General features: G+C 44.4%; 1 pseudogene; it reads left to right on the top strand.

Annotated features, from left to right (window-relative positions):
- Positions 1-50,989: 50,989 nt before the first annotated feature.
- LOC107519205 lies at positions 50,990-54,365 on the top strand (annotated as a pseudogene).
- Positions 54,366-72,089: the final 17,724 nt, after the last annotated feature.

The raw sequence follows: 72,089 nt of genomic DNA, 5'->3' as shown, positions 1-72,089 counted from the left end.
AGAGAGAGAGAGAGAGAGAGAGAGAGAGTGTGTGTGTGTGTGTGTGTGTGTGTGTAGAGAGAGAGAAAAAGAATAAAATATATAGAAAAAAAGAATAAAACATTTAAAAAATAATTTTGTTATTTTCATTGTTTCATGGTCCCTGTTGAGGTCATTTGCATCTAACTTCCATTCTTTCTGGCGTAGGTAGCCAAATGCTGGTGCCGGTTCCATGATCAGAACCAAACAAGAGAAGTGCCATGGCCACGGCCAAACCAAGTGACTGCAAGCTTTGGGGTCGATGTGCCAGGGATTTTCTTGTTCTCTATCCTTTTATTGACTTAAAACTCACACGTCATGAAATTCTGTTTTACTGTGAACAATGCAGTGACATTTAGTATATTCATAATATTATGCAACCACCACCTCCATCTAGTTCCAAAACATTTCATCACTGAAAGGAAACCCCACATCCATTAACCAATTACGCCTCACTGCCCCTCCCCAAAGCCCCCCAAAACCACCAATCTGTTTTCTGTCTCTGTGGATCTTCTGGTTCCAGCTATTTCATATAAATGGAATCATATAATATGTGACCTTTTGTTTCTGGCTCCTTCCACTTAGCACAATGTGTCTGAGGGTCATTCACACACATCGAATGTATGTATGAATCAGTACTTCATTCCTTCTTATAGTTGAATAATACTCACTTGTATATATATACGATGTAATTTGTTCATCCATTCACCCACTGATAGATGTTTGGGTTGTTTCTGCCTTGTGGCTATTGTGAATTATGTTGCTATGAACATGTATGTACATGTGTTTGTTTTCATACCTGTTATTAATTTTTGGGCATATATATCAGGGAGAGAAATTCCTGTGTCATATGATAATTTCATGTTTAACTTATGTGAAAAACTACCAAACTGTTTTCCACAGCAGCTGTACTAATTTATGTTTACACAAACAATATATGGGGGGGAGGGGTCCAATTTCTGCACATCTTCACTAATACTAGTTATTTTCCGTGTGTGCGTGTGTGTAAATGATAGCTATCCTAGTGAGCGTGAAGTACTGCCTCATTCCTTATCCATCATTTCCCTTACATTCCATTTTCCACTTTTTCTCCAGTTGGAAAGGGCTTATTCTTCAGAATTGTTGCCTTTTTTTTTTCATGCCAAAATGGGCCTTGCCATCTCTAGAAATCCCATAGTTCTCATACACTCCAGACTAAGTCCTTTCATGTTGCAGGGTTCTTACAAGGTGTCAGAAGGTCTGAGTTCCAGCCTCTGCCCACACAGTGTATTAACTGGATGATCAGGAAGCGGCTACTTTACCTGGCAGAGCCTCAGTTTCCTCATTTTTTAATACGTGGGTACTAATCATAATTCACAGGGTAAATGTGGGACTTGGATAGGCTGTGAATTGTAAATACTTGGTTGTGCTATTGCTCTTATTGACCAGAATGACTAGGTCTATTTCGATTGCTTCCCTAATATAATACATGGCTAACAACAGACCTGTGATGAGCAGATGAATGACTATGATTGTCATTACTGTTTCACTGTGGGAATGACATTGAGATGGAGAAGATATTTCAGTTCTTCTTTAAACAGCGAAGTTTAATAGAGTTAAGAATGTAAAGCTAGAAATGGCATAAATCTGGTCCCACAAGAAAACTCCTCCTTCTCCTGTACTGTACAATCCTGACAAAATGAAGTAGCGCACTCAAAGGGAGATCCGCTGTCCACCAGTCACATCTTGCTGGCAGAGTCCTGGCCACGATATTAGTTAGTGAGGTGGGAAGGCACAGTTTTTAAGGTTTCAGTCCAGGGGCAATGCAGGCCCTGGCTCATGTGGGGAACAGAGGTACGGTTCTTTCCATGAAGGGGATGCACCCTGTCCCCATCCCCACCTCAGAAGGAGGTCCTGACCCCAACGACCTACATCTGATCCAAACCCCCACTGTCTATGATAGTTGAGCTTGAGGCTTACCACTCTGGGGTTTCCTTCCCTTTCCCTTTCCCTTCCACTTATTTTATTTTATTTTATTTTATTTTATTTTATTTTAATTTTTTTTATGCTTTGGAACATACCCATGTTCTTCTTATTATAGAGCACATTTTACCTATAATTTCTAGGCTACTGGATCAGAGAGGAGTTTCAGAACATGCTCACATCCTCAAATTGTCCTAGAAGGGTCTTCATGGCTCTTTCTACCATTCCATTAACCAGGCTCATCCCGTTCACACCACATTCCCTCCATTTATAAGCAAATAACTAACTAACCAGAGAGCAACTGAGATAGGGCTTGCTATGTTTGGTCTCTATAACAACCTATTTGGTAGATGGTATCATTATCCCCGTCTTACAGGAGAGGCACTAATTCGATATGCTCAGGATGCCCATGTGAAATTGAATTCTTGTTTTGCTCTGACTCTCACTACCATTAAATCTGACACTGTACACATTATATGGGCATGTGGAAGACAACACACGCATGCGTACAGGCACACACAGGCACACGTATACAAAAACACACAACGTCGATACATTATTTGGTCCATACCGCTAATCCAGCGTTGTAAGGATCTGTGCTTAGAGCTTGTCAACATCATCATTTGCTTTTCAGTTATTTAAAAGCAGCAGAATTGTTCACTGGTCTTTCCCACTAGGGTTGATGGGCAAAATCAAGGCCTTTTTCAGTGGGCCCAGTGTATTAACAGACTACAATAATGGCTGCCCTTTGCCCCTTCCCGCCCCTTTTTCCAGAAGACGAGGGATGTAGAGACAGGGAGCACTGGATCTGACAGTAATGGGCTGTCTGTCATTGAGTTCTCAGTTTGTTTTAAGTAGCCGGGTTAGATTGCCTGTGAAAATGGTTTGATTTTACGTTCTTTGCAAAGCTGCGTCAAGCCCCATTTGAAATAACAAGGGCCTTCCTTTCTCTTGCTACTGCTCAAAGCAGGGACGAGTGCAGTGGGGAGGAGAAGGGAGAGTGAGCTTCCAAGGGAGCTTGCAGGGGAAGGATTGTAAGCCGCCGTGTGCAGAAGGGAATGAGCAGATGGGGGAAGCAGTGTTATGAAACTGCCCTCAGGCAACCTGCAACCTTGGCAGATGACAGGTGGAATATTCATCTGGCACCTCCCAAACTTCTCCTCCAATCAGCAGCTGTTGTTTGAAGCCCCGTCAGGTAGGCGTTTGATGAGAACGGGTTCATTTCCATGTACAAGGATATCGCCCTCATAAGGAAACAGTTGGAGAGGTCGGAGGTCAGACATACTGACCAGGGCACACGGAGAAGTTCATACTGCCTTGTCCTGGCTGTTGCTTACAGGCAGAGCTCAGAGCCGGGATGTCCAGTTGAGAAGACACTATCCACATATAGCTCCTGAGCACTTGAAATGTAGCTGAATTGAGGTGTGCTTGATGTAAATATAAAATACACACCAGATTTCAAGGGCTTAATGTGATAAGAATGTAAAATATCTCGTTAATGATATTTAATGTTGATTCCATGTTGAAATGATAATATTTTGGCTATACTGGGTTACACGACATACGTTATTAAAATTAAGTTCACCTGTTTGTGTTTTACTTGTGTAGCTACTAGAAAATGTGAAAGTACATGTATGGTTCACATTATATTTCTATTGGACAGTGATGGTCTAACGGCTTTCCAAAATCCAGCATCTTTTCTTAGGCTGCAGCGCAGACACAACTAGCTGCAGATTATGCATTTCACTGACTAAAACCTTCACCCCTGCCTCACCCCCTGGGGGAAGCATATCAGAATGAAAGAGAGTGAGAGGTATATTATCATAGGAGTTACGGTGAAACCACCTAATGCTTCAGAAAAGTGAATCGTTCGACACTGTGTATTTTTGTTGTTCAATTAAGAGCAAATTCTTAAAGCGATGCAGGTACTAGTGAGGCCTCTCCCTAGCCACTGATTTAAATTAATGTGTCTTTGATGACTTCCTGTCCTGCGGTCCACGGAAGTCCCTGATCGCTGCTGTGTAGGTGGTTCAGGTAGGAGCTTTGTGCTTCAGGCCCCTTGTGTCTCCGGGATCCTGGTTTCCTCATCATCTCACCACGCACCAGCACAGGGACCGGCCCCGTCTGGGGTCTCCTCCACAATGAACCCACATGCCAGGCATCAAGACGTTAGAAGATCAGTGAAGATGGGAGCAGAAAGGCTTCCTCGGGAGAAGTTGCATCGAGCTGTGCAGAGCCTTCTAGCACGTGGCTGGTGTACTCATCAGTATTTACTAGGCTACACTGTGATAACCCAAAGTTATCACGGAAGCCTCTAAGAGCAAAGGCTCATTTCTCACTAGTGCCGCAAGGCTCTGGGACAGGCTGCAGGTGGGCTGGGGCTCTGCTCCACAAGCCTCTTTCATTCTAGAACCCTAAGTGGGGCGAGCAATTTAGATTATCCTTACGTAGGGAAAGGAGAAATGGCTGGATGACATCGAGGCTTTCTGCGTGAGTACGGCATGTTAATCTCTTCTGCTTACAATCGACTGGACAGAGCTGGCGTCACTGGGGTAGAGAAATGACTTTCTCTACAGGGAGGTACTGGGAGCCACAGAGCAACAGACTTGAGCCACTTTTGCTTACAGTCCAGTAGCCAGAAGTCACTGACAGCTCCAGTGCCACTGCAAGGGAGGGTACGAAACACAGGGAAGCAAGTGGCGACTGACGAGAACCGTCTCTGCTGTGGCCTCCGCCCTGCTCTCTCCGTGGTGGCTTCCTGTCGCTGCGCCCTTCTGACAAAGGCTGGTTCAGGTGGTCGTTCTAGGACAAGAGCGGAGCCCTCCAATGGTACATGGGTGGTTGACATTTTTGGCATCAATAAACCTTAAGGATTGCTTAGGAGGTAGGCTGGATTCCCGGGATTTCAACCACGTGTTCTTTACCCTCGGGGTTGTTTGCCATGCCTCATAAATGTGACCCAGCAGCAGTTGGCACTGTTGCCTTAGACATTATCCAACTGCACCTCTCACCCAGTGAAGAAGCCACAACGGACGGTCGATGGGGTCCAGTTGTACACATAGAGAGGTGGCCACAGGAAGACTAGCTAGTGAGAGGGCCTGGAGCACAATACCTGCTCTGGTACTTACCCCCTGAGAAATCCAGGGGAAGCCCCTCCCCACCGCTAGGCCTCAGTTTCCTCCTCTGTAATACAGAGACAGTACTCTTTGCCAGGCCTGCCTCATCAGGGGGTTGCGAGGAATGTATGAGCTATTAAACCCCTACAAGTATAAGGTCATAGCCCAGGATAGGCTGGAGTGAGAAGGGCTATACTTCTGTGCTATGATAAGAGGTCTCGAGTACCTAAAAAATACCCAGCCATATATTAGAAACTATGATGAGATATACTGATTTGCAAGGTCCCCACCCCGCACTTGGAAAGTCTGAGAACTAATAGGGAGACAGCAGACCATCGCAACCACATGACCACGAGGTATGACCAAGCTACAGAGGGAAAGCATTTGGCGAACATCGGCTTCAGGGCTATTAAGTTAGAAGAATCGTAGTCGACAGAATCTAGATTCTCAGAGATGAGGAAATGAGGAGGGGGAGGGGGAAGAGGAGGGAGAACACCCCACAGTTCATTACTAGTAGTGTATAAACAACCTCTTAAACTCTGTGACTCTCCAAAATATGTTGGGCATAAACTGGCATATTGTGAATGCTCTAATTAGTCAGGATATTTAACATGAGCTGCTGTGACATCAAACCCCCCAAATAAATCTCAGTGGTTCAACACAACAGAAGCCTAGTTCCCATTTTTCATAGTCCCATATATGTCAAATGGATTAAGTGGGGAGCACGTGACCAACTATTTACTGGAGAATCCAGCGTCCTTGCTCTACCACCTCAGAATTCCTTACTTTCAGCCACGTGGACATGGGAGAGAGAGCGTTTATGCTATCTAAAGAAAAGGACCATCCCTCCCTTTCTTCCTCCCTCCTTCCTTTGCCACTCCCACCACCCCTTGTTTCTAGCAGATATTCACTAAGAATCCCGGCAGAAATAACGGTATGCTGGTGTGTGATGAGGAGGAAGGAGAATAACCTCGGTGAGAGCCGACAGCGAGCCCAGTCCAGCGCAGGTGTCTTCTTGGGGTGCTGGCATTGAAGTGAGAGATGGCGAAAAACCAGCATGTTTCCACCCCACCTCCACAGATGGCCAGGATGAAGGGGCGTGGAAGAAACCCCAGGTTTCGGCTGAATTTATAGATGAGGCCACACAACGACAGAACAATAATGAACACTTTCTATGAGAAGATGTTGTGAGTCAAAGAAATTAAGCACTCACCAATGGAGGTGACGAGGCGAGGACCAGGTCTCCTGGCACACCGTGGAGGCCCTCGACAGCCTCCCCCTGCCAGAATCCTTCCTGTGACCTCTCTCCCCCGTTGGAGAGAGTAGTCGCAGCATTTTTTCATATCCACTGCCTTCCATGTCACCTTTCCAGTGGTTAACACTGAGTTCCCCACATGGCGATCTCACTTGGGCAACCCCGAATGTGGCTGTTTATTATGTGCTCATAAGAACGGCTTTATGAGCCCTTAATTGCTGCGATCAGGCCTGAAATGTATGCCGTTCCAACGCCAAGCACAGGCAGAGCTCCGGGAAATTGTGTGGGCAGAGCTGGGAGAAACTCAAGAGAGCACAGAGGTCACGGTCCCCAGGGAGGCACTTGCCTCCTGCGCCATCGACGGGGTGCTCTCGTTCTTCCTCCCCCCTCTTCCATCCCTGCCTCTCCTTCTTTGCCTTTTCTCATTTCCGTTTCTCCCATTGCGGGAGGAGCGATGCTGATATTGACTGAACGGCTCCCATGTGCTAGGTACATGTTCATGGTCATCACAACATTCCTATGAGGCAGGTACTGCTGTCCCCATTTGAATGATGAGGACACTAAGGCTCAGAATGCTGGAGGCATTTGCCTGAGGTCACACAGCCGGTGAGCCACCAAACCGGGGCTCAAAGTCCAGGCAGTCTGGATCCAGTACCAGTGTCAGCGCAAACGCTTAATTCTATCATTCTGTTTCCTGTTTTGCTAAAGCCATTCCTGACTGCGAATTTTAAAGCCTTCACCCCAACTTAGTTCAAGAAGCGCTGAGCTTCACGCTTCACAGGAAGGAAAAGTACAAGATCAGGAAGGAGGCGGCTTTGTTTCCTCTTCTGCAATAGATATATTGTCTTGCCCCTACTCCTTTTTTTGATTAGTTACTGCCAACCCCCACAGTCAGAATTTTATCCCCTGTGCAGAGCAATCTGTGAGATGCATGAGCAGCAGCAGGGGGCTCCTGCATCTTGGATGCCCACCTCCACCTAACCGGCTTGCTCACCCTTTGTCCTGAGAGCTGCATTCTTGCTGGTTCGACTCTTCATCTTTTTCCCCAAAGTCTGGATTCTCAGTGCCACTTCCTCTAGTATATCCTCATCTACTTCATCTCTAAGGCTCAATTTAAGTGCCACCTTCTGCCTAAGGTCTTCCCTGATCTTGCTTTGCAAGACATGACATCTCTCCCTACACCTGTTTTTTGTTGCCCAATTCGCCCTTTGCCACCTTGTATGATAGTGATGATGCATGCTTCCCATCTCTCCTAGAAGGTGTTGAAGGGGAAAGCAGCATTGTGGTATTTATACAGACTTTGGAGGCAGAGAGACCTGGGTTCATACGCTGGTTCTGCCACTTACTAGCTCTATGACCTTAGGCAAGCTATGTCAACTTTTCAACTCTCAGCTTCTCTATCTCTAAGATGGAGGTCCTAACACCTACATCATAGGTGGATAGAAAAACTTTAGCACAGTGTCTGGCACACAAGAGGCAGCTAAAGAGCAGGTACTGTTATCCTTGTTATTAATAAACAAACAAACAAAACAAAACATGAATTTGGATCCCAGCTCTACGTCTCACTAACTATTTCACTTTAGATATCTCCTTAAGCATCAGCAGCTTTATCTTCAGAATGGAGATAATAATACTTCCCTGATAGGGTTTGGAATTAAAAGATATTATATGTAAAATACACAGCACTGTAAAATAGGATATAAAGTAGGTATTCGTTAAATGTTTATTCAATCAATTAATAAATTAACAAATGGGAATAAGTGGTCAGGGCCAGGGATACACAACAGATGGAATCAGAGTTAATATTGGCTTATTCGAAGGCTACATGACCACTTAAAATTAAAGAATAATGATAAGAGCCATTTAGGGAGTGCCTCCTATATGCGAGTACTTTAAATTGTATCTGATAACCTTATGAGGCTATAATTATTACCCTCAATGAAGCTCTGTCTGATCCAGAATTCAAGCTCCTAACCACTACATGATATTGCCACTCATCAGATAGGGGAATTCAGGGGTTTTTTTTTGAGAGTCAAAACACCATTAGTCCACGTAATAGAAAGGCAGCTCAAAACAGCCTAAGGCAAAGGAGAACTTGTGGTTCCCATAGCTGGGAAGAATGCAGGACCTCTCTGAGAACTCAAAGAACTCCTAGAACCTTATGTTTTCCAGGAGCCCCAACTCTAGCCGCCCAACGTCCACCTGTTAAAATGTGCACATTAAGTGCCATGCTGGGTGCCATTTCTCTTTATAATTCTCCTTCTCTTCTCATGAAACACTAATTGCTCCATTCTCAGATTCCCCTGAATATTTTGTTCATATGAAAGTATCTGCCACATCTTGCCTTACAGTGCGGTGGTACTTATCTTCGTATTCACATACAGACCCGTTCAGTATCTTTGACATATTGGGCGCTTAAAAATATTTTTAAGTAGATTGATGTGTGGATTGAGAGATAAGATTGATAGGTACATGGATAAGAGGGTAGAGGTAAGAAAAACAGGTGGATGGGGAAAATGGATGGTTGGAAAATATGTTGATAGAATTATGGTTAGATAAATGGATGAAGGTTGATAGATGTAAATAAAGGGTAGGAGGGACTGATTGCATGGGTGATAGATTGATGGATGGTTTACTAATCATCCACGTGATGGATACACACATGAATGGACAGATGGGCGATGAGGTGGGTAGGTGAAGGACTCAACCTACGCTTTTAAAGGATACATTTCCTTTCAGGTATGTGCAGAATATTAGTTCCCTCTGGTATGAATAAATAGGCAACTAGAACAATTTTCCTTAGTTTTATTTCTTCCATTGTAATTCTCTTAGAAGACATTGGAACAAAGTTGATGCCTCCTTTAGATGGAATCTGAGAAATGCAAGTAAAATGTTTACCTGTTGTGGAATGTGCGTTACACATCATAATGAGTCTGAGTATCTCACCGAAGAGGAAAAGGAAAAGCAGATGGTATACTGAACAGGTGCCAGTCTATTAATCTTGACTCGCCTGCCTCTTGGATTCTGAGAGTAATGCCACCCGCATTGACTAGTGAGGGAAGAACGAGGCTGGAGGTGAACGGAGCAGGAAGACAGACGAGTTAATCACTTATTATCACTCATGGGACAAAACGACACTCCCAAGACGCAAACTCTGCCCGCTCCCCTTAACCCGCTTCCTGTCACCCTCCCGCCACCAGGCCCGGTGGCCTTCTCTGCTTCGGAATGGACCGGAACAAAGCTGTATTCTGGAGCTAAGTCATAAAGAAAAGTCGTATACACTCTCAGAATTAAATATAGCATGCATTTTAGTCTGGCTAAATGGAAACAGAGTAAAACCACTGCGACTGTGGTAGCAGATGTAATATGGCTCAGATGCCATATAATAGAATGGTTAAGGGTCATTAGAGGCAGGCAAATTTGGGTTTGTGTCTAAATTCTTTCTCTTGCTGAGTAAGAAACTTCTGTTTCTGGCAACATGGTAAATCAGGTGCCTCCTCCTAGCACCTGCCTATCTTCCTGCTGAAAACGACCATCAATGCTAAATAAAACAAACAAACAAAAAATCTTTCTGAATGCTTCTATGAGCCTGCAAGAAGTTAAGTGATATCATGACAGGGACCGAGAGAAGCAAGCGTAGCACCGAAGCAGCCTTATGTCTGGAGGGCATTTTCTGACCTTTGTGAAACTTAAGTTTAAGTTTTTGCAGCCTTACAGGACTTAGAGGCAGAAGACAAAATCGAGTCCACCCAAGTGGATGTCTAGCATAGCATCTCCCCAATAAAGCCAGAATCTAGTGTACAGGGAGAATTAGAAATATATGTCTTGGAGTACTGCAAATAAATTTGCAATAATAAAAGTTTGCCTAAGGAACCTTGGCAATTAATGAAGAGGAAAAATGTTCCAGGAGAAGTTACAAATACAAACCAGCCATCATACAGGTTACAGTCAAAATTCACTTTATCTGTTAAATGTCTAGCTAAGGAATTTAATTTAAAATGGTCCTAGTCTGGTAGATACTGTCCACAGGCAGTTGGGATAAATTATTGGTAAATCTTCTCTCTGGAATACCCTATCTCAAATTATTTCGAGGGGAAAAGTTTCAAGGAAAATATGCACATCTCAGTAAAGTATAACATTAACTTTATATAGCTTTTTGTAGGCTAGCTCTCTCCCTTAGTCCTATAGTTGTCGTCTTTCAAAATGGCACACTCTTATTTAAGTCCTGAATAAAATAGCTTTCTTGGAAAGAAGAAAATAGAATGGAAGATAATAATAAAAATGAGAATGAAATTAAAGAGAAGAAGATGCCAATGTCAGAACGAAATGTAATTTACATGACTGTTACTGTAGTTCTGGGCATACAGACTGTGATCAATTCTAACTAATATAAACAATGCTGAAAAGAAGGCCTTTATCCTCAAATATTGACTATATTTCTTTATTTACTTGGAATAATTTCCAATAAATACAATTACCGAATTGAAGTGAACAAACGTTTTTAAGGCTCTTAATTTCCAAAGAGATAATTCACACAAAAGAGCCTTATGAACCTCAGCGAGGTGATATATAAAGAACTTAATAACATTTTTATGAGAGGGTAGGGAGAAATGATGGGTAAGAAAGGCACTGAATTTTACTTAATTCACCAAATATCTCTTTAGCTCATGCTGTTTATCAATAAAATCCTAGGTGCTAGGGATACGACCATAAGAGGTCACAGTCTTTGCCCCCCAGAAACTATAGGGATGGATAAATGATTATATATCCATGCTTGGAACTGTGCCAGTAAACGGGAGGTGCTCAATAAATATTTGTTGAATTAAATTAGCAGTTAGAGTGTGATGGCACTGTGAGAAGGCTGTCGAGGGGTTCTTCAGTTGAGCCTTAGCAGAGACAGGATGTGGTTTGCTAGAGAACTCAGCTAACCAGCTTCATGGTGAAAAGGTAGCGCCCCGGAACAAGATGTCAAAAGTGAAGTTCTGTCTCCTACTGGGAACCTCCTTGCAGAGACTTGAGAAGGGAATGCCAGGCAGGCTTGGAGAGGAGATGGAGAATGGACGCACATGGCACCTTGAGTTTGAGGCTTAGTGGAAAACTCAAGGATGCAAGCTGATGTTCTGAGCTGTTAAACACCTCTCGTTGCAGGAACTTGGAACGTGCTGTTTTCCACATCTGGACCACTTTTCTCCGTGACGGCCTTATGGCTCACTCCCTCAGTGCATGTGGATCAAATGTCACTTCCTCAGAGAGAATTTTCACAACCTTCTTGGTACTCTGGGTATACCCCTCTTCTCTAGCCTTACTCATCTCCATTTTATCAGCAGTTGACTGCTATTCTGATCTGTTCATTGTCAACCTCCCTATGCTAAAAGGTGAAAGAGAAGGGTTTCTGTCTCTTTTGGTCACGACTGGAGCCCCAGTGTTCAGAACAGGTATGCAGTATGTGGCAGAGGCTCTGCATCGCACCTGCAGTTAACAATATTCATGTTAAATGTCACTACCACAAAGGGGAAGATGCTCAAGGAGTTTTTGGAGATAACGAATGTCCCCATTTCCTTGATTGTGGTGACGGTTTCATGGGTGTATGCCTATATCCAAACTCATCAAATTGCATAAATTAAGTGTGTGCGGTATTTTCTGTATCAGTTATACTTCTATTAAGCTGTTAAAAATTCAATAATACTTGTTGAGTGAATAAATGGATAAATAAATGTTATTTTGCCTGAATCATCATTTTCTTTAGCTAGTTCTTGTAATAATTGCCATTCGCGGAATGCTTACGATTTCCAGGCTCTTTGTTGACTTCTCTTTGTACATTATTTCATTTAATCACCCAAGAAACGTATGCAATGAGCCCTACTTATCTCTTATTTTATAGACACAGGCATTTTACAAGACAGAGAAGCTATGAAATGTTCTTGGCATAGTGGCTTTTACTTGTTGTTGTTATTGTTGTTGTTGTTACTTTATTTAACATCAGGAGGCCCTGTGTGCCATCTTAATTATATCATGTAACAGCTAACACAGCAGGGTGAGGTCGTGGCAGAAACGTGAGATTTGGAGTTAGGTCACCTGAATCCTAGCTTAAGCTCTGCCTCTGTCAAATGACGGCACTTTGATGGGGCCTCGCTTTCTCCATCTGTAAAATGGAAGCTCCTCCCTCTCTCCCCTGCTTCGCAGGGTCACTGTGAGCATAATGCAAATTAACAAATGTCAAGGTTCTTGGCAAGCTATAATTGCTATACAAATATGGCTTGACTTTTACAGTTAAACCCTCAGGGGAACAAAGCCGGAAAGACCTGAAGTTTCTAAGCTTCCAAGTTTATCTTCCTTTGCATATTTCATTTGTCTGGCTTTGGTGGACAGGATCATTAATATTAATGTTCAGGCTTCATAAATTATGCACCTGAAACAAGAAATTTCTTCTTCTACCTTTCCCATCTTATACTTTGTCTCAGAAGTCCAGTGAGCTTTGCTCACTGACAAAGACCTCACAGAAAATAAAGACAAGACGTGTCCTTGGGATACTAAAACATGGGGCCATCCCAACACCAGGCATCACTCACTGCCAGCAGAAAGCCCAAGCTTATGTTCGTGCCAGCATGCACTCAAATTTCCAGATGTTGATCTCAGAATTCATAAAACTCTCATTGTGACATCTACTGACTAATGCCTCAGTACCTAAGATTGGAAACACCTGTAGTAAAAGCTCAGCTATACACTCACTGACTTATCCACAAGGTATTGGACCCTGAAGAGGCAGGTTGAAGATATAACTCGAAGGAATAGAGGGAATATATAAAATAATTCGGTTACTATAACATTTCCACAACAATCAACACGGTGCCAAGAAAGGTAGAGAGAAGATGCCTGTGGTAGGCAGAATAACGCTCCCACCCCAAGGATATCCACACCCTAATACCTGTGAACGTTACTATGTACAGCGAAGAATTAAGGTTATGAATGGAATTAAGGTTGCTGATCGGCTAACTTCCAGATGGGTCAATCATCCTGGATTTTTCAGGTGGACCTCATGTAACCACAGCGTTCTTTAATGGAGAAGAGAGAGGCAGAAGACAGGGCACTGGGCAATGCAATGCGAGAAAAACACCTCGCCATTGTTGGCCTTGAAGATGGAAGTAGGGCAAGAGGAGCGAAAGCATGTAGGCAGCCTTTAGAAGCTGGAAAAGGCAAGTAGGTAATCCTTCTCCTAGAGCCTCCAGGTTCAAATTCGGCCCTGCCCACAACCTTGATTTTTAGTCCAGTGAGACTCATCAGAACTGTAATGCAATAAATCTGTGCTGTTTTAAACCACTAAGTTTGTGGTTATTTGTTTAAAAATCGGTAGAAAAATGATCCATTGCCAACACTCTAATATCGCCCAGAAGTTTCTGATCAGAGATTCTGGCTCATTGCCCTGAAAGCCAGAATACTGAGATGCTAAGTTAATCCAGAAGTTACAAGGTCAAAGGCAGTTATCCCCCCCACAAAACCCCGTGCGACTGGAAGATCTGCTTCTGCTCTGAATCTCCACTTACTCACCTCTGAGAGGCCTGGGAACTGGTCTCTAGGATTCTCCTAGATCAATAACCAAAGTCTCTAGGATGTTTTGCTCTGTGGCAGGTGACAACTTTCCTGATAGAAATGGACTCACTCGCGTGGGTATAGAAGATGGTACAAATGCCAACATCTTTTTCAGGCACAATTCCCAAACACATGAGATATTTCATTACGTTGCAGGATTAGGTATTCACTTGCTGCATAACAATTGCCCCCAATTTTGCAATTTAGGACAAGAAACGTTGGTTGTCCCACAGTTCCTGTGGGTGAGCACTCTGGGCACACCGTAGCTGGGGGCCACTGCCTCAGGGCCTCTCACAAGGCTGTGGCCAAGGTGTCAGCCAGGACCACAGTCAAACGTGACTGGGGAAAGATCTGTTTTCACGCTCACTCACGTGGCTGCTGGTGGACTTCGGGTCCTCATTGGCTACTGGCTGGAGACATGAGTTCCGTGCCTTGGGGCCTTTTCACAGCACAGCTCACAAAAGGGCTGCTGGCTTCCCTCAGAATGAGCAAGCCACGGTCTGTGTGAGCTCTTATATCCGAATGACTCTGACTTTATTTCTGGATTCTGATCATTAACAGCGAACTAATAAGTCCAGCTCATACTTGGGGGTGGGAGGCGGCTGACGCAGGACATGAACACCAAGAGGTGTGGCTCACTGTGGGCCATCTTAGAGGCCACATACCTCTAGATTAAGGAACTGGTGACCTTTGCTAGTTATTACAAAGGAGAATGAGTTTGAGTCCCAAATGAGGGGGGAGGGGGAAATCATATTTTACCATGGCTGGGGTGGCCAGAAGGTGGGAGGTTGATCTGATGAGGCTAAAGTCATGCCTTCAAACCTCTAGTGGGCTTGCGGCCTTCGGCGTGGCCTGGGACCGCTGAGGGTGACGGACGGAAGCATTCTGGATGGACTCTCAGGACAAGCTGCCGTCATTTCACACTCAGGCGACTGCAATAGCTCCTTAATGGCCTGTTGCCTTTTAATCTTTCTCCTTTACAACTCATTTTCTACGAAGTGGCAAGAATATCTTTAGAGTAAATTACGCTACTTCTCTGCTTAAGATGTTTCATTGGTGCTCATGAACTCTGGAGAAAGCCAGAAATTCTGATCAGCCCGCAAGATCCGCATGACCTGACAGCTGCCTGTCTTTCCAGACTTATTTCACTTCCATTCCCTCTTCCTCGGGACGCTCTAACTTCCAAATCCTTGAACCTATTGTTTCTCACCCCGGGACCTTTACACCTGCCGTTGCTTCTGCCTCATACACGCTCCTTTGGACTCTACTCACCTAATTTCTGCTGAGTTTAAATGCCATAGCTTCGAGTGATATAATCTGTCATTAAACATGTTGTTTTCTAAGTTAAGGTCCCTCTCTCTCTCATCTGACTCTAAGTTTTAGAGAAGAACCATGTCTAATATGCTCACCACTATACATCAGCATCGTTAAAAAGTGCCTAGCACATAAGAGCTCAATAAATAGTTAAGAGAATGAAGAAAACTCAAGAACAAAAAAACTTCAACTTGGACCAGCCGCGCCTCCTTCCTATAGTTTTAGGAGAACTGCTACATAAACCAAGAAGAACAAGGCTGGGAACTTAGAGTTGAACGCTAATAAGCAACACTCAGTCACCCGTGGGTTCTAAATCTAGCCTTGAATTGATCAGGCTCAAGGCCCACCATGTCTATTTCCTCCCATCGTTCAAATATGATCCCAATTATTTCACGCAACCTAGAGCACCACAGAAAAAAAGATCCAGAGGTGGAAATAAGCATTTGCCCCATAATGGAGAGGCTGCCCACAGACCTCAAACTCTAGAATGATACCTACGGGCCATACCATCTGTTGGAAGAAGAGAGAGCAGCCAAAAGGGAGAGGAAGAGAGGTGAGCCGGCACCATCACTGAACTGCAGAAGGAAGAAAGAGAAGGACATATGTACTCGCCTTTTATTCCCCTAAAAGTGCTCCCATCCGAAACACGGTCCAATAAAGTAGCCTGGAATCCTTCCAGTACTTCTTCCTCAATGTGAGGCGGGGGTGGGGGGTGGGGGGTGGGAGGTGGTGGTGGTGCTGTGCCCTTGATTCTGCTTCGCCTTTGGGGAGCCCCAAAAAGACAGGAAAGGAAGGAGGACAGACTGGGGCCCTGGACTCTTCTCACGGAGAACAATTACAGTCATGGGAATAACGAGGCTCCTATGCAGGTGGAAAACAGAGGCACTATCTTGAGCATTTTATTTCCCCTTAGACAGCACTTTACAGTTTGACGAGTCACTTCACACTTATTATCTTATTTGATCCTCAGCAGTACTGGCTGGGATGGGACTTTAATCCTATTTGAAAGATGAAGCAATAGACTTAGGTCAGTTTTAAGTATTTAAACAAGGTATATGAAACTACTTTGAAGTTTTAAAGGCTATGATTTTGGTTTAAATGATACTTCTCAAAAGCATCAGACAAACTAGCCTTTTTATTAATGTGTACAGGTATTTGTGAAAACAGAGTTTGGTTGTTAAAGATCAGTTTTTTCCTCAACTATTTCTCCTTTTCTACTTCCCCTTTTCCTCTTGCCTTTTCCTTCCTTGCTGAACAATTCAGTCCTACATCTATTAGGTGGGACAGAAGAGGGTAAGCATCTGTACCTATAGAGTGGGGGGCCAAGCCCAGGGAGTGGGGGAGGGCCGCATGTGAGGGCTCCTCTGAGCAGAGTAACCTGAGCCCAGCTAGGTGAGGATGGCACCCACGCCAAGGGGCAGCTCAGTGTGAAATGTCAGGGCCTGGGGCATGTGGGCAGGTTGTCCACGCCAGGGGAGAGTCATCCCAAGTGTGGTGAGGGGGGCATCCACTAAGAGGAGAAGCCTTCAGAGCCCGAGTGGGGTGAGAGGGTGTCACCTATTCAGGTGGGAAGGGGCAGATGCCCACCTTGGGAAGTCAGACCCTGAGCAGGATGAAGAGCATGACCCCCAGGTAGGGCAATCTGTAGGGAGTGTCATGTGGGATGGGGCAGTGGATTAGTTTACAGTGGGGAGTCAGAACGTGAACAAAGTGTGTGGGCGGTGCCTGTCAGGGGGTGCCAAACTCCAGTAGGATAGTCGAGTGTGTACCCATATGTAGGGGTACAGTCCAGTGCAGGGGTATTCAAGACCCAGCAGGGCAAGGAGGGTATCTGTGCCATGTTGTGGCCCGGCGTGGGGTGTTGGAATTTAAATGGAGTGGGGGGAGGGGACCACCTGCTCTGGCGGAAGCAGCGGAGATGGGAGATTTGTCACAAACAAGGTATTGATGGAATAAGTAAATAAAATGGGGATGGTGGGAACCATCTGGAGAAGGAAGATAAATATGGAAAAGCAGAAAATACGAATGAAAAGTGTTAGAATACAATTGGGATGGATTCATGGTTTTCATCCTAGAGATACAGAAACCGATGCATATGTGGGACTGTGCGTGACATACACTTTCCCTAGCCCTGTCCGCTGAGAATATCTGGGAGTGGTGGCGCCCCGATCACAACTGGCACAGCTAGAGCTTGCGTCGTGGTTTCTTGATACCGTCCTCCACTAAGAGCAACGGGAACTCCTCAGGGTATAGCTAATTTCAGGGGCGGGGCAGGGAGAGTACGAGGCGAGACTGGAATATCTTGTGCCAGAGAGAAGTAATGGGAACCTATTAAAGGGGACACAAAACCCGGTTTGAATGAAACCCCAACTCGAGTTGAGGGCAACTTGAGTAACCGAATAAATAATGATAGTACCAGATCTTAACGCACCAGATAAAATAGGAAACTATGAAACCATGCTGATAAAATAACTTAGAAGTTTGACGACAATGGCATATGTACAGAGTACCCAAAATAATAGTTATAAAATAAAGAGAAACCGTTGGGATTCCTGGCAGCCAGTACCTTCGTCAAGAGATCAAAGTAAACAAACAGAACCTTCCACCACCTGATGGGATGCGATGGGAGGCCGCGGTGTCGCTCCTGCGATGTTTCTGGCAAGGAGGTACAACTTGAACCTAACCATAAGGAAATATAAAACCAAACTGAGACACATTCCACAAAATAAATGACCTGTATTCTTTAGGAGTGTCGAGGTCGTGAGAGTCAAAGAAAGATTGAGAAATGATGAAAGCAGCAAAAATCCCATAAAACTAGGTGCAATGCATGATGTATGACTGAATCCTTTACCCGCAGGGGAAATTATGGGACGACTGGAGAAGCGTGTATGGGCCTGTGGAGCGGAGGGTGGTGGCGTATTGGTGCCAACCTCCTGATCCGAGGTTACGCAGGAGACTGTCGCTGCTTGTGGGAAAGACACGGGAAAGTATTCTGGGGTAACCGGACATCAGGTTACTTACTCTCAACGGTTCAGGAAGAAGCGTCCTTACTGTGTTTATAATTTTTTTTCTAAGTTTAGGGTTGCTTCAAAAAATTTTAAAGGGAGAATGCTTCACTGGTTAACCACAATGCCAAAAGTTTTTGCTTTGACTACAATTAGTCTGACAACACTTCTGGGTCACCTCTCCCCATCCCCCCACCCACAATCCCCACATATACCCTTCTAGTAAGAGATTCTAATTTGCAGCTATGAATCCATTTGATCCATTTTAAAGAAATCGTGGGAGAGGGAAGAAATTAAGCATTCCTCACATGATTAAATAGAGCACATTTTCCAATCTATGAAATTCCTGGGGAAAAAGCCTGCAAAGAGCGTCTCAGCAATAATAGTAACAGCTAAAAATTGCTGGAAGTCTTCTGTGTTCTCCGTATCACTCGACGTGTTTTACCTTTATTAACCCAGGTTAATACTTTCTACAGCTCAATAGGACAGGTTTGGTTAAACTGCATTTTATGGACAAGGCCATATGGCTGGTAAGCAGCAGAGAGAGACTCGAATCCAGGTAGTTTGACTCTTGGGCCTACGATTACTATGTTGAAAATAATAACTATTCGGTGATAATGGTTAATAAATATTAAGTATGAAATATGTCCAATACATAGTACTAGTAGCTCACTTTGTTCAATGGTCACATAAACCCTATAAATTATACAGTTTCCAGATGAGGAAAATTTGACCCATGGCACCCTAGTGGGGGGTGGGGGGCGGAAATTCAAACCTGGGCCTGTTTTACCTCAAATCCTAGGACCTAGTGATTATACGGATAACCTGTCTGCTAGTGGACAGGTCAGGAACCCTAGAACTTCACTGTGCCATTCGCCGCTCCTCACAAGGTCCCAATTCTTTGTGCAACATCATTAAAAAAAGATTTTAAAAAGTCTGTACATTGTAAGGTATATAAATGATGAATCGCCATGTTGTACACCTGAAACTAATACTGCATGCCAACTATACTTTAAGAATTTTTAATAGTGTGTATAGATAATACTAAATAAAAAGCATCTTATTTAGTTGAAAAAGTAGATATGAGATTTGATCTTTGTTAAACTCCATCAGCGGCTGCTGTGTTTAAATAATCCGTCTCCGCGAGTGGCTGGTCAGTAAACACTTCTGAATTGCCTTTCCCTAGCAGAAAACCGACTTTGAAGGTCTCCCTTGCAGTCATGATCACACACTGCTCTTGTAATCCATCTTTTTCAAAGGCTGAACTTATCAAAACCTTCTAACAGGAAGCAGAGTTATTTCCTGAATCTTCATCTAATGGGCCCAGAAGCAGCTGTACGTTGCAGAATTGCCTATGCTATGCCTGTCATTTCTGATATACAACGGCCGGGAAGGCAGGATTTGATCAACACCTGTGTATATAAGTGAGGCGAGACCTGACCGACAACTGACTATAAATGAAACTGGATGTCAAAGGTAGCTCCTCTTGTGGTCTGTTTCAACAGAGGTCCCAAAGGCCTAGAATGTATAATAGGTGAGAGGTATTCCCATACCCTAAAATGAGATACCAGACCCCCCTGATAGGACATGAAAAGAATTTGATAAAACTGGTTCCGCCAGCAAAATCACTACCTCCAGCCTATAAAACTGTTGAGCTGGAGGAATTTGGAGAGCTGGGTCCTTTGGAGAGAGCTGCCAGAGTGTTGTTGGGTCTCTCTTCCTCTTTTTCAAGGTAGAGAGAAAAGGTTGTACCTCTTGACATTAAATTAAATGACAGAGGGTTAATGGGATCACGCGGAGAACTTGGGGACTGAGGGAGCACTAGGATTGACGTGAGAGGCTTTGAGTCAGCTGTGAGTAGAGTCCTACCGGGGACTGTTATGAAGCAAAAATATAAACAGACACACAAGATCCTTCCAAGGTGCCTAATGAGCGCAATGAAGGAGACAAATTACATGGTCCGACTGAGATTACCTTGGGTTTGGCGATCAGGGAAGGTCTGTCTAAGAGACGGTCTGTGGACTGAGCTATAAAAGAAAGAGGAGTCGACCCCTCAATGAACAGAATACGGATTATTCCAGGAACCGGGAAGAGTGAGCAAAGCACCAGGCGGTGGGAAGGACAGGAAGGAGGCCAAGATTGACGGCCGCGGTCGAGCTCTTCCTTTTGACTGCACCCTACTTAGAGGCTGAGCCGTGTTCCCTTAGTGTCAGGGTCCCCAGCCCCCAGCTTGGCATAGTGGGGGCACACATTTCAGGTATCTTGAATAAACCCACTTGTTCTCTTTGAGGGGAACTTGTCCAGGCTTCAAGTCCAAACCAACTTGGAAGCAAATTTTACAAGCTGGATGCAGGGTTTGTCCAGTAAGAAGGTATATATTTTATTGCCAGTCCAACCACTTAGTCAAAGCCCAGGTTTTTCTGGTGTGTGTATGTGACCTTCAAGTCGAAAGGAAGGTGGTACCGAATGGAGAAGGAGAAAGATGAAGGGACATTTTCAGGAGAAAAAAAGGCTTAGAGGGAGGATCAACAACAAGTTTTCACAATCCACTCTAATATGGGCCTTGCTATGCCATCACTCAGAACTGTTCATTGAAGGTCGACATGATCCACTTTCCATCGTAAGGAAAATGAGGCTCAAAACAGGTAACTCCTTGCACAATACCACGGAGCTAAAATGTGACCAAAACGGAACTGGAAACCGAAACTAGAAGACTCCAAGTCTAGTGCCCTTTTTTACTACAATATATTCCTCCAAGGGAAGAAGAACACACGAGGGAATGGACTAGCACGTGTCCATCCACTATCCACTGCGACTGTATATCATTTAATCCTCTTTCCAAGCTCTCAGTGTTGGCATTATAACACGGTGCCAGCAAAGCTTCTGTAGGGAGCAGTTGAGACGGAATCAGAAGCTTGAGACATCTGTTGGGGTAAATCCCCATGGGGGACAAAGGGGAGAGAGAGAGCAGGAGTAGATGGAGAGTCCAGGACCAAGATGCGGTTCCGATATCTGTAAAGGGAGGGAGGGAGGGAGGGGAATGGAAGGACTGGGTAGGAAGCGCCTCGGGCTGTGGTGAGGCTCTGAGAAAGTCACGGCAAGGCTGATGGGAGCCCCAGAGCGGAGATGGCCTGTTAGAGGGGTCCCGCACCGGGCAGGAACGCCCAGCTACGGTCCCTCAGTGTGCTCGATCCTAGGCTGGGAACAGCCCAGGCAGAGTGTGGCCTCAATGTGAATTCTGCCGTGGGCCCTGAAGGTGTGACCGCTGGGGCTGTCGGCCAGGTCACCGCTGTCCCCACAGCAGGTTCGCTCTTACACTGAGACTGGAGATGTGCGTGGGTGACTCACGCAGCTGCGCAGATGCCTACTTTATACGTGGGGTAACAGGTCCAGGGAAGCTGGTTACTCTGCCTGAAGTCACTCGGTAATAGGGAGAGTTACTCCCAGCAATGTCTGTCCGAAACCAAACTGTTTTCTACACCGCAACAAGAGGATGCAAAGCGACACGGCCGAAACGCACAGCACCTGTGAGGTTCTCCCGCCGAAACGCACAGCACCTGTGAGGTTCTCCCGCCGAAACGCACAGCACCTGTGAGGTTCTCCCGCCGTTGGCCCGGTGTTTCCGCTTCTCCTCGATTTCCGTCTTCCTGGCCCTGCCCGAACTTAACTTCCAACCTTTTCTCTCTCTCACCCCCAGCTCCAGCCACAGGAAATGTTCACACGCAAGCGAGCACCCTGAGCTCCTGCCCGTCTCTGTGGCTTCAGCCACGCCGTTTCCCGCTTGGAAAAATGCTACCCGCTCTTAACTTCTATTGCTATTTGTGGCTGTTTAGTTTCATTACCCATTTACACGGGACCTTGTGCCGTAAGTTCAGTGGCCCGTGTGTGACTCACCTTTGTTTCTTCATTCCCTGGTCCAGTACCAAATGCATAGTGAGGGTTAGGAGAGATTTTTTTTTTTTTTGGAATGAATGAATAAACAGATAAATGAATGCATGGCTATTATCACCCTAAAGAATCATTCCTGGCCCTCTGGACTTCCTTCTCACCCCCCGCCCAGGTAACTAAGTGAAGGTGAAACCATATCCTAGCATCTCCATGAGGCCATGGTTATAGGCATTTTTAATGTTGACCAGCACCCAATTCATCTTTACTTTGGGGCACACAAGGATGACTGCCCTTATTTGCCTAACGTAAAGCTTTCCAAGCGGCCAGCAGGGCTTATTTACTCTGAAGGATAAGTTAGAAGCAGAAATGGCACGTGGCACTTTGGGGTGGAGGCACCCCATCGCCAGGGAGCACCGCAGAAGCACACACTGTCATGACGGCCTGGAGGACAGCTGCTCTGGACACCCCCGCACTGACAGCGGATGTCAGAGGGCCAGAAAATGCACTTTTGTTGAGTCGAGAAATGATGTGAGACTTGTCTGTTACTGCTCCAACCTGATGAAGCTGACCTACGACAGGCACTCTCTCACGGAGTGTGAGGACTGCTGGACCAGCAGCAGTTCACGGGTCCTTCCCCGTGGCGGACAGGAGCTTCCTCGACTTCAGATTCCCAGGTCCTATCCTTGTGAGGTCTGAGATTCTCTAGGTTTGTACTAAGGTTGAGAAATCTGTTTTCGGTCAAGCTTCTGGTGGTGAGTCAGGGATGGAGGCAGGTTTGGAAATGATTGTATTCCGGAACATTAAATATGAAGCTCTTTTTCATATAAAAGACTCTGCCATTTGGCAGGAGGAACTCGGCGAAGGACACCCCATCACTACTGGCGGAATGTGGAGTGACAGCAGGGGGTTTCTAGCTCCTCCCATTCTGCCGCGCTGCTCTGAATTCGGGCTCCACTGTGCATGAACTAGGTGGCCTTGGGCAGGTCACTTGACCTCTGTGAGCCTGCTTTCTTGCATATGAAATGGATAAGAAAACCTCTACTGAGTTACCAGTTCCCTTAGGATGGTCCTGAATTGAATGCAAGAAAGACATTCCGTAACTGGTGCTTCCTGGCATGGAGAGACCGTGGTCCGGAGAATCATGGGAACTTGCCCGAGATCACACAGCACGTTTGAGGCAGAGGAAGGAATAGACCACGGGACTGTTTCTGCCTCCCCAGAAGCCCGTCTATGTAACAGGAGGAGAACCTTCAGGTGAGAAGAGGACCTGGGCAGGGTTAGGGAGAGCAGCAGGCCCGCTCTGCTCTGCGGGACCTCGGGGCACGGCTGGCTGCCTGCCTGGAACATCGGTTCCCACGTACCTGGGACTACGCTAGAGCCTGCAGCCAGGCGGCAGGAGAGCAATCTCTCTGCAATTAAACATCTAATGGCTTTTAAATGGAGCTGCCTCTGAAATTGGCATAAGCCAAGTCGCCTCCAGGTTGCAATAAAAGGTGGAGAGGGAGGAAGGTAGAGCTTTTAAGCTCAACCCAAGAGCATTAATTTTCAACTACCTTGACTCTTCCTTCCTTCCAGCTCACAGGCAATGACTTCTGGGAAAGGTGGGCTAGCAGGTCTGTGGGTGAAAAGCTCAGAGCACTGGGATGCGGACCAGTTTAGCTGTTCTCTTTTCATATCCAGCCAGTTCTTCTGGAGACTTCTGGCTGGGTTCAGTGGCCAATCAGTTACTTGACAAACACATCTGAACCTGTTGGTCTAGGCTACGATCTGTGGGAAGACCAAGAATGGCCTGATGCTATCCAAACTGCCCTGGCTAGGCGTTAGGACATTTAAGTTTTGGTCCCATCTCTGCTACTCACTGGCTGTGTGACCTCAGAAAGGTCACTTCCCCTCTCTGTGCCTCTTCATCGATAAAAGAGCAGAGGGGATGGCTGAACCAGACGATGATGATGATAATAATAATAAAAGGCAACATTTATTTAGTGCTTACCGCTTCTCAGGCACTGTTCTAAAGAACTTATTCTTATGAACTTACTTAATTCTGGCCATAAACCAATTTCATCATCCCTATTTCACAGACGAGTAAACGGAGTCACTGGAAATTTAAATGACTTTCTGAAAGTCACACATTTGGTAAGCACAGGAATCACAGTCTAACTCTCACAGTCTGGCTTTCAAGAACATGCTCTTACGCACCGCATTCGTTTAGCTTTCTAGATCGCCTAGCCGTACCAAGTTATTGTTCCAAGGGAGAAACTGGACCACCTGCCCTCAGAATTTTCTTCCATGGTAGAAAAACAAGACCATCAGCAAACAAAAAGGAATTTGGGCACGACAGTCTGGAACCGACTGCAGGAGTCTGGGGAGGAGAGAAGAGGATGGGCTCTAGTGGTCCGGGAAGGCTTCGTGGCAAAACCGAGATGAGATCCGGTCCCTGCAGGGTAGGCAGGCCTTGGATAGGTACAGGAAAAGGAGGCGGACATTTCTAAGAATAGATAACAGAGATGCCTCAGTGAAGACCTGGGGGGTTAGAAGGCGTGCGCGTCGAAGCGGGAGAGCGCGGCTGGGGACCCCACCCCTTTTCGTAAGCCTCTCTCCCCCTGGCACGCGTCTGCACCACCCTCCGAGGCTCAGCGCCGGCGTCTCTCTTTTTTCAAGCCCTTCATGATCCCCCGTCCCCCGGCTTTGGCTGCACTCATCTCCGCTACACCTTGACGCTCCTGCTGGACTGTGAGCTGCTTGTAGTCAGAGACAGGGCCCTGCACCTCTTACCAATCTCTGTATCCCATCACTGTGTCCCCTCACTGAGCCTGGCACTGGGTGATAAATCCGCGCTGGATCTGAGGTTGACACCAAAGGAGGCTCGGGCATGTTGAGCACTGACTGGCTATCGGAAGAGTTTGGGTTTGACTCGAAGAGTTTGGATTCAGACGGGGGAGTTGAATGATCTCGGGCAAAAAAAGTGACCCCCATGAAGTTTATGTTCTATGAAAAACACATTGATGGGGACAAGACAGGGCAGGCCAATCATCTTTTGCTTTTTAAATATGAATTTGAGACCAGAAGGAGAGGGGAGACTGAGGATTCGCACTCTGTAACTTTCACGGGGCTGTTGGTAAGGATGAGGATGGTGGTCAAACCGATGTGGATGGTGATGACGGTCCGATTTCGTCTTTCAAGTGCTGTTCTTGCAAGAATCCTCTCCGCTTAACTAGGCATGTATATTCTCTACGTATTTTTCCTTAGGGATTTCTCTCTGCCGCCTCATATCCTACTTTCAGGTTCTAAGTCAGTGCCTTTCACCTTGTAGATTAAAACATTGAGGACATGGAAGGAGTCTGTCACAATGCCTGCCACCGAGTAAATTTTAGGTCAAACGATCTAACTGAAGATCTCCAGGAAAAATATTTTTTCGAATTATGTTTCTTCATTATACTACCATTGAAAGTCTTTGTAGCTAATCCGGCACTCTACAGCTACATGAGAGACATGGGAGAAGGAAAAAGAAAGATGGATCTTAACAGGAGCTCAGAAGGGCCCAGAGCATTTTTTCCAACAGTGAAAACAGAGAGAATTCACGATAAATTGAAATGGGGTTGGGGGGGGGGCTTTGAGGTCATTCAGACAAGAAGGTGCCCAAAGCTGCTCGGATCCAGAGCTGGGCAAGGCAACTGGCAGGCATGTAGAGCCCTTATTAGCAAAAAAGGAAAGACAAGAAAAAGAGTAATTCTTTTGAAATAATTAGCAAAGACGAGCATCTCTAGTTGGAGAAACGAAAACTGACTTGGTAAAGCTTGACTCTTTAAAAGAACACACACACGCACACACACACGCACAATAGCTGCCGTACATGAGTGCTGCAAACAAACCAAGCCACCTGGACCTTAGGCTCTCATGTTTTATAGCCATGTCTTACAGGTATCCAACAAGACCTGCTTCTCATGTGAGAAATCACTTAAGATGACCGAATTCTGGCTTCCCTAAACTCCACCTGTGCCTTCTAGGGCAGTTAGGGCTCCTGAGAGTCACCTATTAGATAGAACTCCTCCTGAGGAAGACGCAACACAGCTTCGGGCCCCTGGAAGCTGGGAGTCGGTGCCTGGCGTTATACAGCCCAGTGAGTCAAGGGGGATCACAAATGACATTCACTCAAACATAAATACACCCTGTCTTCTCCCTCCACCACAAGGCCACCAACCATACACCCTTCGGGTGCACACTCGTAACGTTCACCACACACTTACGCATGCGCAGTAGACAATCACACATAAACTATCACCTCTACCCAAACTTACTTCACCCCTGCACTAACTGGCAGATAACGAGCGACCTGATCTCATTTCTGCTATCAGAGTAAACTCCCTTCCAGCATCTCACGCACGCTCATGTGCGTAGATACTGCACTAACATGTCACCCCACACCCATTTATTTATTCACGCGCCATGCGCTGTTCTAAGTGACTGCTGTTATATCACTAAGACAGACATGGCCTCTGCTCTCATGGAGCTTACATTCTAGTGGACAGATAAACAAATAAACAATTACATAAGTAAACACTTAGACAGTCATGAGTGCAAAGGGGACATTTAAAGAAGGTAACATCAGAGGGATGGAGAATCAGTGAGCAGGAGCCACGGACTCACACCCCGACCTCTCACATGCATTACACCTCAGACCCTCCTACTGCAGAGTCCCTGCACACTTGTACACAAATATGTTTTCCTTTGCCACGCCACTAACTGCCCACACGCCATCACCGCTACAGATGATTAACTGCACACGTAACGCCTCCGCCAGCATGCTCTACCACACGCCACTCACACACTTGCCCGTTCTTATATGAACCTAGCAGTCACAGTTGCCCACGCACGTTCTCCCCATCACGACCAGCGTACTTCACCGCCCGTGGCAGGCTGTTATCCGTGCATAACCCCTCCTGAAATGCCCCACAACCACAGTTCGACTTCAGCGTCCGCAACGTGACTCCAGAAGTACCACACATCACAACACCCCGGAACCCGTAGATCAGACGTTCTGTATTCACGGAGACACAGACTCACACGCTTCGTCGGCGCGTAGACACACACACACAACCCATCTTGCAGGTGGCTTCGCTCTGCCTCACAGGGGAGCGTACCGGATCGTGGTTACCAACTTCAAGAAACGTCACGACTCTCATTACCTCCCCCACTGACCCCGAGGGTTGTCAGTGTGTAGTTCTGGTTGGGAAAGACAGAGCTAAGTCTGATTTCAGACGAGGTGAACAGTGTCAGGAAAGAAAAAGAAAAACAACTTTATTTGGTTGAGACCTGACTTAGAAACTTTTCTTTTTCTCTTGCCATTTTCCCTGAAGTCAAAGCCATGGGGAATTTGCCGCTTCTTCCCGCCCGGCCGCACCTCTGCTTCTGCAGTTCGTTAGCTGCTCCTGGCGACTGACTCGCTGCCGGAAACCTCCGCCAGAGCCAGCAGCGTGGGAGTGGGGCTGGTTCTACAAGGACTGAAACACCCGGTGGCCCCTCCGCCCACCAAGCCGGAGGGGTTAAGGTGGGTGAGGAGGGGAGGGTGCAGAAGGGAACGGATACCTAAGGAGACGCATCAGAGGTCATTACGGCGCATCAGCTTTCTAATTGCTCAGTGGCTTAAAATAACATCCACTTACCCTTTCTCAGATTTGCAGATCAGGGCAAGGTGGTTCTCCAAGGCCACAATCTGACATATGAGCCAAGCCTTGAGTCTTCTGTCTGGAGGCCCTGGGGAAAGAATCTTCTGGCTCAATCATGCTTGGAATCCAGTTCCTGGCTGTTACAGGACTGAGCCCCCCAAGTCTTTGTTGGCTGTCAGCCAGGAGCTCCTCTCACATCCTGGTAGCCCCCATCCCCCACAATCCCATGCCGTCTAAGCTCCTGTATCTGTCTCCATCAAATTCCTCTCCCACTTGGTACCTCTGACCTCCATCTCTGACCTCGAAATCCAGCTCTAAAGGGCTCCTGTGATTAGGTCAGACCCACAGAAACGATCTCTTTATCTTAAGGTCAATTTAATTGAGTCTGCAAACTCTCTTCCCAGCAGTACCTAGATTAGCGTTGGAATAATTGGGGAAAGGTGTGTGTAACCACGGGCTGGGAGTCTTGGGGCCATAACAGAATCGTCTCCCACGTCCAGGCAGTTGGTATCTGGCCTGTGCAAACAGCTCACTTCTCCAGGGTGTCCCTTGGCCCTCACTTAGCCAAACATCTCCATTTCCTCTCCGAAGTCAGCTCCTTGGCTTGATTCCATTCTTAACTAATCGCCGTGCTGAGGCCTAAGAGTGCACTTTCCTTTATACTTCCAGCTTTCAAATGTTTGGCCACCATCAGCTCGTCCCTCTCAGACATCCTTTTGCTTTCTCTCACAGAACCGGAGCCTTTCATTTTCCCTCATAAGGTACTCTGGACAGCTTTCCTTCTCCCAGCCCTGGCCCACGCACGCTACGGACTGTGAGATATCAGGCACTTGAAAGTCGTCAAGTCCAAGTCTCTCATTTTGCCGTCAGGGAGGCTCAGGTTACCCGAGAGAGATCGCCCAAGGTCACGGATCAAAGAGCCGTTTGCAGCCCTAGCTACTGCCAACCCACGCACCCTGCTGAGAACACACTCGTTTTTCCTCCGACAGGGCAGAGCTGGAGTGCTGGCGCCAGCGACAGGAAGGGAGAAAGAAAATAATGCTTGTCGAGCCCTCACCATGTGCGGGACACTGGACTGGGCGCTTCGCATGCAACATCTTAAATTCTCATAATAAGTCTTTGAGTCAGTGGTTGTCTGTGGGGGCGGTTTCACCCCCAGGGAACATGTGACGATGTCTGGGGCAATTTTGGGATGTCACACAAATAGGAGAGGGGCTGCTACTGGCATCAAGTGGGTAGAGGCCAAGGACGCTTCTAACATCCTGCAAAGAATCACCTGGCCTAAAATGCCAATGGTGCCAAGGTGGAGAAGCCCTGCTTTGAGTTAAAGGCCACCCTTCCTGGTTTGCGCGTCCCCATGATTACACCGGTTGGGCCATAACCACCGTAATCACCTTTGTTGTGTGGGCCACCTCCCCCCTTCCCATGCTGAACAGACTCAGTCTCCCTCAGCGTCGTCTCCCGTGTGCTCCCGAACAATTTTCTCTGCATCTCGCGGCATCTACACTAAGCTCTTCTTCAACTTCAGACCTCCTAGAGATGTCTCCTGGCCAGGATGGTGAACACCTGGTCCGTCGTAGGGAGGTATCTCATCTTTGCCTCTGACACCTACCGCCACGTGCCGATCTGCTGGGCACAGTGACAGCCTCTGCTGTTTGGCGATGCATCACAATTTCTGAAGTTCCAAAACTGTGCTCCTTGCCCAGGGGATCACAAAGGGCCAAAGGCACGAGGTGCCCCACGGAGAAAGGTTTCTCTCTCCCCAGCCTGGCATCGTACTTGGTCCTGGCATCTCAGCTCCCAAATGGGGCTGCCTAAGCACCGGTATCTCAGGGAGATTTCTAAATGACAAAAGCAAAACCATTTTTTCAGGAAAAAAAAAAGAGACAGTTTTTCTAGGATCTGGATGCAGGCTTAGGCATCCAGGTTAAAAGAGCAGTATGTGAGATAAATACCGTGGGCTTCTCTCAGCCCTCCTCCGAAGATGGAGAAGAACCGCCTGGAATCGTCTTAGCTATTTATTCTGTACAGGAAAGCTGCGTCCTGGGGTGTCCACCCTACGTTCCTTTACAGCTGCCCACGTTAGACATGTTTCAGGCCAAACCTCTGACATCTGCTACATCCTAAAGAGGAAACTGAGGCTCAGAAAGGTTAAGAAATGTGCCTAAAAGTACACAATAGTTAACTATCAGAGTCAATATTCTTTTGAGCTCCAAAACCTGTCCAGGGGGCACCTACACATTTCTGCAGAGACAGAATCAACTGCCCGCCTGCCCACCCTCTTCTTCCCAAATGTGAGAGAATAGCGCGTTCACGTCCCCACTGAACCCGCCCGTCAATCACAAGATGCATCCCCCCTAAGGCCACACTGTACGGAATACATAGCTAAGACAATTCCAGGTTCTTCTTCTCCATCTTTGATTTCATTTTAATCAACACTTCTTTCCCTCATTATTATTTATCCTGAAGTGAGGGTCACATAAAGAGGTCAATTGGCTTAAATTAGTTCAGCGACAGGACAATTCTGTTTCCTCTGATCCATGTGACTTTTGTGAAGCTCATTCATTTCGGTCTTTTCTCTAAAGTTTAGGATTACTCTCCTCCCTCAGGAGAGCTGCAGTTTTCATCTGGCCGGAGCCCATCCACCCCGCCCCCCATCTTTGGAGATTCCGACTGCTGCCCCGCTGTCTCGCAGGCCTGGATGCTCCTCTCCGCTCAGAGCCCTTTAGGGCCAGTTCCCATGGGAACAGCGGTTCCCGCTGCTGAGGCCTCATGTGGCCGGGAAATCAAGATTTCTCTGTGAAAACTTGTCAGGACACACAATGGGCTCGGTCTCAGCCTCTTGGCCTCCTCTCCCTGTTCTAAAACAGGCCCGCCAAGCCTTGCCAGGCATCTGGATCCCCGAAGCGGAGGATTCGGTGGGTCTGGAGTGGGACCCAGGAATTGTCATTCTTGATCATTTTAATTATCCAGGTGATTCTGACGTTTAGGCAAGCTCAGGAACCACTGTTGTAACTAAGTAGCAATCCTGCAAAGATACCCCGGGATCCCAGAGTTTCCTGGTGTCATTTTCCAACTAAGACCTTCCACAAATGAGGGCGAGGGCCGGGCAGAGTGGCCCCTTTGCCGGATCCAACGCTGTGCTCTTTTCAATCATTCATTCACTCACACGTGGTTGTCGAGGACTTATCACGAGTCAGTCAGACACTGCTTCCAGGAAACAGTCGCTCGAGGGACCCGGTCCTCGCCGAGAAAGCACCCACGAGGGCTCTCTGCTCCTGGTCCCGCTCACTCTGGGCGCCCTGATGCTGGCTCTGGTGCTCGGTGCAGGTGTACCACCCAGGCACTGAAAAGCAAACGCATGCAGAGGGTCTGGTGGGGGAGGGGCACGTGTAGTCAGGAGGACAGGACTGGAGGAGGACGCGTGTCGGCGAAGGCTGGAGCTGAAGTTCAAGAAGAGGGTCCTGGATGGTCAATACTATTAAAAACGTAAGGACACTAGGCCATACGTAGACTGATGGCGTAGAAGTGTCGCAAACAAAAAACTATAACGAATCCAATTCTGGTGATTATGGTCAATCGGGGGAAAATGATCATAATTTTTCTGACAATCACGAAACGGTCCGCTCAGAATCACTGGACTTACGCTTTAGAATGAGAAATAAATGCATTTTTTCCCCCTATAACTTTGTATGTTATAAACCGCGAAGACCATGTGGGGTTGCTTCTAAAGTGATTTTCCTAAGTCCTTAGATTTTATTACTACCACGTATGTGTAGTAGATAATAAGTTAAGTAGCATGGCAAACAAATGCATTATATAAAATACAGGGAAAAATATAGCAAAATGACCCTTAATTCTGCTCTATCCAGTTATAACCTGTCAAAATTTTGGTGTATGTATATCTATATTATGTATATACTATATAAATGTATGTGTGGGTATTTTATAGACTGTATTTTCACACTGAACACTCCATTGCGAGCTGTCTCCCCTACCCTCAGATATTTTTCAAACACCTGCATCAGTAAGCAGATTTGAGCGCCAGTTTTGTGGCAGACACTAGGTGTGGCTCTGAGGATCTGAAGGTGGCAAAACACACAGGGCTCTTGTCCTCGTGAAACATACCACAGGAGGAGATAGTCACATAATCTCGTGAATAAATGTAAACTGACAGCTCGTAAAAGCTACAAAGCCAAAAGACACGGTGCCAAGAGCGTGCATACCGAGAAGCTGAGACTGATGTGTCTTCGGGGAGGCGTGGTGGGCAGAGGCAAGGGGAAGAACGTCCTGGGCAGTGTAGAGGTCTGAGCGGAGTCCCCCCCTCCCCACCCCCACCAGGCGACATGTCGTGTCCTGACCCCAGTACCTGTAAATATGCCTCTATTTGGAAACTGGGCCTTTGCAGATGCATTTAAGTTAAAGACCTCGAGATCAAATCGACCTGGATCTAAGCTGGACCCTACATCCAAGGACTGGTGTCCTTATAAAAGAGAGGAGAGTTAAAACACAGACAGAAAAAAAATAGGACCACGTAAATACAGAAGCAGATACTGGAGTTAGGAAACCTCAAGCCAAGGAACACCAAGGGTTGCCAGCAGCCACAAAATGCTAGAAGAGAGGCATGAACAAATTCTCCTCTAGAGCCAACCTTACTGGTACCTTGATTTTGGACTTCTGGCCTCCAGAACTGAGAGAGAGGAGATTTCTGTTGCTTTAAGCCACCCAGCTCGTGGTGGTTAGCCACAGTGGTCCAAGAAGATGGACACGGGGGGTTTCTGGAGAAAGGTACCTGTGGGCAGGCATCTCAAGGATGGGAAGGAGCTCTGGTGGCGGCATCCCAGGCAGAGGAACTGGCTTGCTCAAGGACCATGAGGTGGGAGGGAGATGCTGGATCTGAGGAACTCGAAGGAAGCCAGTGTGGCTGCAGAGCAGAACATGATAAGGCACAAATTCATCTCCTATCCTTGTAAGGGTCGTGGTGTTTATGCAAAGAACCATGAGAAGGCACTGGAAAGTGTTATCAGGGTAGGTGTGGATATACAAAGCCAGTCAGGAGGCAAAGCCTAGGGAAGAGGTGAGGGCCAACGCTGACTGAGCAAGTGACTCCATTAAGAACAGGTTATATTACATCTATTATCTCGTTTAATCCTCACAACCACCTTAAGTGGCAGGTTCCCTTACTGTCCCATTTTATAGTTGAGAAAACTAAGATGCAAAGAGCGGAACTAACTTTCAGAGTGTCATATTAACCATCAGTGGCAGAGCTGAGGTTTGAACGCATGGAGTCTGGCCCCAGAGCTCTCCTGGTTAAGTACGAGCACAAGGGAGACAACTGGAAAGATGGAGGTGAATGAATGGCGTCTGGAAAGACTGCTTTGAAGAGTGGATGGATATTCGGGTGGGAGGAATGCATACGAGAGGGCATTCCATGAAGGAGAAGGAACACGTATATACAAAAGGAGAGGTATGGCGTCTTTCCGCCATGGTGAGGTTGGTTTGCCTAGAGGAGAAATTGTGGTATCTGTTCACATCACCGGGGAAGTTAGTTATACATTCTGTGCCCAGGAACCCTCACCAGGCTTTACACTTTGGCTGCTTCCATAAAACAGCTGAGGATGCTAAGGAGAATGACAATGACAGTGAATTAAGATCCAGGAGAAGAAGACGGGCGACAGTTACACCATCCCCCTTCGGATGAAATTTCTCTCTTCTCCATTTCTTCCTTTCCCTGTTCTGCAGCATTAAAGAAAAGATTTATTGGGCTGCAGAAGGAAGTCAAGGCAGGAAGCTGAGCAGCAGCCCTTACACTCCAAGAAATCATAAAGTTCAAGCCATTCAGGCTGCCGGAGAACTCCTACCCGGGGTCCACTACAGGGTATGTTTATGCTCACATGTCAGCCACGTTTTGAGACTTATTCACAGCCCTGTTCCCCTGAAAGTCTTCTTTCTGTGATCCTGCGACCGAGAGCTCAGTGAGTGCTCTAAGTACGGAGAGAAGGGGTGGGGAGGTGGCCCCACTGGTCAGGCTCTGAGACGTGGGATCGAAGGTTTTCCTGTAGGACAATTCTTAGAGTCAAATGGCTGGGAGGGCCCTCCAAGGTCAACTACCCCCATCCCTCCATTGTTTACAGATGTGGAAGTTGAGGTTCACAGTAGAGATTTTCCTATGACCTTCTGACATATGGAGGAAGTGATTTGCTTAAGGTTACCTAGCAGGACAGTGTAAGAGCCAATGCCAAAGTCCTGGGTAGGACTCCATCGAGCTCTATCCAAGGGTATCTACATGAAGCTGTGATATTTATCTATAGTGTATAATTATAAATTATATTTAAATCATATAAGTGTCTTGCTATGAGAAGGAGAACTTCTGGAGCTCGGAGAAATCCTTTTAATCAGCATATTTTAATACTTGGCATGCGAAGGAAACTGAGTGAGCAATAAATAAGTGGGTTGATGGACGGACAGATGAATCTATGGATGGACCTATGAAATCATGGATAAATTCAGGCAGAAGCTTTCTCCATCTTATCTCTTTCTCGAAATGTGATTTGCCTTTGAGATCACTCTAGTCTTTTATTTTATTTTATTATTAGTTTCAAGTATACGGTACATTGGTTAGACAGTTAGATGTTGATGACACGATCCCACTGATTACTCTTCTCTCCTCCGGCCCTCCACCCGGCCATGACGTTACTACTGGCTGCATTCCCTCTGCCATGCTCCCCATCCCTGTGACCCTCTATCAACTACTAATTTGTACTTCTTTAACCCTTCACCCCTTTCTCTCAGCACCCCCATGTCCCACCCCTCTGGCTGTCACCAAATTGTGCTCTATATTTGTGAGTCTGTTTTTAATTGTTATTTTTGTTCCTTAGATTCCACATATAAGTGAAATCATACGGTATTTATCTTTTTTCTGTCTGACTTATTTCACTCAGCATAATGACCTCTAGGTCTATCCATGGCTGTTGTGAATGGCAGGATTTCATTCTTTTTTTTAAGTAATATTCCATTGTACATATAAACCATAAATTCTTTATCCAGTCATCTGTTGATGGGCATTTAGGTGGCTTCCATATCTTGCTATTGTAAATAGTGCTGCCATGAACACAGCGATGCATAGATCTCCAGGAATTACTGTTTTGGTTTTCTTTGGATAAATACCCAGAAGTGCAATTGCTAAACCAAAAGGTAGATCCATTGTTAATTTTTTGAGGAACCTCCAGACTGTCTTCTATAGTGGCAATTTGCAACCCCACCAACAGCGTGTGAGGGTTCCCTTGTCCCCACATCTTCACCAACACTTGCTGTTCTGAGTTACTGACAGCCATTCTGACAGGTGTGAGGCGATACCTCATTGTGGTTTTAATTTGCAAGTTTTGGATGATTAGTGACGTTGACCATTTCTTCACATGTCTATTGGCCACTGTATTTCTTCTTTGGAGAAATAACTACTGAGATCTTCTGCTCATATTTAAATTGGATTCTTTGTGTTTTGTTTTGTCATTGAATTGTATGAGTTCTTTATATATTTTGGATATTAACCCCTTATCTGATATAGCATAAGCAAATATCTTCTCTCATTCATTTGGCTGTCTCTAGTGTTTTCAAAGGTGCTATGTAATGCCTAGGATTGAACTTGAGAAAGTTGTGAAATTCAATGAATTTCTTGTGACACCCTTCTTCCTGGTCAGTAGATCTCTCTCACAGAACATCTATCTTCCTACCCCTATAGATGTTAGAAAACTTTCTACGATGGCTTCCAAGGCCATGGTTCCTGGTGGTAAGACTGAAAGAAAAAAATGGCTCTAGCAGAGGATTTGGAAACATATAGAAGGAAGATATATCAAGCCAGCTATTGCTGCGTAAAAACAACCCTCAAACTTAGTAGCTAAAGATAACGCCGTTTAGTTAGCTCCAAATTCTGCAGGCTGACAACTGGTCTTGGCTCAGTGGGCTGGTTTCTGTGGCCATGGTTGGGTACATCCCTGAATCTATAATCAACTGCCTGTCAATGAGTGGCTTTGCAATGGGGTGGGGGGCGGCGGGTATAGCTGACTGGCTCGGCTAGAGGACCGGAGGGGTGGTGCTGCGCATCCCTCATCATCCAGCTGAACGGCCCGCGGTGCTTGACACAGCGGCTCAGCATAGTCCCAAGAAAATGAACAGAGAGGTGTCAGATTCGTTCAATCCTGGGCTTGGAGTTGGCACAATGTCACTTTTGCCATCTGCTCATCAAAGGAAGGCAAAGGGCAGCCCAGAGTCAAGGGGAGGGGAACTAGAGTCTGCACTTCAATGGGAAAGGCTGGAAAGCACAGGGAAGAGTGAGGAATTGTGGCCATTTCTGCAAACCACCTGTCACAGGAAGAGTGGGAGAGTCAAGAGGAAACAGAAGAAAGTGAGGGTTGACAGCAGGGATAGGATGGAGGAATCAGAAGGACTAGTATCCTGGGATGACAGGGACATACGGTCTGGTAAGAGCCGAAGGCCACAAAGTCAAGTTCAGGTGTCCTCGTCTCTTGGGAAACTTGATGGCAAAGGCCAGGGAACCAATGCGCTATGGCCTCCGCTTCATGGCACCCCGTTTCGACACTGCGTCTTCGATTTTCATCGACTTTTACTTTTAGTTGGCTCTCTCTAGCAAGACTTCGAGATCCTGTCTTGGCCCAGAATCGCCAGAAAAAAGAACAAGCCAGAGAAGACTGGGAGGTATTTCTAAAGCAGATCTAAGTTCGGTCCTCAACTTTTGTTTCTGCATTTTTCTTTATAAAAACTGAAAAGATAAAAGGAAGGCAGCCCCCGTGTTCCACTAAACTGGCTGTTAGGGGACTCTAGAGGTGAATTAGCAATTGTGTGTGATGATGATGACATCCGGTTAAGCTAACAGAACGGCTCCTTGGACTCCAGCGGTGGGACTGGTGGGCGGGAGCTCTCACAGCCTCTGAGAAAGCCAAGCATTTGTTCCTAACGGGTAAGTTAGAAGTTGCAGCACAGAGAAACTCCTTACTCAGGAGTTTTTGCCTGGGGCGAATGTACCAGGAACTGCCACAGGAAGTGGATGGATAGGGGGAAGATTGAGGAGAGAGCCCTGGGAAGAGCTCATGGTTTGGCAAAGGAAACCTGTATTTGCGAAAAGTCCTTTCTGCCACTTTCAAACTGAGTGACCTTGGGCAATTCAGTCTCTGAACTGCAGTCCCCACATCTGCACAAGAAAGATAATGATAATATCTGCCCCTGAGAAAAATATTAATGATTCAATGAGATAAGCTGGTAGTAATGTGGAAAAGTTTAAACACAAGGCACAGTGCTTGCCATTTTGAGGAAGTCGAGTTCCACAAGTCAGAGGTGAGATGCAGAACGAATGAGAAAATTTCTTCCCTGGGCTATATAAACACCTCTATTCCTATCCCACAGTTCCAAAAGAATTAACTCTCTAATCAGAAATTTAAAAGAAAAGAGCTCACGTATCAATGTTACACTGCATCAATAATTCCAGAGTCATCTTCCTCCGACATAATTATTCAACACGTGTGACAACATGGGTCGAGCTTGGGCTGGACGGGGACCACCGGACTGACTCCCAGGCCTGGCTCTCCAATGCTCCCGCCCCATCTAGAAACCCCGGAAAAGAAGCCTTGGGTAGAGGGATCACGCACTAAGAGTGAACAAATATATCTGCATTCAAGCCGATAGGACGAAAATGGAAGTAAATGTCCACCTTAAAATGATCTCTCCTTTTACAATCTGAAATCAGGAAATACAACCAGTACAACTATATTTCCGAACTGTTTACAATTCCCTTTTTATCAAAGTCACGGTGCGTGCGTGTGTCGGTAATTATGCCATTATGGCGCACTGCAGCGTCTGACTGCAGCACACATGCATTCTTGAGCGAACTGTAGGGGCAGTGAGGCTCGCAGGTGCTGGACAGAGAGGTTTGAGGACTTGGAGGAGTAAGATGGTACCAAATGGTTTGGGCGCAGAAGAGAGCGAGAGAGAAAGGGAGCGAGGAGGCCCAGGGAGAACGTTGAGGTGGCGTGACGAGAAGTGTGAGTGCCGGGGCGGACCGGGTGTTTTTTCCTTTTTTCCCTTTTTTCTTCTCATCGTCATTTCCCGAGTGCCTTGAAAAGTGTCGGCGCATAATGTGTTCCCAATACATATTTTCTAAACGGATGAATGAAAAAGTAAATAAAGGAGGGATCACAAATCAGGTGATGTCCCAACCATAGTGGAATACAAATTAAAACAACGCACTTTGAATGGCTATATTGTTTCCCCCAGACCTAATCTTAAAAAATAAATAAATAAAAATAAATAACTGGCAACAGCATTTCTTCAAAAGAGGAGGAAACGGGGCCTCCTACTCTTCTTCCTGGGGCCGTGCGTCTCTCCCTCACGCTCATCTCGGACTGTGTCACATGCCATCTGTTCACGGTTCCTAGTGCCCCCTCCCCACCAGCGTCCGGAGCCTGCGTCTGCAGCTGTGCCTCGAGTTCAGAAGCAGCATGAGGGCCGAGTGTGCCATGCGGTGCCGTGAGCATGTTCAGCGCAGGACGGCCACCCGGGGAGTGAGCGAGGTGGTGAAGCTTCGCGTTTGTGAGATGCATTTGGCTGTCGTTTGCTTTTTCACTTGAATTGAGACGCATTACAAATGAGGAGAGATACATTTATTTTGACACATATTTATAAAGCTCCTACTATTTTTGAAGGTCTGTCCTAGGCTCTGAAGATACAGAACAACATTGCCCCACATGCGCGCGCATGCACGGAGCGCATACTGATGTGGAGGCCCAGTCAAGGATTTTTCAAAAGTAACGATCACATACAAAAAAGAAAAATAAAAGATGATAAGGAAGATAGGGACACACTCTTTTAAATACAGTGTCTGGGGAAAGGGTGAGGACCTCAGCTTGAGAGAGCAGAGAACACACGTGCGCCTGGTGGGCATCTCCTTTCGAGAACAAGAGGAAGAGAAAGGGCTGACTTACTCATGAGTAGTTCCTCCTTCCCAAGTCGCCAAAAGAAAAAGATCAACTTCTGCAGGGACGAACATGGGGGTGGAGTGTTACACGAATTTGTGTCCCTCTACATAAAAGGGAACAGCAGGAGCAGGAAGGAGATGTTCCATCCTCACGAAGTAGATACATAAGAGGACGCACGTATTTACTGGTAAAACACACTGGAGTGTTTGGCTCAGAGCAGGTACTCAGTAACAACAGCTAAAATAATAGTGCTGATAATCACGAACATTACTGAGTGTGCGACATGCCAGACGTGATGCTAAGGACTTCCTGTGTGCGTTCTCAGTCTTCACAACAACCCTAGTTGGTAGTCAAGATTATTAGATTGAGCCAAAGAAAGGTGCCAATATTTTACTGTTGAATCTAATAAGATCCCTACTTTATAGAATGAAAAATAATTTTGGTTATTGTTGTTGTTATTCCTGCCGTCAATGCACCCTGTTGATTTTTAAGTCACAGAAGCCCATCGAAAACAAACTGGAATGGGAGACAGGTACAGTGTTTTTATCTCTATTAACAGGGCTGAATTTGCACTGGGTCATCCTTCTCCATCCTACAGCAATCCTCCTTGTGTCCTGGAACATTTTCCAAAATATTGGGGGGTCTTTAGTGGCTTACTGTGTGCTCATCCTGGTTTTAATCAATAATTTTCATGAAGATTCAGCACACTAAGCCAATGTGCAGATAACGTAGTGCCGAGAGAGCTAGATGAGCAAGTGTGACTCAAAAAATCAAATTTAGAGATTGTATCAATATGAGCAAAACTATCAGATTACGTGCAACGAGGATAAACATTCATGCATGCATGCATTCTTTCAGTCAAAAATTACTTATTGGTCTTCTACTATAGGTCAGACACTGTGCTAGATGCTGGATATTCAGAGATGAATAAGGGAGACGAGGCATCTGTTGCTCTATTGAGCATACCGTCTAGTTCAAGAGACCAACCATAAGATAGATAATCGCCAGCTGTGACAAGTGTTATGAATCAGGATACAATGGAGTGGAGATAGGTAGAGAGGGGCTCTTTAGAAGTTCGGGGTTTGGAGTCTGGGAAGAACCTGCATCATGAGACAGTCATGAGAAATTGTGGGAGTGGGGAGAGCTCTCCTGGTCGTGGCAGTACCTTGTACGAGGCTCCCGAGCTGGCGATGGCCTTGGCGAGTTGCAGGAATTTGAGACCCAAGGGACTGGAGTGAAAGAGGTGAGGAGCACAGTGGCAGGAAATGAGTCATCAGCAGGGGCCAGATGGCACAGAGTCTTGGCAAGGAAAATGAGTTCTGTCTCATGTCCTAATCTCCCCAGGCTCGAAAATTACCTGCTCCAATACTGGATGAGGGAGACGGAGAGAGACTGTGACCTTCTTTAATGACTTAAGGATCAGATTGTGCCACGAGACAGCATAGCAACAGCAGGACATGTCTATGGAGAGCTAAGGTAGACTGACACTGCATTAATAGGGCTATGCTGTTCCTTACGAAGGAGAAGAGCATCCTGGTCCCTCTGGAATGCTCAGAGCACAGACCTGAGAACCATACTTTCAAAATGACATCAACCAACCGAAGCACATCTACAAGATGGAAAACAGAATCCTGAGCGGTCTGTAAAGAACGTGACATCCAGAACCATTGAGGAAAATGGCTGCTTAGACTAAGAAAAGGAGCTTGGGGACGGTCCGAGAAATGTATTGTATCTTAAAGTCATTATCTCGTTGAATCTGTCCAACAACCCTTGCGAGCCATGGAGCGTTGTCCCTACATTTATTTTTCACATAAGGAAACTGGCACTCGGCAAGATCCCTTACCTAGGATTTTATAACTGGTCAGTGAAAAGGTAGAATTTAAACTCAGGACCAAACTGGTGTTCTTTCTATTATATCACGCTACCCTTAAGTGGAAGAGGGTCATTTATCCATTATGAACCCAAAGGACAGAGAGAGGTAGAAGTTATACAGAGGTAAACTGGTCTCCTGAAAAGAAGGAACTTTCTAGGGATTTATGTGCTGTATAACAATGGAGTTACACAGCATTATCACAGGAGATATTTGACCAGAGGCTTGGGTAACTTTTGTAGAGGAAGCTGTGGTGGGATCCCATCTATTGAGGGCGGATGGACTTGGGCTCTGAAGGCCCTTTCAATATTCACATAATTCTCTGCTTGTATCCCTAGAACGGTTTTCATCTACACAGAATTAGGATGTTCATAATACTATGGGAGATATATAGACCAATGGAACAGAATTGAGAATCCAGAAATAAACCTATATATTTATGGTCTATTGATTTTTGACAACGGTGCCAAAAAAAAAAAAAAAAAAAGGGAGAAAGAACGCATGATAGAACTCACTCCCTTCTCTCTGGCCAGCCCTGGGAACAAACCTCCACTGGCTCATCCCTCACAGCTCTGTCCAAGGTCATCTAAGGCAAAATGGAACAAGTCCATGAGCTCTGATTTGACTCCTGGCTCTGTTCCCCTCTTGGACTAAGACCTATCTCAAGATGCTGGCTCAGGGATATTGCAAACTCTTCTTCAGACTAGATTCAAATTCATTTCACAGATCCATTTGGCCCAGATCTGAAACTGATGTAGCTCTAGACCTAAGTTCCATCAAAAAGACCTCAAAAGAGTAAAATTTTCCTCTCTTTTTGAAGAACCAATCACCTAAAATTAGAAGACCCCCCCCCCCACATAGATTGCCATAATCATGACTATACACCTCATGAAGGTGTATGATATTACTCACATTCACAGTATATCTTAGATTAGAAAGTACATCTATACAACTTGCATTCTACACAGGAGCAAACATGCACAAAATCATAGCACATGAACACACACACACACACATCTTTCTGCAGACCTAAAATCTCCCACCGCCTGCACAATCACAAATATTCAATGCATGTGCCCTTTCAAATTCACACACACACAAGTGCATGCACACACATGGGACAGGCATATTCACAGTGCACGCATATACCTCTATCATTAGAAGTCAATCCCCAGCCTGCCCGATTTTTCCCTCCTCCCCAGCCCCATTGCACAAGCAAGCAGATGGGGAAACTGCCTTAGCTCATCAGAGGCAACGTGCTCCCTGCCTTAGTACAACTCCATCTATAAATACATGTAACGCCACATTCCCTGGTCCCTTAGGACCGGGGATTAGCGAGGAGCATGGGTTGGTAATCTCTAGATAAACAATACTCATATCTCTCAAATTGGAAGCCAGGTGATCTTGGCCAACTGGAAAAGTATGAAAAGGTCTCCCCCTCTGCCTTGAACAAAATGAGCTCTCTTCAAATACCCTGTAGCCAAAAAGCAGGCGATAAGAAGCAGATGGAAGGTTACTAAGCTCCCTTATCTTTCTTAAGAACAATGTCTTTTTTTCCCCCTTTTTACTTTTTTCGTTCCACGGCAATTGCTAATAGGATTTTAAACCAGTCTAAAAGCTCATGCAACAGGAGAGAAATAAAATTGTAGCCACGGAGATTCCAGCCTTAAGACATGGTTCTCCCCACACCCCCCAAGACTCAGTTTCCCCACCAATGGATAAGATGGACTCATACTAGAAGTCTCTTGGCTCCATTTCATGTCTAACATCCAACACAAGCCAGTCTCACTTCACAATAAATATCAGACTGACCTGAAGTTGAATTCTAGCTATGCGGCTTATTTCACTAAACTTCAGATTTTTCTTCTGGAATAGGGGAAACTAACACCTGCCTTACAGGATTATTGGGGAATTCAATGACGCAATGATTGTGAAAGTGCTCTGTAAAACATAATAAGTCTAAATTTGCTAGCTGTTGGTTGACTTGGGGAAGTATCTAGGTGAATCATTTTTCACATTTGTGAAAATTGAAAATTGCAGAGAAAAAAACACATGTGAAACACACTATGCGGCACCAAAAACAGTGCTAATTATGTCAATTCCTTCCCTTATACTACAGCAGGATAAGGCTCTTATCATAGAGCACGCACAGTATTTTTATGACACCTTTTGTAGGGGTCTTATCCTATAGCTGCGTACAAGCTCTCTAATAAGATTATTGGACAGTAAGGGCTATGCTTTGTCTTGTAAGTCAGTGCAACGTTCTGCACCAGAGGCCGTGAGGTCAGAGACATAGCCCCTGCTTGGCACCCACATGCTGGATAATTCCAGGGAGTCATCGTTAGGAATGATGACTAATTTTTCTAATTTATAGACTATGAGTGCTATTAATCTATTAATGGTCTACTTCATAGGGCTATTGTGAGGATCAGTGGGATAACAAATGGGAAAGCACTTTGGAAAGTATTCGATGTTGAATCAGGTCCTTGTCTGGATCGGCAGATGTTGCCTAAGTAGACACTCAGCTAAGACGCTTGGCTAGTTGTTTGAAATCTCTCGACCATGACCTCTTGGTCAATGGATCATCAAGACCAGGGACTGGCAAGTTTTTTCTCTAAAGGGCCTGATAATAAATATCTTATGCCCAGTCACCTCAATATTTCTCAGTGGAAAAAGGGAAGATAATCTCTGTCATGATTACTCAACCCTGCTGTGGTAGCACAAAAGAAGCCATAGACAATATAGAAAATGAATGGGAGTAGCTGTGTTCCAATGTAATGTTATTTACAAAAACAGGAACTAGACCTGGTCCAGGTGAGATGACCTAGACCTGATTTTCCCTGCTCCTCCCCATCCAACACAACTATAACCCTGAAAATGATACAGAAGACAAGCAAGGGAGAATCCTGACAAGTAGTGAGAAGAAGCCCAGCAGGTTTGGGAGCCCAGGAGTAAAGGAACAGTGGCTGGGCATATTGAACCCTAGCGCCAACACAAGAAGGCCATCCAGCCCTAATATGTTTTCACCCTTGGCCTCATAACAAAAGGCATCTATCTCATAGAGATTCATTCCTCTATCAGATCAACCAGGAGACCCTCCGCCAACATCAGAGAAGACTAACCCTACCACAGGCGAAGGGCTCTCCTTTCTCACTGGGCCACACTCCCCTTTTCTCCTGAGAGATAACGAGGTGAGCAGGCAGAATGGCAGGGGGTACGCAGCTGTAGGAAGTACCGATCCAGAAGGCATCTTTGTACCCATGGGCTTGAGACTCTACTCACCTGTCCAGAGACAGAAGGGCAACCCAGGGGCACCAGTGGGAAAACCTCACCACACTCTCCTCCACAAAGGGACACCCAGAAGCCCCTCCCCAGTGCTGAGGAAACCCCTTCCACCCCAGTAGGTAGCATCAGCCAGGAACCAATGGGAACTCTAGTAGGACCAGATAAAGTGAGCAGACCAAAAATCATACCACACAGTCTCTGAAAACTAAACTTCCTTTGGAATCACAGCCCACAAAAGTAGGCTGAGACTCACATGCAAAATCAAAATGAAGTGATTTTCTGCTAAAATAAAAGATTTAAATAAAACCCAGTGTCTCCCAACGCAATAGATAAAGTGAATACAATTTTAAAAATCACCCATCATACCAAGAACCAAGAAAATCACAACTTGAGTGAGATAAAATATTCAATTGACACCATTACTGATTTGAGTCCTATGTTGGACTTATCTGACAAAGATTTTTAAAAGCAGCTGTCACAAAAAAATAATTCAAAAATCAATCATAAATAATCTTGAAACAATTTTTTAAAAATTGAGCAAGTAAAACAGAAGTTATTAAAAAAACAAATGAATACTATAGAACTGACAAATACAATAACAGAAATGTTAAAAATAAACACTTTCACAGGATGGGCTCAGTAACAGAAGAGTGGAGATGACAGAGAATAGAATCAATTATGAACAGAACAACAGAGTTCACCCAGTTTGGACACCAGAGACCTAATGGAGAGGGAAAAACGAGGAACGTCTCTGTGGGACCATAACAAAGATCTGACATTCATCCGTCAGAGTTGTAGCAAGGACGAAAAGAGAGAATGGGGCTAAAACAATATCTGGAGAAATAACAGCTGCAGAATTCATAGATTTGGAGAAAGACATAAACCTATTAATACAAGAGGCCGAGGTAATTCTAAGCAGGGTAACCCCAAGGGAATCAAAAATAAAATACATCGCAATTAACAATGTGAAAACTAAAGTCAAAGAAAAATAATCTTGAAAGCAGCCAGAGAGAAATGGCACATTACCTATAATGAAATTCAAATAAAAGAGGATTTCTCATGTGAAACCATGCAAGAATGAAGAAAGTAGCTAATTCTATATCCAGTGAAACTGTCCTACAAGAATTAAAGGGAAATAAAAACATTCTAAAATGAAAGGGAACGAAAATAATTTTCTTTAGCAGACCTACCCTGAAAGGCGGTTCTTTGAACAGAAGGAAAAGAAAAAAGGAAAAATACTGGGGGAAAAGAAAAAAGAGGAAATATTGCAGCAACAGAAAGAGGAAAAAAAGAAAAGATGAGAAGTGGGGATACATAAAATAGACTGTCGTTTGCTTCAGTTTTATAAATCATATTTCATTATTAAGACAAATATCATAACACCAGCCAATACTTAAGACAAAGACATTTCTAAGTGAGCAAAAAAGAATCTTAAATCCAAGTGGGGTTTCCGTATTTTACTTGAAATAGTACAATGATGATAGTAGTTGGCAATTTTAAGTCACATATGTACATTTTAATACCCAGAGCAACCCTTATAAAAACTATACAAATTCACTCAAAAACACTGTAAATAAGACAGAATCTTAAAATGTGTCAAGGAACCCTCAAGAAGACAAGAAAAGAGAGGAAACAAATAGAAAACAAAAACTAAAAATGGCAGACTTGGGCACTAAGACATCAACGATTATTTTAAATATAAATGACCTAAATACACCAATCAAAAAAGAGACTGGCAAAGTAGATTAAAAAATAACCCCCAACTAAATGTTGTTTACAAGGAACTCCCTTTGAATCCAATAACGTAGGTAGGTTGAAAGTAAAAGAACAGAAAAAAATGTACCATGCAAACATTAAAAAAAAAAAAAACAGCAGGAGTGGTTATATTAATATCTGATAAAGCAGATTTCAGAGGAAAGAAAATTACTAGAGACCACGAAGGGTATTATATCAAATGAAAAAAAAGTATCAATCTACTGGAAAGACATAACGTGACACTAAGTCTGTACACACCGAAACGTATGAAGCGAAAATTGATATAAAGCTGAAAGGAGAGATACTCCAATCTACAGTTATAGCTGTAGATTTCAGCCCTGCTTTCTCAGGAACTAATAAAACCACTAAGCAGAAAATCAGCAAGGACGTAGAAGCTATGAACAACACAATCAACCAGCACGATCTAGATGACATACATGGATCTCTGTGCCCAACCATAGCAGGAACATTCACTAAGACACCATACCTAGACCATACGGCAAATCTTAACAAATTTAAAAGAATTTAAGTCACGCAAAGTGTGTTTTCTGACCAATAGTACCTCACTAGAAATCACTAATAGAAGGCAACAGAAAAATCTCTAAACATGTGAACATTAAACAACATACATCTAAATAATCCATGGTCCAATGAGGGTGTCTCAAAGTCAACTAAAAATTACATAGCACTGAATCGAGATGAAAACACAGCCTATCAAATGGGTAGGGCGTCGCTAAAGTGTACTGAGAGGGAAATTAATATCACTGAATGCTTATCGTAGAAACGAAGAAAGGTCTCAAATCGATAACCTAAATTTCTATCTCAAAAAATAAAACTAGAAAAAGAAGAGTAAGATAAGCCCAAAGCAAGCAAACGTAAAGGAATCGTAAAGATAAAAGCACGATTTAAGAAAATTAAAAATAGGAAAATAATAGAAAATCAATGAAATACAAATGTAAATAAAATTGCAAAAATATCAATAAAATTCATAAACCTTTACGGAGACTGACAAAACAAAAGAGAAGGTACAAATCACCAATATTAGGAAAGAAATGGGCTGCATTGAGGTCCTGAAGCCATTAAAAGGATAATAAAGGAATACTGCAAACAACTTTATACTCATAAATTTGACAACTTAGAAAAAAGGGACCAATTCCTTAAAAATCACAAGCTACCAAAACACATCCAAGAGAAAACTGACAATCTGAATAGCCCTATAACCATTAAAGAAATGGAATTTGTAATCAAAAACAACTATGCGGGACCAGATGGTTTCATTGGAGAATTGTACCAAAACTTTAAATATGAAGTAACATAATTTTACACAATGCCTTCCCCAAAAAAAGAAAAGAAGGAAATATTTCCCAGCTCATCTTATCGAGCCAGTATTATCCTGACACTAAACCACACAAAAACAGTACAAGAAAACTACAAACCAGTAACTCCGATGAACATAAACACAAAAATCCTCAACATAGCCAAGTGAACCTCGATCTAAGCCTCACACACATATATAAAAATAACTCAAAATGGATTATGGATTTCAATATAAAGTGTAAACCTGTAAAACTTTTAGGAGAAATCTTTGGTATTTAGGGGGAAACAAAGAGTTCTTAGATTTCACACCAAAAGCACAGCTCATAAATAGAAAAACTGATAAACTAGATTTAATTAAGATGAAAAAAACTAATGCTGTATGCAATCCCATGTAGGATAAGAGGGGAGAAGACAAAAATAAAAAGCCAAGCTGAGGAGCAGGAGAAAATATTTGTAAGCCATTTATCTGACAAAGTACAGATATGTGGAATACACAGAAAACTCTCAAAATGGGACAGCAACAACAAAACAATAGAATTGGAAAATGGGCAAATATACGAACAGACATGTCACTGAAGAGAATATGAAAATGGCAAATAAGCACATGAAAAGATCTTCATCATTAGTCGTCAGGAAATGAAGGTCTATCAGAGCAGCGGAAATAAAAAATAGCGACAATAGCAAATGCTGGTGAGGATGCAGAAACACTGGATCACTCTTACACTGCTAGGGGAAAGGTACAATGGGACGGCCACTCTAGAAAGCCATAAAATTAAATGTTCAACTACTGTACCACACGGTAATTTTACTCTTGCACATACATACCAGAAAAAAGAAAACTGTACAAAAATCAGATGTAAATGTTTACAACAACTCTACTTGTAGTAGCAGAAAACTGAAATCATTTCAGATGTCCTTCAACAGCTGAACAGTTGAACAACTGTCATACATATAACCACAGAATACTACTCAGTAACGAAGGAAGGAAGGAAGGAAGGAAGGAAGGAAGGAAGGCAGGCAGGCGGGGAGAGGGGGGGGAGAGAGAGAGAGAGAAAAGAAAAGAAAAGAAAAGAAAAGAAAAGAAAAGAAAAGAAAAGAAAAGAAAAGAAAAGAAAAGAAAAGAAAAGAAAAGGCCCATGAGTAGGGATGATGCCCTTGAGTATTTCCCCAATAGCACTATGCTTTTTCTACTGTAGCAGTTATCACATTTTCTCCTATACTCACTGGTTTAGTTGTCGGCATAGCCTACAAACTCCCTGAAGATAGGGGCCAGGATCTTTGTTGCTTGTCGCTTTAGGTCCAGAGCCTGGTACAGAGTAGACGTTCAATAAAGAGTGGCTCCATGAATGAATAAATGATCTGTCTAGGGATCTCTTAGTACATAAATAATGTCTCTTCTTTGCTTTTTACCCTAGAACTACAGCTTCACTGTTCCAACATCATCTCTTAACAGCAGGATACACTATTTCCCAGCCAAGCTGTTGAAGAATCTGTACCCCTCCCGCCCAACTTGGGAATGCCTTCGCTGTCCAAGTGGTGAAGAGATGACGATCCACAACTGATCCGCCCTGTCAGGAGCTGGATGTGACATCCCTGCCTGCTGAGCCTGCCACAGTCAACAGTCCCGATGGGCTTTAGGACCCGTTTACCGTAATTACAGAACATCTTTTTGTAGAGGGAGCAGGAGGCTCTGAACTGAATGAATGTGAGGAATCCCAAGAGGGCAGGCAGCTTTGAAAGATGGGATGTTATCATCTGTGCTATGCAAATTGAGTTCGGGTTGAAATAAGCAGTTCTGTTGGCCTGACTCAAAAGCGCCCGGAGAGAACATCGGCTCGACTGTAGAACGCGGGACATGCTGGGGCTCACACATCGCTCCGGGGGGCCTCCGGCATGGGGAGACGGCAAAGGCAGCTCTCCTTTATCCTTTGATTCGGTGTTGAAAGCAGTCGCCGATCTAATAATAAATCCTTCTTCTTAGGAAAGAGGGCATCAGATGAGTACAGGACGGCATTTTTTGATTAAAAAAAAAAAACAAGTATGCACGTTGGGGGAGGAATCGTTTTGCATTATTTTCGGCTCCTTTCATAGAAGGAGGAGGAGTTGCTGGAAAACACACACACACACTCACGTATTGCTTCGCAGCAGCGGACAGTGGGGCCTCCACGCCATCTGTTTTTCTAAGGAAGGAAAACGGAGCCACAGGGGAGTTCCTGAGAACTAACGGCAAGACGGTATGGGGACCAGAACGCAAGCACGGGCCGTTCCTCTGGGGACCAGTAACGGTCTGGGGGACAACACTGTCCGAAAGGATAAAGAATGTCCGCTCGGACTCCAAAGCACATGCTGGTCTCATATAAAATGGAATGAACTTGACTGTGACACGTGGACTAGACTTTTAAAAATCAATCACCCCATAGATTTTTAAAAATTGCACGTGCGTCATTAATATATCCATCCCTGGCTCTCCTTCATCTTCCGTGAGGAAAATATAAGCTCCGTGAGGACAAAGACTATTGTATTTGAAGGGCCTGACACAGTGCCTGTGGCACGACGAGCGCTCAAGATATAGTTGTTGAATGAAATAATGAGCGCATGAATAAATACATGTATATGTGTTTATGAGTTATGTTCGTGTATTCAAACTCATGTATATTCATGTAATAAGACTGTATGCAAATTTTAATGCATACTGTAAAATGGAAAACTTTAAAGAGCTACAAAGAAATATAAAAAGTATTTCTAGTGATTTCCACCCTCTAAAAAATATTACTATCTGTGTACTGGATATAAAATTATTTTTTAACTTCGGGGTGATTATGAATCACCAGGAAAGCTTTTTAAAAATGAATATTTTCACCCAGCCTTCCTCCTCTTTCTTCCCTCTAATCTTCGCTTTAGATTCTGATTTAATAGCTTGGATTAGGCAAGGCTTGGAAATTGCAATTTTAATAAGCCCTGGGAAATTATGTTGTATATATAGTTGGAACTACACTTTGTTAAACTTGTTGTAGAAGAAAGTGTTGATTTCATGGGGCGTAAGTCGCTCCAGGTCCAAATCTCTGGAGTGAGCCAGCCCTGTGTGCACGTACACGTACACACACACATACACCCTCCCCCTCCCCCTCCCCCTCTCCCTCTCTCTCTCTCTCCTTGGTACTCGAAGGGTCATATTCAAGGACCGACAACACACAGCAGAATCTAAGATCACCTACGGCATTGCCTTGGCCAGGCTGGGTACGGAAAACATCTCAGAACCGTGGACAGCTCCCGGGAGCCCACCAGCCATCCAAATAGGTCTCCTATGCATCATTCTCAGTTGCCTGCTGCCCCCTACCACTGGCGTGGAGAGAAGTACTTGACGTTTCTAAGATGCTGGAGCTAGGCCCCTGCTTCCCAAGGCCCCAGCAATGTCTGTACTGTGCCTGAAGGACCTCGCCGTGGCCTTTCACTCATAGTCACCCTTGTTTCTCCTCCAGTGCCTAGTTCTTGGAATGCTCAGGGCACTGACCCACAGTTCGCATCAACACCAACATGGCTACACATGACGTCATAAACTGGACCAGGAAACGTGGGGATGAGAGAACAGCACCCCAAGCGGGGTGCTCGACTGGAATGGCTGACTAAGGATACGGTGGCTAGACGATTCTACAGACACGTGATCAGATTCCTACTGTATGCCAGGCGCTGTGAACGAAGCAACGAGATGAAGTATCTTTTCCCCCCTCCTGAAAAACTTTTTCTTTTAAAAATAATTTTAGACTTACAGAAAAAAATAAGTTACAAAAATAGCAGAGAATCTTTACACTTCTAATGTTAACAACTTACTTAAGCACTGGGGGGTGGAGGAGAAAGGGCAGCAGGCGGAGGAGGCTGCGGCGGGGGGCGGGCTGCCGCGGGGGGAGGGACCCCTGGGTGCCTGCAGCCGCTCGCTCCGTCGCCAGTGGAAGTGGGCAACGGGGACCATGGATGCGCTCTGCTGAGGCTGAGGTGCCGGGAGGGACGACGAGAAGGTTGGGCGGCTCCTGGAGGGAGACCGGGCGCGAGGAGGCCGGCTGGCGGTGGCATTTGCGCCACCTCGGCCACCGCCACCACCCCGCGCTCTGTGCGTCGTCCCAGGCAGCCGAAGCTGGTGGCCTATCTCACCATGCTCAGGCACAGGGCGCTGGCTTGCTCACCCGCCTCTGCAACATCCAGAAGGCATGCGGAGACCCCGGGGCAAAGCCATCCCGCCTTACTGACGAAAACCTGGAATCTGCAGTGAAATTCGGTCAAGGAAATTCTGGAAAATCTGGCATTGTGCTACTTCACATTTGTAGATGTCATGGAATCTAAGGACCACGTTTGTGAATTGCTGAACACTACTGATGTCTGCCGAGTCTTCTCTGACACTACATAAACTTTGATTTAACAAAGAACTACGAAGACTTGATCTTAACGACACGAATGATACTGTTGTCTTGAATGGAGGCAATCACTGAATTTTACAACTACACTCGGGAAATGACCCATACAACAAGTGACCGAGAATACACACGGCTCAGTCAGATAATTGTGGATTACAAAACCCCTTTAAAGAAGATGAAGGAAAGATTCGTAGCCCCATAGAAAGTCTTTCAGATGCACTAATTTCTCTTCAGATGGTGTATCCTTGAAAGAATCTTCCACCTGACCAGTGGAGAAACACCCGATTATTGAGTCTCATCAGTGCACGCAGCATAGTGCTCACTCCTGCACAGTCTGACACCACGGCTCGTGAATATCTCTTTTTGGATTCAGTGAGCAATGGATTATCTTTGGCTTTATTTTGGGCTGTGGGATCCTAAATACTGATGCAACAGCACTGAACCTTCGGAAGCTAGCTCTCTGAAGTAGCTCTTGCCTTTCCCTCACTTTCGGGATGAAGTTTTCCGCATTCACAAAGCTGCAGAAGACTTGTTTGTAAACATGCAAGGCTGTAATAAGCATAAGTATATTAAGGACATAAGAGAATGCAAAAGACAGCTATGTCACATGCTGGTTCAACACACGGAGAAAGCCACAAGTTTCTAAGGTCCTTACTGAAAGAACTGGCTAGGATCCTATCTGATTAACCTGGCTTACTAGGTCCCAGGGCACTTCCTGATTTTAGAGTATTACCCTTTGCGTGTGATGAAATTATCTGGCTACTTCATCATGCAGATAACACACCAAAGAAGAGGGCGGATGACTTTACAGACAAGCACACTGATGAATTAACGTTTTACATGAAAGCGCTTAGAGCACATGAAGGAAATACGGACCCGTAACGCAGAGGTGTTGTGTGTGGTACCTTTCTGGCTTTGATGCTCTTGACCTCCATGAACTCATGCATAATCTTTCTATTTGCCCCAAAGATGAGTCCATCATCATGTCCTCTTCTGTTAACACTGTGACCCCCACTAAGTGCAGAGCAAGTTGAAAGCGGAGGTGTGTTTAATTTCAGAGGAATGTGAGTAGATAGGTTCAGGTTACAGCATACCCTAGTGTTGCTTAGTCTTGCAGATCACAGCTACCTTGCAAAGATGATGAATATGAAAATTTTTTTCATACAAAAATTATGGATTCCTCAGTGGAAACGTGGGTGGAAATAGCAGATCTCTCCATATTTTGTTTTTGTAGTCATGCTTTTGAGAAGATGTCTCAAAAGTGTTTGGAGTTTTCCTCTCAGTCGAGATAACTCAACTGCCATTTCCACTACTTTTCACTCATTTTATGAGTTGCACACATGAACTGTGTCCACAAGAGTCACATATTAGAGATCGCAGTCTTTTCTTATGTCATATGCTCCTGGATGACATGGTCAAACAAGCTTGAAATGTTATCAATGAGTATTGCATAGAACAGTGCACTCAGAGTAACTAGCTGTTTGTTGCCCAAGCATTGGGCCAAAACCATTAGTCAAGCAGTGAATAAGAAGTTAAAAAAAAAAAAAACTGGTAAGAAAGAAAAACCTGAAAAGGGAAAACCAGACTGGTAGTGACCGACCTTGATAAACTTCACACTGCACTTTCTGAATAAATTCTATAAATTATACACCACGCATGGTGACTTGGGAACGTGCCTTTACCCCATGAGAATATTAGACTTCTCATCCAGAGATCCACTTCACTAAGTCAACTGTTGGAAGGACTATAATCAAGCCACATAGGAAACTGCAAAACTCTCAAGAGCTTCTAACAAGTATAAGAACATATATGACTGCACTCCAGTAGATAGAAAACTGTGCAAATTCAATAATGTTCTTCTTCAAAAAACACAACATTTAGACAGCCACGGAGAGTCCACCATTGCAGGTCTATATACACATTGGTATTTGGAAACTTTGCTGAGACAAGTCAGTGATGGACATACAGCTCGTTTACCTGTGATGAAAGCATTTGTGAACTTACCTACAGAAAATGAATTAACACCCAATGCAGAGGACTACTCTGACACATCAGAAATGAGGTCATTATCAGAACTGCTAGGCCCATATGGTAGGATGTTGCTAAGTGGAAGCCTTATGTGGCATATTTCTTTGCCAGTTGCTGAACTTAAGAAACTTGTGGTGGAGAATGTTGATGTGCTAACACAAATGAGGACCGGCTTTGACAAACCAGACCAGATGGCTGCACTCTTTAAAAGATTATCATCTGTTGACAGTGTCTTGAAGAAGATGAGAATAATTGGTGTAATTTTATCCTTCCGCTCATTGGCATAAGAAGCACTTAGAGATGTCTTGTCCTGCCACGTTCCTCTTCCTATAAGTTCAGTTGAAGATTTTAAGGATCACGTTGCAAGGGAAACTGATATGAAGGCTGCCATGAATGTGTATGAGTTCTCGTCAGCTGCTGGGTTACCTTGCAAGATTGATCCTGCCAGAGTCACAGCTCTCTCCTCACAAAAATCAGAAAACGTTAAGTCCAGAAGAGGAATATAAAAGTGCCTGCCTCCTCACGGGCTTTGTGGTCGATTCTTTGCCAGCGCTGGCCAGCAATGTGGTGTCTCGGCACAGCCTTGGTTCAGAAGGCACCGCAGTGACACACGCTCCTTGGCCGAAGCCATCGACCAGGTCGCTGCAGCTTAGTTTACAATTCACAAAGGAAGCACTGAGGACCATCTTAAAGAAGTTTTGGTGCCTGTGTCCTGCAGTCGACTGCAAATGGGCCAGGAGACAGATAAAACAACAACAAGAAATAGAAAATCTGCTTATTTACTGATAGATGTGATTGTGTAGGAATCCCTGTTCCTGACAATGGATCTTTAGAAATCACGTTTTCCTTACGTCTTGCTGAGAAATGCATACCATGCTGTCTACACGCCAAGCATTATGTCTTCCACATGAAATATCTACCTACTGAAGACAAGCATGCATTTCTGTTGCCTTGGTTTTACCTATGAACTGGAGCTATTTTTACCTCCAGTTTTGTGCGTTATAAATTTCTTTCATACGGTTGTATTTTCTGGTCATTGGTTTCTTAATATGGTTGCACTATGATATACCTGGTTTATTTAGATTGCACATTCACCAAATTCACAGAAATTATTCCTATAATATTAGACTCTCATTTGCTTTAAAAAACACATCATCTCTATGTTTTTGATGTTTAATAATGAAAAAAAAAACCCCATTGCTTGTTTATCTCTGAAAAGGTACTATATTTAGTGATTATTTTAGATAGTGATATTATAGCATTCATCTGTGTGTAAATTATTTTATATAGGGAAGAGTTCTGATCTTATTGAAAACAAAACTGGATGTGCATTTCTGTGATGTTATGAATACAGCTCTACTTTTTAAAGAAACATGTGCCAAACTAAGTTCTACAACACTGTATGACATTAAAAATGTTAAAGGACTGTTTAGCATTAGAAACATACTATGTCCCCAAGTTCTAAAACGGCACCATATGCTGTTGCTTGTATAAAGCCTAGTGATGACTTTTCGATTAACTTCCATAGTGCCCGACTGGTATCAGCACCACCATTGGACCCTGCTGTATAAAAAACAATCTTCGACATTTATCAACTGTTGATACAAATGTTAGTCCCTGACCACTTTTTATGTGTTTTAAATTTTTGAAATTCAATTGTGCCTACCATAACATAAAATAAACACTAGACTGTAAAAACAACAACAAAACACCTTACTTAACTACAGCTTAATTACAAAATACAAGAATTAATGTTACAGACTCTTTAAGCCTAACCAGATTTTCTCTAACGTCCTATTCCTGTTCCAGAGTCTAATCCAGAATCCCACATTCCATATATAGTTATTAGTCATATTTCATTAGTATCCATGAATCTGTAACAGTATCTCATTATTTTCTACTCTTTTATTCATTCTAGCTTTTTTCCTTTCCTTATTTGTAACTTCTTATTTGACAAGAGACCTGGCTCTCATTGGCTACAATTTATTCACTTGTTTGTGCAACAAGGATACACGTGCAGAAACAGAACTGTAACCCACACCCTCTGAGAGTACAGTATTTGTGTACAGTTCTTTTGGGCTTTAACTTTATAGCATCTGTTTAGAAGAAAAAACAAAACACCTGCTTCCAAATGTACAGTATCTCTGACGTCAATTTACAATGTATGTATGTTCATGAGTGTCTGTGCTTTACTCAGTACCTTGCATGATTTAGATGCTTCTACCAGCTCCATTTCCCAAGTGTAAATTGAAATTAAGCCAGTAGAAACAGCTGTTAATATACCAGATGTTTATAGTAGGTGAAGGAATATTATGAGTCTCACAGACGGGATTCTGTCTCATGTGTTTCGTCCTCGCTGCTTGAACCCTCTTGGTGTGTGTATCCAGACCTGCTTCATGAAGTTCAGGATTAATCACTTATCAGACATTTACACAGGCAGCAACCAAACGCCCTTGTTTTCTGACATCCGTGCTTCCACGGACACCTGTACTTGCCTCTGTCATAGCATTTATTGCCCTCTGTTAGAAACGATCTTTTGTCTATTGTGTCCTCATCCCACCCCTACCCTGAACTCCAAGTTTTTGAGAACACAGATATTGCCTTACTTACATCTCTATCTTCACTGCCTCTCAGTGCCCAGGATGCAGGAGACAGACACTCAATCAGTGTTCCTTGAGTGACTGAATGAACACGAGTTAGATGAGGGTAGCTTTGCCTAAACTGTGTCTTTGACTCCCTGCAGAAGATCGTCCAGTGTACTTGCTAAAAATGTCAACCCAGGGCCCTACACAAATGTCTTAAGATTCAGTATATTGGGGCAAAGCCCAAGAACATGCATTTTTGTAAGACACCCAGGACATTCTTACTTTCAAGTTTGCTAACCACGTGCATAATACTGACAAGAAAAGTTTGGTGAAATGAAATAATCAGGGGAGATGTCTTGAAGGAGATATTAATATCTGACTTTGTAAAGATAAATCTGACCAAGCCAAGGGGAGACCAGCATATCCAGATAACAAAAGGGCTATTTTGTATCTCCTTCAGCGGTCCATGAGGGTAAAGAAGACTTTAGAAATTTTGCTCAGAAGCCCCAACTTTTCCCTATGAGTATGGCTACTATTTATATAAAAATGCAGTAGACATGTGTTCTGAGGCCAGTTCTGCCCCTGAGTTTCTGAATGATCTTGAGAAATACTACTACTAATAATTACTTCTATATAATACCTTTATCATTATCATTGCTTACCAAAGATTAAAATATTTCCCACAGTGCGCTAATTAAGCATTTTGTGCACGTTGTCTCTGTATATTAATTGACCTTAGACCCAGTTACTATTATAATTTCTATATTTCACGAGGACGTGCAGATTCAGAAAGATGTGGCCGCTTTCTCTGCACAATGACCACCTTCCTCATCTATAAACTGGGAACAGTATTACCTCCTTCGCAGGGCTGTAATGAGTTTTAAATTATAGGACTTGCTGGGAACTTTTCTGGAGGAAATGCAAAAAAAAACCATTGATGGTGCCATCTCTGAGAGCGAAGATGAGAGGGAGAATGTGCATTCCTTGTGCATTATTTAGTACTTTCTGAAATGTGTGAGTTTTCATTACAATAAACAAATAAAGTAAAAAATCAAAAATAAGGGTGAGGCGAAGCAGAAACTGGAAAAAGTAGAAAGCTGCTAACATCTGGAGAGACGAGGAGAAGAGGTGGCATTACCAGGGCCCGAGGATCATCGTCACAGGCAGACGCTGGAACCAAAATTCGCCTGTCGGAGGAAGCCGTAGTCATTAGGCTACGCAGCGCCAAACCGAGACAAGGCAGAGGACGAAGGAAGAAATACTCTGGGGTGACAGAGTACTCAATATTCAAAAATATTTACTCCCTGCGCCCGACACCAGGGGAAAAGAACATTTTCGCACTCTACTGACGTTGGGCTTCACTATCTAACTTGCGCTGGCCCAGGGATATTAGCAGACGTGACATAAGCACTTGCTCCTTTCCACCTCTGCCATAGTAATAGGGAGAGCGTGCCCTGGATAGCCAACTTGTCCGCAAAGAATAAGAGACACGAGGAGCAGAGATTCCCCCCAGACAACTTGCAAAAGCGAAGCATGGAATACATTTCCCTCCGCTTCTACAGCTCAAAGCGGTGCTCCCCCAGCTGATTCGCCGACGTGGGAAAATGAAATAAATGCTCACCACAGCACACCACTGAGTTTTGCTGTTACAGAGCAAAATTTGATGGACGCGACTAACTTGTCCCTTCCTCCTGCCCTCCAGGCTTCCGCCCATGCCTCCCGATGGCTATGCCCGGCTGAAAGCCAGTTGAGCAGGATCTTGGAAAATACAGCCTCTTTGGGAATATGAAGATGAGCAAAGGAAGAACAGAGAATAGACCAGGACATGGGGGAGGGGAGCGGAAACAGGCATGGACGGTCACGGCTTATTACAGCGTTACAGTGCCTGGCATAAAATGGGTTGTTCAATAAGGAGAAATTGTTATTTGGGGGGGGGGGGAATCCCTGGGAGGTATAAGGCCCATCATTAGGCTCAAGGTCACCTTCTAGGGCAGTGTCCCTGGCTTCTAGTTAAAAAAGAACATGCCTGAGAAGTAGACCTATTGAGAAGCAATGCTAACCGTATGCATAACACATAGCATAATAAATGCTACGAGAGGCAACAATAATGTGAGGAGGAAGAGGAGGAGGGGGTTGAGGAGGTGATGATAAAATAATATTTACTGAGCATGTAATGTGCTATAGGCACAGTTTTAAGTTCTTCACTTTGGTGATTTGATCAACCCTATGAGATTGGTATTAAGATATATCTATTTTACCAGTTAAAAAATGGAGGCACAGAGGGATGACCCGAGTCACATACCTCGATAGTGGCAGGGGTGGCATTTGATCCCAGGGAGTCTGGCTGAAGAGTCCATAGCTTTGACCACTTGAGTATGGTGAACAAAACCTTGTGCTTGAGATAGCCGTAATTAAGAGATATGAGTAGGGCGTGTGTGTGTGTGTGTGTTTCTGGCAGACATGAGGTGGAAGGACCTCTTCTTAAAGCTTAGTCATAAGGGTTGTGAATTTACACGCTTTACTCATCCCACAGAAGATGAATGGGGAAGACACAGCTGGGTTTGGCCGCCGCATCTTAGAGCCAGGATGATGGCGCTGAAGCCATAAACCCTCCTTCCGGGAGCAAGCCCTCTTCCTGGGAGAGGGAGGCTGACAAGCAGAGGAGAGAGACTCTGCGCTGGGACTGCAGACACGGCTGACAGGCACCTCCTCTGGGAGCCCCCGCAGCTCAGGGACAGAGTAATTCATGAGTGACACGAGTAGCCCTGTGTTCTCTCCCCATGTGGAGGAGGAGGGGACGACTCAGGCACCGGTGCCAGAAGCTCCAAGGGGTAATGGGTTTTGGAATTAGAGAAACCTCGGCTGGTCTCAGTCTGGGCTCTTCTCCTTACGCGATGTGGCCCCAGGGAAATCACCTGCTGTCTCTCAACCAACCCACTGACGTGGGCGACTCCCCATCTGAAAACTGGATGATAATCATATCTACTTCAGAAGCCTGTCAGGAAGATTCAGTAAGATAATGTTTATTAAAACATCAGTTTGGTGCCTGGTATTTGGGGGTGTTCAATGCTTGTTGGAGATAAGCCCTTTCTCTCCTTAACTGAGTGTATTGAGAATGATAATGGTAGTAAGTGGGTCACCTATATTCAGACCCCAAGCATCATCGCTGCACATTCTGCAAGAAGCTCAACTATAAGGAAAGGCTTTCCACAGGTGTTACAGGTGGTACAGCCAATGGGCTATGTGCATGGGCTTTGGCATAAGTCACCTGGGTTCTAAGTCCAAACCAACTACTCATCTGCTAAGTAGTTTGCAGGAAGCTAGTTAGTTAATGTCTTGAAGACTTAGTTTGGTCATCTGCGAATGGGTGATAATAACAGTGTCTCTACCACTAGGGAGTTACAAGAGCTCGCTGAGCTAAGGCACTTCATGCACTTGACATAATGCAGTCCCCGGTACACAGTCCACTCCTCGTGTGTACGGCTTGTGATTATCAGCGGTGCATGTCGTAAGATGCATTGATCGAGGGGGCGAGCTCTAGAACCAAACTTAATTAGCTTGACACCTGGCTCTGCCAGTTACTACTGTGCAGTGAGCAACTGGAGACAATAGCTCGGTCTCCCGTGTCTCAGCTTGCCCACCTGTGATGTGGTGATAACAATGCAAGCTTTGTCAGGGAGACTGCTGCGGAGATTAACTGAGTCGGCCTTACGTGTAAAACACTCAGGATCACATAAATAAGAATTAAATAGGATTCGGTAACCATTATGTTGTGTTAATTTCTGAAAATGATCTACTTTTGGGGGGCAAAAAACATTTTATCGGGACACAGGATCACTGCGTATATACACAAAACTCATTCCATCAGGGACATGGAACAGAAATGATTAAATCAAACACCAATAAAATACCTCGTAGAAAGAGGTTAAAAACAGGCAGGGGTTATTAACTGAAAAGGAAATTAAGTTAGAGGGTGGCTTCTCAGCTCTACTGAAATGAAAAAAACCAAACAATTGTGTCTATAATAAAGAAGAGGTCTTTGAAAATTTATATGTATATGACATATAATTTACATATATTTTATATTTACATATTAATCATATGTATAGATGTTGAATATGTAACATGAAAATGTGGCAAAAAGATAAATGACTTTCTATATGTAATATCTCGGAAAGTTAAGCTGGTATATAGATGTGGGAAGCAGTGAGGTATTTAGATGTTCAATAATGTTTCACTGAATGAATGAGTATTGGGGCTATTACTCAGTATTAGTAACTTATAATATGCACGATCAAAAAAAAAAAAAAACATGGAGACCACTGATCTACAGAATTCTCTTCCAGTCCCTGCTGAGGAATCCTAACTCTTCCCCTCTCAACACCTCCTCCCTTTCCTTGCTCCTTCGCCCATCCGCTGTCTCCTTGCGATCGCTCTCACTCCCCAAACAAGAGCTGCCTGGCTCCTCCCTTCTTCCTGAGATGTTCTTGCTTCTGCTTCTGTTTGTCTCTGACTCATCCTTTCAGACCCGAGTTAAATGCCTTATCGCCTATGCTTCCCTGCTTCCCCCAACTGCCTCTTTCCTCCTTGCTTCCATAGCATCGTGTACAAACTTCCATTATAGCTCTGATCACGACATGTTGTACAACCCACTTTTGAGTCTGTCTCCCCCTCTCCCTGCTTAAGACACTGCTAAGCTTTATTTTTATTTGTGGAAAAAATGAGGATGCTTCATTTCTATTTGTGAAAAAAAAATGAACAAAACAATAGATGGGTGGATGGGTGGGTAAATGGATGAATAAATGAGTAATTATTTTCAGTTCCTGGATGGGCTCCTGACCTCTCCTTCCCTTCCTGCAGGGACTTCTCTCTTCTCTGCCTGTCCCCGGAGGACTCCTTGGGTCACTCTATTACTCTTCTTAATCTTTCGTCCTTAAATTACTCGTCTTTACTTACTTTCTTATGTCTTTCTCCCCATTCCTGGCCCCTCTCCCATTATACTTTTTACTTGATCTTCTGACCTGTTGTTTCTCAAATGTCTTTTTTTTTTTTTTTTTTTTGCAACTAGATCTCTGATCCCTATGATTCTCCGAGCCTGTTGTAAGCCGTCTCTTCGGCCCTCCCCTTACTCCACCTTCAGAATTCGTGTCTGGCATCACTCCCTCCAGCAAGTCCTCTGGTACGACCAACCCAGACTATTAAAAGAGCCATTCAGGATTCAAGCCAAGCTAAACTGGGACTCCCCAACCAGGACGGACCGCCCTCCCTCCTCCACACCCTGGCTGTATTTTCATTTCCACTTGGCGCACTTGCAATGCTTCTGGGAAGCTTCCCACTGTTCTGGCGTGGCTCGCAGGCTACATGCTGTGACACGGGGAGTTCTGTGTCACACTCACGATTGACTAACTGCTGTACTTACGCTTATCCTCAGCCTAAGTAATGGCTGCTGGAGCCATTGGTGCTGATAAAGCGGGACTGTTCTTGCTGAGGGAGCTCAACCACGTTGGAGCGAGGAGGTGGCACCTGTCCAGCCTCCACCGGAGCCTGAAGATGTCTTAGTTCGATCGCGTGGGACTAAGTATGAAGATGAAGTTGGGTTTCCCAGCCTTCTAGGGCTCTTGGGAAGTGCTGAGGTCCCAGCTCCCGTCACCTTCCCCCCGCCCCCCCTCACACAGAGGTGCTTTCAGGAATCCGCAGTATTCAGTGACCTCTTTGCCAGGCAAATTTGCTGATACTTGGTAAAAATGACATCGTCCTGGCAAAACGTTTCCAAACTTTTCTATTCATTTCCTTTAAGGAGTAAGGTAACACAAGCATACAGTTTAAAAGCATATATAAAAATAAATTTTCCCATTAACAAAATATTAAATGCTGATCACAGAAGATTTCAAAAATACCAGAGTGTGAAAAGGAGCACCCCCTCTACAGACCACCTTTAAAACAATTTCGATACACTCCTCTCTGCTCTTTTTCTATGTGGTTATTTTCATTCTCAATGTTTGCATAGTTTGGATCATTCTGTATATGCGATTTTCAATCTTGCTTTTTAAAAATTAATCGTTCCTAAGACACTTCTTTGCCCTTTACTGTATCTTGACTACAACATAACAAGCTCATACTGAACATCTACTATGGTCCACAGTACATATCATTGTTATATATATATTTTTCAGTTGTGAATCCATACACCAATTCGGTGAGGTAGAGACCCATTTAGCCACCCGGGATACTGGGGCTCAGAGAAATGAAATAACCCACCCAAGCTCACAGGCCCAGGAGACAGCAGAGGCATAGTCGAAATTCAGAGCATCTATCCCATACCTGTCCTCTTCACCACTAATAATACTGCTGCCTAAAAACGGTTCGACTGGTTTTGTCCACACTAATGGATTTTGCCCATATTCGTGCACGTGTGAGAGAGAAACCTAAAATATCCATTCAGAGTTCAAGCACTGTTGGGATGTGCTTTTCGTTTGTGGTGGGAGGTTTCTCGTCATCTCTCTGCATGACAGACAAGGCAGGAGCAAAACAGAACGGGAGTTGTATGGATTTCTCTTTGTCATCCATTTAAATCTCGCTCTCTAGATCGCAGTATCCTTCCCCTCATTTTATTATTTCGAGAGCATAATCCTTATGGCTATTGACATAAAAGGGCTGGGGAGCACACGGACTTAATTTGAATGCTAACTCTGCCACCTGCTATTTCTGTGGCCCTGAACGAATTATACGCACCCTCGGTTTTCCCGTATACAAAATAGAAATAACGATGCCCACCCTACAAAGATAATGGCTTTCAGTGTTCAATTGAGGATAAATGAGTCAATGGATAGAAAGCATTTCATACTGTTCTTAATAGCAGAGTACTGTAAATGGTAGATACTTCTTGAGGTAGGTGAGACTCAACACATTTAGGATTTTACCCTTCCTAACAGTATATATTACCATTCATTCAGTCATATCTGTGAGCTAAGTTAGAGAGATGGGAAGGCTAAAAATTGTGGCTCATCTCTGATGTTCTTTCTCTTCTGAGAGGTTCAGCTATTGCTGCCTAAAAGCAGGAGCCTGGGGGAGAAAATAAGCCACAGGCCACTTAGATGGCTCCTGACCCAAGCAACTTAATGGACCACAAGAAGAAGGTGTTCCACTAGCCCAAAGTCCCTCCCCACAGTGGTGGTGCTGGGTGATGCATTTGTGGCATGTCCAAAACATTTAGTGCGTTATTTCTATTAATCACAACTAAAGTCAGTGGTTTACCCAGGAAAGTTCTGCAAACATCGGTCCCTTTACACATGGTTCAAATTCTTCTCCTCCTGAGCTCCTTCTTTGCTGCACAAATCCTGGACAAATATTTCCCTGTACCTGCTTCCAAAATGGATCTGAGTAGAACATTGGTTGCTTGTCCCTAGCTATGATTTATCTCATTAACATATGGATGGATTCCTTATTTTAATATCATTATTGTAAGGTGGCTCTACTACCAGGATTCGGCTTTATTATGTATGTACCTCTTGCTTCATTTGGACAGATTCAGTATACACGTACAGCGGATCTCAGTTTTGTGATCACAAGGGCATAAACACACGGCAGTTCCTCTTCCTTATTTTCTGATGCTCCATCTGTCTATATATTTTTTTTCTACATTCACTCATGGATCTTATTCTACTTCCATTAATATTGATAACATTTTCCTCGTCTGATATAAAACATTTCCCTTGTGATCGATACTGCCTATTATGCAGAGTTCACCAAATAAGAGGGTAGACGGATGTTAAATCGAATATGAAAGACATCCTTGGGTAAAATAATCTTATCTGAAGAGTATGCACAAAGCAGAGTTGTGACTCAGAGGAGAGTAGTTAACTTTGCTGAAAACAATCATCAAAGGCTCTTAGAGAGACAGAATTTGAATTGTGTCTTTGAGATTCAGTACAAGACTTTCTAGACATCCCCAAATCATCACCAAAAAGACCATAACATGTATAAAGACATGGAGGCCTGAACCGTCACCATGGACCAAATGACTATTAGGTTCTCCAATTTGGTCAGAACATAGGGAGTGTGCAGTTGACAGGTAAAAGATGAGAACTGAAAAACTTGTTTGGAGCCACATCGAGAAAGGCTGTAGGGCTCTATAGGGCTTCAAACTACAGGTGAGCAGATATGATTAAATAATAAACGAGTACAATGAAAATCTGCAATTAGAATAACCACCATTTAGTGACTCCAAAATAAGGTGGCAGGCACTGTGCTAAGCACTCTGCATACGTTTCATGTTAGAGATTAAAGGGGAGTCTTTCATGACATCACATGGCATTAGTTAGGAATGCCTGGATCCTGCCTTGGAAATCATCCCGACCATACCAAAATGTTTGGAGATATATATCTGAGAACAATGTGTGTGTGTGTGTGTGTGTGTGTGTGTGTGTGTGTGTGAGAGAGAGAGAGAGAGAGAGAGAGAGAGAGAGAGAGAGAGAGACAGAGACAGAGAGAGAGACAGAGACAGAGAGAGAGAGAGAGAATACATAATAGTAAAATAGACAAAATTTAAACCCAGGCCTGTCACATGCCAAAGTCTATATTCAAACCACATTTTAGAATGATTGCTGGTGATTGGGTGGAGAAGAAATTGGAGGAGGTAGAAAGAAAAGCAGAATATTATTGCATTAGTTAAGGTTAAGAAGGATTGGAATTAAAGGAGTAGCCATGGAGAGGCAGAGAAGGGAACAGATCGAAGAGATATTCAAGAGATAGAATGAGCAGGATTTATTAATTGAAAGTGAAAAGTTAGCAAAAGAGAGAAATAGTCTAATTTGCTGACTATGAACTCGCGGGGCAGGAATGACAGTTTTGACAGTTCTCCAGCTCATGTTCAGCTAAACTCCCATCCAGAACCTCAGCTTATCTTGTCTTAAAACTTTCTGAAAACCTCCCCTGAAGGCCAGGACACCCACTCGCTGCTTCCTGAGCCTTCCTCCATCACTACCACAAACTCTGAGATGACTTAACCACTCCTTCTCGAGCTTCTCGTCACCTTTGATTTGTCATCTAATGCTACCTGATTCTTCGCTAATCATTTTTCAAGACACGGCCTTGCTCTGCCATTTCGAGTCCAGTCAGCTCATGCTCAACACAGAGTTTATTTCTCCTGAAATCCTGTGGCACTGTTATATAGTAATGATGAATCGATTTTTATCTTTGAGTCTTTAACGCCTGTCACAGTATCTGATATATAGATGGTAAATGAATAAATGAACCTTGTACTTGAGTTTTGTCAGTTTAAGTTACCTCGTATATGAAAAGGGATAGAAAATCCTATCTCAGTGCCTGGTTTTTGAGGATAAAATATGATACACAAAGGTAAAAGTGTCTTGTAGGTTGCATGGTGCAATGTATGTGGAAGGAGATATTATTGTCCTCATTACTATGTATGATGGTTAATTTTATAGGTCAACTTGCTGGTTTGTGGGGTGTCCAGACATTTGGTCAAACATTGTTCTGGGTGTGCCTGTAAGAGTATTTCTGCGTGAGACTGGCATTTAAGTCAGTAGACTCAGTAAAGCAGACCACGTGAGTGGACCCCATCCGGTCAAATGAAAGTCTAAACAGATCGAAAGGCTGACCCTCTCACGAGTGGAGAAAAACTCCTTCTGCCTGACTTCCTTTAAGCTGGGATGTTGGTTCGTTCCTTGACTTTAGACTCGAACTGAAAAATCAGCAATTCTTGGGTTTTGAGCCTGCAGCTTTCAAACTGTAACTTCAGCCTCAGGTTGGAACTACACCCTCAGCCGTCCTGGGCCTCCAGCTGCCAATGGCAGATCTTGGGACTTCTCAGCCTCCATAATCATGTGAGCCAATGCCTTATAATTAATCACTCAATCAATCAATCAATCTCTCTACCTCTCTAGATCCAGATAGATCTAGACAGATCTAAACAGGTATGTGTGCATGTGTGTGTGCATGTGTGTGTGCGTGCATGTGCGTGTGTACACACACATATTCTATTTCTCTGAAGAACCCTAATACAACATGTAATACAACATGGTTAATCCTAAGGCCCACATTTAGAAATTTTTCCCTCTAGGAAGTTCCCACTGAGATCCGATAGGCCATGGTAAACAGAAAAGGCAGCTCTATTCAGGGGAACTGAGGCAAGGTGAAGTACAGGGGCTGGGAGGGGCTGGGCAAACGGGGGCTGTGCAGGGGAGACCAACAGGGCCAGAGGCGCGGTCCAAATGTCTCCTGGGTGAGAAACTTCAGAACTGTCCTCAAAACTTTAGGGCATTGGCAACTACTAGAATATCAGCTACTGTAAAGAGACATGACCAACCATGCGAAAAAGCCCCACAGGGCTGCAATCCGAGGGTTCGAGTTTGTCACTTTTTGTTGCAATGTATCAGGATGCGCTCGGATTATTCCAGGAAACATCAGAGAATGCGAAGAGAATAGAACAGCTGGCAAGTAACACAGTGATGAGGCATCTCGAGAATACCAGGAAAATCACAAAAAGGTCCAAAGATGTGGGCTGAGCTTTGGCGAGCGGTTCAACACTGAAGAGCTAAAAAGGCCAGGGCATCAGGGGCCTGTGTTTAAGTGGTAGTTCCTGCTTGCTATGACAGCAAGAGGGAAATGCTGTCTTTCAAAAGTCAAGTGTAATGTCCTAAAGACGCGAAAGGGAAGTTTTTTCATTTCTTTCTTCAGTTTTTAAAATATTTAAAGCTATGCATCCACTTTCCAAAAGAAGTTCTCTCTAGAAACCTATGCAGGAACAGTCCTGGATTCGAGTTGGAAATGAGTGCTTTCCATACAGTTTCTGACTATTTGTCAGGCCTGAAACAAACTGCCCCTAAGCCATGACACGGCCCCTCCCTGGTTCCACAAGGTTCCTGGGCAGCGTGTCCACAGACGGCAAAGATGTGGGGGAGACGTGAGGGGACTGCCCGACCTGAAGGGAGACCCTGACCCATGGGCTCTCGAATATCCAGGAAGAATGAGATGTAAACAAAGTCAGCCTTACTGTGAATGGGCATGCGAAGCACTCGACAGAGGGGCTACCCGATCTTGAATCGATCATAAAAGGCACCGACATGATAAGGGACAAACTGGAGGATCAATACTGGGTCTGAGCCAAGTCAGCTGGTGGAGCCAGATGAACTACTCAATTTCAAGGTCAGTTGTCTGAGACAAGAAAGGTCCTACATAACACATTAGGCAAAGTGTGTGGCTCAGGGGCCTGGGTTGATCTCCATGAACATACATATTCTTACAGAGGTGCCTATGCATTAGCAGAAGGAAAATATCTTCTAAAAGAATTTTTTATTCAAAATCGTTTATGCCGCTATGAGCTGTGAGACCTTTTTATAGATTTACATAACCTCTCGGTTAAATAGAAATTAAAGTGCTTTGGATACAAGTGACAGGAACCCAACTTAATCAAGCCTCAGGCAAAAGAATTTGTTGACTCATTGACTCACATCATTAAAAAGTCTAGAAAAATACAAAAGTTCAGCAAGGCCAGATCCTGGGGTTTGGTCAAAATAGTGAAGATTCCGTTCTTCTCTCCACGTCTCGAATACACAGGGTCTTCCCATGGCATGGAAACATGGTGACCGGCAGCCCTGGACCTGTTGGAAGTAGGTCTTTCCGAAAATTCCAACGGAAGTCTCCACGGATGATCTAATTGGTCCAGCTTGGGCCGTACTTCTATATCCCTACACAAATCACTTGGGTAAGGAGAAGAGGTGAGTGCAATACAGCATGATGAATGCTAAGAGGAAACACAGGCACAGGTGAGTTGGAGGGAAAGAAGTGCGGTATCTAACCCAGCCCAAGGGGGCGTTTCAGGAATGCTTCCTAAGGGAGGCGATCACTAAGCAGAACTGGCATCGTCCAGGTAAAGAAACGTGGGAAGGCCATTTTGTGGTAATGAAGTAGGAGCGGCAGCCTGTGTCGAGATTACAAAAAGATCTGTTACAGTAGGCGGATAAAGTGTGACGTGAAAAACAGGCTCTTGAGAATACACTATCTTGAGGGCATGTGGTGTGTGCTAAGGGACAGGGACTTTCTCCTGCAGTTGTTAGGGAGCCACTGAAGGACCTTAATTAAGTGGAGTGTCACGATCTTATTTTTATTTCAGAAATATTTTTATGACACCTGCATGGATGATCTATTAGAGGTGAACCTGGGTATCGGAAATAGAAAGCTAGTGCAATAATTCAGGTGAAAAATAATGAGGTCCGGAATGAAGAAAGAGCTCTGGTAGGGTTGAGAGAAGAGAATTAATTAAAACGTGTGTGCAGGTAACATTGGCCAGGTAGGCACTGACTGAGTGGAGAGCTGGGGGAGAGAACAGAACCAAGAATAACTCCTAGGCTTCTGACATCGGGGACTAATGGCACTATTAAATGAGATAGTTGAAATGAGAGGAGCAGGGTTAATGTGGTCCAACGGTGAGTTTTATTTAGGACATGTTCGCAACGGTGATGCTCATGGAACATCAAAACAAAGAGGTCTATTAAGTAGCTGCATCCACAAGGCTCTACGTTGGGCAAGAGATAAAGATGGGTGTCATCGGACAAGAGGTGGTCCTTAAAACCACGGAAGCATGTGACTGCTCGAGGATAATTTAAAGACTGATAAGAAGAGTTAAGCATATATGCCAAGAGTCTAACATTTAAGGGAAGGGAGGAGGAGGTAGAGCAGATAAAATATTCAAAGAAAAGAATGGCCAGGAAAGGAAAGACAAAGAAAAAAAAAAGCTTGAAGATGGAAGGAAGTGGTCATTAGTATCAGATGTTACCGAGACACCAGGTGAGGTAAGGACTAACAAGAATTCTTTGGATGGGGCAAATTCGGAAGTCACAGATGAGAAGAATGATTTGCAACTGAGCATGATCACAGTTTGGGGGAACCAATTAATGGCATGTCTAGCTTCCCCGCCTGTGGGCAGAACCAACTGAGAAATTGAGACACAAAAATCAGATGGGAAGCAAAATGTGGCTTTGAAGTGTGGTTGGATGAGCTTGCTACTTCTTGCTCTCCCTAGAACTGACCTGCCCTTCCCCAATTTAGTTCTCTTGGCTGCAGAGTAGACTGTACCAAAGGAAACTTACTGCGTGGATGAGCAGATAAGCCTGAAAGAAGGGGAGGAAAGGGTGGAGCAAACAGGCTTCAGCCTTCTTCCTGCACCAGCAGTCAGATGAGCTTATCCATCCACAGAAAAGTGAGGGGAACAGTGAAGTTGCTTTTTAGTCAAACTCCACTCTGAGGAGGAAAGAACAAATAAGAGGGGGAAAGAAGAGGCTGCTAATGTAGACGACTCATTCTGGGGACCAGCTGGGACGAGCAGGAGAGAGACTGGGGAGAGGAGATTTGAACGACTGGATCACAGCAAGTGGACTCCTAGATTTTGTCTTATCTGGTGGTTCCTGCCTCCAGGCTGACTCTGTCAGTAAACAATACACCTTGATGCGAGAAGGGCATCACCTTGTCCCAATCAAGCTGCATTAGCAAGGTTGATCCTTTTGCCTCAAACACTCCGTTCTATGAAGGTAGAAAGATCACTGGGCTTGGAGTTAGAATATCTGGACTCAAATGCCGGTTCCCGCACTCACTTCCTATATCCCCTTGAGTAAGTCTTTACTATTCTGAGCCTCAGATGTCCCATCTCTGAAATGGAAATCACTGGTCATCTCTTACACCGTTGTTGTTAAGATCAGGTCAAATGAAATCAAATCAGGTTAGGTTCCTATCAATAGGGGAATGGATCTGAGAAGACCTCTGTGCAGAGCTCGGGTGCTCGATAAATGCTTATTGATTCTAAATCTATTTACTGGCAACGATGCTCTTCTATAAAAAGGCCTAACTAAGAACTGCAATTTAGGACTATTACGCAGGACAGCTGGTACACTGCTGTCCCTCTGGGGAGATTCTCTTTCTGTTTACAGAGAAGAAATATCAGTCCGGGAGCCTGGCTGACTACTCTGGGCACAGCAGTGCCTTGTCAGAATCGCTCTTTTCTATTTCATCACCGGTTTTGAAGCACTGGAACCTCAATTTTGTCTCAATACCTAGAGGTGATATAACTCAATGGGACAGATTAACACTGCCCAAATTTACAAGAGACCTGATGTGCAATGCAGGTGCCAATATATTTTTTAGCAAATCTCCTGGTTAATTGGTGACTAATGTGCTATATTTACTCAATCATTCATTCAATGTTTAGTTTCATTATGTGCTATATATTGTAAATACAAAGATAAAAAATAATTTTCTCTACCCTTGCGGACCTAACAGTCTGTTAGCAGAGATAGGCTTGTAAACAAATGCATACAAAGCAAGAGATGAGTGCAAAAATCCAAGTCTAGGGACCTTAGTGCCACTAAAGAGATTTCCTCCCTGCTTGGTGGAAACTGGCGTGGGGGGGGGGGGCGTGGGGTGGATTTGAGAGTAGCAACTGCTTTAAATTGGGTCTTAAAGAGCAAGTAGGAATTTCAGATAGAGCTGGTGAGAGAGAGAGAGAGTTCCAGACAGAGGAAATAGCACTCACAAAGCTATGGAGGCATGAAAGAGTTTGCTAATTCTAGGAACTGCCCATTCGAGCAACAAGGTTAGTGGGAATAAAGGCTAGAACGCACATGATGGAAGCTGCAGTGGAAAGTGGAAAGGCAGATGCCCCATCAGGGGAGATCACGAAGACTTGGAGTTACAACACAGCTTACAGGCAAGAGGGTAGTGATGGGGAGGGGCCGGGAGGAGCTAGTCTCTCTCTGCCTTTAGGGAGGCCGCATGTGAAAACAAATTCTCCCAGGAACCTGCTTGCCCATACTGATGTCAGAACGAGCGTGTTTTGATGACATCTGCCAAGATCATCCAATTCGCCTCATCGGTTTATTACTCAGTCGGCCCGCCACCATTACTTGGCAGAGCACCACCCCCACCTCCTTCCAGGAATGAAGGAAATACTCTAGGCTCCATATGGATAACCTGCTTCCTTTAACAAAATCTTTTTTCTTTTTTCTTTTTTTTTTTTTTTCCTAATCCAGTTCAAATATAGCAATTAAGAGCATGGAGCCAGACTACTTGGGTGTGAATCCTGGCTTCTTCACTGACTAGTTGTGGGCCCTAAAATGTGGGCTTAAGCCTTTTATGCCTCAGTTTCCTCAGCTGTAAAACAGAGGATAATATAACTGCCTACCTTAAAGTGTTATTGGATTAAACAAGTTATAACATAACATATAGTACTTGCTTAGAACAGGGCCTGGCTCATAGAAAAAAATATACGATGTTAGTTGTTGCTATATCTTAACTATTATTAGAGTACAGCTTAAAATTTCCTAGGCCCAAAGGGTTTCTCTAGACTCTGGGGGATTTTGTCCAGTGTTAATCAATGAGATTCAATTGCCAAGATTCAAGTTCTAGCTCTTGCCCTCAGTGTCCATCTCGTTTGGGGGAAGTAACAAAACTCGGTTAGCCTCAATGTCCTCATCTATAATATAAAAGCAATAATATGCACCTCAAAAGGTTATTGTAAGGGTTTAACACAATAATGTTTGGAAATGTCTCTATCACACACAGAAGAGATGCGATGGCTTCCTTTCCCCTCCGCTGGGAATCAGCCAAGCCAACGTGATTCTTCCCTGTGTCCTGAATAAGAATGTAAAGCCAACAAGAAAAAAACCCGTAGGGGATTTTTGTCAAATAGGTTTCAGAGATTTAAAAAAAAAAAAAAAAAAAAAAGAATAAGAATTGACTTTGAATTTGTCTTGAATTTGTCTTTAAAGCCCAGTGAATAGATTAGTCATGATTTGTTCAGACACTAATTTGCCTAAGCTGATTTGAAAACGGTGGAAAATGTCTTCTACCTTGACCCTAAATTCGAGTCATCCCAGAAACCTTTCATGTAGATAAATGGTGCTGAAGTTGCACTAACTGTGATAACTCACCTTGGTGATAGCCTTTCAATTCCTATACAAGTTGCTTTTGAAGTCCCAAAGTGTATATCTATCTGACCCGAAGAGGTGCCAGTTTGAAGCTGACTTTGAATTAATCTCG

The sequence above is a fragment of the Rousettus aegyptiacus genome, unplaced genomic scaffold (genome assembly GCF_014176215.1).
Source record: "Rousettus aegyptiacus isolate mRouAeg1 unplaced genomic scaffold, mRouAeg1.p scaffold_m13_p_2, whole genome shotgun sequence".
In the NCBI taxonomy this organism is placed as follows: Eukaryota; Metazoa; Chordata; class Mammalia; order Chiroptera; family Pteropodidae; genus Rousettus; species Rousettus aegyptiacus.
The sequence above is the reverse complement of the archived record's forward strand: the minus strand, read 5'-3'. Positions and strand labels throughout refer to the sequence as shown.